This window comes from Lagopus muta, chromosome 3 (genome assembly GCF_023343835.1).
Source record: "Lagopus muta isolate bLagMut1 chromosome 3, bLagMut1 primary, whole genome shotgun sequence".
In the NCBI taxonomy this organism is placed as follows: Eukaryota; Metazoa; Chordata; class Aves; order Galliformes; family Phasianidae; genus Lagopus; species Lagopus muta.
In genome coordinates this window covers 58949901-59021989 of record NC_064435.1, presented here as the reverse complement: position 1 = coordinate 59021989, position 72089 = coordinate 58949901, and the positions used below count along the sequence as shown (strand labels likewise).

Here is a 72089-nt window from a genome sequence, read left to right as displayed (position 1 = left end):
CATTAGTAACATTCTTTAACTCGCTATTATTTTACAGCCTCTGAAAGACTTTTAAAAAATGGGTCTTCTTGTAGGCTTTTTATAAGAGTGCACTCAGTATGTAAAAATGCCCCAATTCACCCAGATCTCATGCACTGAGATGTAATCTTGCAGAAACTGACACTAAAAATTTTGGAAGTGAGAAATTCACCCAGTTTGTGACTTGTATTTTGAGACCTGTATGGCTGCATTTTTTTCCCAAGTTTATCAGGTGGTGAAGAAACTGCTAAACTCACTGCACTACCAATGAAATAGCCAGTATGTGTGGAATGTTTTTGTCTTTGCATAAGAAAATCTCTGGCCATCAGATTATATTCTTGGGTAAAACACAGCACATGCACAATCTGCCTGGCCTTTAGGGCATGCAAAAGAAACACTTATTGATTTGAAAGGAAAAAGATAAATGCAGCAAAATGGAGAAAAGCAGGAGTGTTCTATACTATTGTCCACCTTTTCTAAGCAGTTGGGCATTAGCTAGCAGCTCCTTTCCAAAGGGAAATAGAATCATAGAATCAGTGAGGTTGGAAAAGACGACATTTGCACAGCTCTTGCATACCTCCACAGACAATGACTCCACCACCTCCCTGGGCAGCCTGTGCCACTGCCTCACCCCTCTTTCTGAGAAGAAATGTTTTCTAATATCCAACCTGAACCTCCCCTAGCAGAATGTGGCTAATCTGGGCTGGAGGGAGGTAACAGGGAGTTGCCAGCCCAAGGACAGTACTATTCTTCTGTTCTGTGTTGTCCTCAGTAGATAGTTCCTACCTTACTTACCACATTTGTACCAATCACATTCCATGTGTAATGGTAGGACTTTTCATTTCTTCCCTACTCACCTCCTCTCTCTTACTTTGGAACTACAATGAACTGAAGCCCTGTGCTACCACTTTCTCTTCTCATCGTGACCCAGCAGTGTTGTACAGAAGATCCCAGCATCTGCTGGAGTGCACAGGTACCAAGACTAAGTATCTATGTAGTACAGCGCCAGAGGAATTTTCTTTGCTTCTGTATCTGCACACATTTGCTGAACATGATTATATTCCTGCTTGGAAAAGCCTGGGCATCCATCCCTAGAGTAACAAAGAAAAGAGTCACTGGACAAATACTGCATGAATGTGAAGAAGGCTGAGGTATCCAAACCATACGAGGTGCTGATGAGGAAAACCAGAGGCTTTTGAAAGAACAGAGAAATGGCATGAAAGAATTTGTGCCTGCTGTGTCATGGTTATCTTTTTAAAAAAGCTAAAGCATTCCCGTAAGAAAAGGCTCAGGGAGACATCTGCAGGTGCAAGACACAGTCCTAAGGGAATTCATTAGCATTAGATGCAGTTAAAGAAATTAGGTTATGTTTATCTTGTTGGAAGTGAAATGTTAATACCAAGTCTCAAGTAGAAAGACAGGAAATTCGCCTGCTTGTAGTTTCCAAAACTCAAGAGATTTAACAGCTGGGGAACAAGGGCAAGGCCGACTGTCAAGGCAGCAGGACAGAACTGAGAGTTGAAGGAAATGGAGGTCTGAGATCTTTTTAGTTCATTCAGTTGTGCCTGCTGAAGATATTTCAGCAACTGAACAGCCTGTAGTACAGCCTTGAGTACAAATGTGCGTAAGTCTTCTGATTTTTGTGGAAGCGTTCATGTGAATAAACTCATACACTTGTTTGGGACACATGCTTCAAATAATCATTTCTTCCTTCAGTTAATGGCTATTTATTTAAAAGTATTAATGAATTCCATACAGAAAACTCCAAGAAGATAAAATGGATGCATGAGGTATGAGAGAAAGGGCAGTTAAGCGGCAGGGCAAGCTGTAGTTTAAAGAGGCAGAGTAATGTGAGTGCCAAGAGAGCTGCTAAATGGAAACGAGCCAGCACAGGCAGCAGTAGAGAATTCACCCTTTATCTACAAAGATGATCTTTCTTTCTGCTCACAGTTAGTCTGTTAACAGTCTTCAACATCACAGCACGCATGAGGAAGAGAAATAATTTCAAAAGATCCCATAAATTCTGAGTTGAAAGCAAGGAAGTGAATTTTAATGAGTAAAATGTATAAAAATATTAACTTTTGGCAATATAGGCATCCCTTTCAGACTGAGGGGGAAGGGTGGGATTTTAAATCATAACTGACCCTTTAAAACTGATGCCAAGATGCAGCCTAAAGAGAATAACAGAGCACTGAAAAATGATTTTCGGGAGTACTGGTTGCCACGTTCTTCTTTTCCATATTTAGGGCAACATTTTACAGATATTTGGTAGAAATAATGAAGAAGACATGATCTGAAAAATATAAGCATCCAAATCTGTCTGCAGTTACTTGTTTTCTGATTAGTTGGTCAAATAACGAGGCTCTAATGAAATGTTTTTCTCACTTCCTTCTACGCTGTAAGTATTGACTGAGCAAAGGAAATTTGAATCACAAATAAAGACTTAAGGAAAACAATCTGCAGACCCTGTCTGTAACAGACTGAGTATGTACAAACTGTACGTATTTACTGTGTACAATGGTTGGAAAATTTCTTTTCCAGAAGAGGAAAATATGACTGAGATCTATAGAAGATTGTGACATTGTTATTTCAACTTTTTTTTTTCTTTTTTGTTGGTGTTGGTGATCCCTCCTCTTTTTTCCTTCTCACTGGAAATTTTAAGTGTTAATTTTCTTCCTTTTTCTATCTTAATGTGGATGCCTATTGGTGTAATGGCAAGAGGGAAGTTTAAGGGACAACAAAACAAGAACAGTGTAGTTTATTATTTGCAAATGTAATGCAAACAGTTGAGACCATTTAGCTCTCCTGTTTCGGAAAGCAGAAAAGAAGTGGTCTTCCTCTTCTGAAGAGTTTTGCAACTTTCCATAAATGTAATATATATGCACAAGTCATTTTCCAGATGCATGCATTTTTTGCCCTCAATGGATTGCCATGTATCTGACACTGCGAGCCTAAAGAGAGGCAACAAAATCCCCACTGAAAGCTACCCTTATAGCAATCATGAGAGGTTTTAATTAGTACATGTTGTAAATGACTTGTGTAAATACTTGTTTTTCTAATACATGTAAGACCTTATTTAAATATTTTTTAAGTTCTCGTGTATCCATGGATATCTTGTTAGCATTATCTGGATCCTTCAGAATCTCTACTATTTATGTCTTATGTGGCATTGTTCTCCAAACCCTCACTCATGCACACATTCCCCACACTTGTCTTGCAAAGGATTCTGTTGTATTTGTACAAGCTAAAAAGTATTTAAAGCTGCTACTTTTTACTTGTAATAGATTGACTATATATTCTAGTCCATGAGCATTTTGGGGTGATTTATCCAAAAGCTGCATTTGAAAAGTGAGAAATCAGAGATTATTGTGGTATCTAAAATCAAATAATTCCAGGTATTCTGAGTGCAAATGATGTTTATGGGCTTGTGATTAAAATTATCACCTTCTACTTCCTAAAGCAAAGTTTAGTAAAACTAATTTTAATTGGCAACTTTGCTACCATCCTAAAAGAAAAAATGTGAGCAAATGGAGGAAAAAGACCTAGAGCCAAATTCTTCTAAACCAGACTAAAATACACCGATCGTGCTGTTACCATCCATCCCTAAATATAAACATTCATTTAATCTTTTTTTTTTTTTTAGTTTTCTAGCATTAAAAAAACACATTAAAAAGTCACTTCATTAAAAAACACTTCAACATCTGTTAGCATATGTTTTTATGTTTGAGAATATTATTCCTGAGATACAATCATGATAAAACTGCATCTCATATAACTGCTTCTTCTGTCTTTACAGGTCTTGGATGTACAGTACTGCACCCAAACTTACTATTTATCCCTGAAATGTTATGGACTGAGTTTCCTTTATGTTTTTGTTCATTTGGTTGTGTAAAAGAGCCTTGAAAATGGCTGCAGATTTGGCAGGGGCTTACACAGACATGTCAGTTTTGATGTGTTCATAATGACTTACAGTGCCCAACATATGAATGATGAAAACCAGAAGAGAGTGGTTCATTGACTGTCATTTCCTATGCTTGTCTTTCCTCATGCAGTGTGGCTGAGAAACATTTTCTTATTGACAATATTGTGTTCTGCATATTTTTTGCACTCATTTTCTGCATGTGTAAATAGAGCTACAGGGTGCAGGGTTCTTCTGTTCTCAAACCAATTCATTCGGGATTAAGTTATAAAATATAATGGGAACATAAAGGAATTAGGAGACTGCAACGATAGCAAAAGTATAAATGTATACAAGGAAAAGTGTCTTACATGATAACGCCCATTACACACACACACACTTTTTGTCACCGGGCCTGGTCCTTTTGAAATGGAGTTCAGACAGATAATCGTAGAAGCAGAAGTAGAAATGACTGGAGCATGTGCTCAAATGCAGGGTTGGCATAGCACCATGTAATAAATTCATAAATGCTGTTCATAATAGCTTGTTGCAATTAGATATTGGATTTAACTGTGATGACTGACATGACCAGATGACATCAGAGGAAAATAAAAGCTGTTTTTTTGATTCTCTTGTTTTCTACTTGCCTTTATATATTCAATATTAAGTCAGAAGTCTCTACCTAATAGCAGATAAGGCTGTATGCCTATTACCTGTGCGCTCCTTGAAACCTGGATCTCGGATCTATCCGTGTGATTTCTGTATTCAGCTTATTTATGTGTAGAGGCCGTTCTCAGTTCTTCCTGTCATATCTATTGAGATCTGTGGATCTGTAGAGGCTCTTCTGCTTGAATAAACTGGTTTATTTAATGCAAAATTATACATAGCTGAGCCAAAGCAACATATGCTTTTCTTTAGTTTCCTGTTTGGGTTCAGTTGTGACTAAAGTTTTCTGCTTGTGCCAGATACAGTTCAGAATGTGTAAATGGTACACACTGTGTATATGTGTCTTCAGTATCTGGGGCTCACTGATATGGTCATAGAACAACGTAAGTTTCACTAGCTAGAAAGCATTTATTACCTTAGACAAGTGTTAAGCGAGTCTTCTGAAGAGTTTCAAAATTTACCATTCAGTTTTCAGTAATGTACTGCAGGAACCTTTCTAGGGGTAAGGGCAGAAATCTTTACAGAAAGTCATCCTGAAATGGGAGAGTAGGAGATGTTTTCTGTCCTTTCTCTGATGAGTTGGATGAATAGTAATGGAGAGCAGTAATTTCTGGTCTCTAAACTTATCTAAAATGATTAAAATAAAAGAAATGCAATAATTTGCAGAAGTATTTCTTGTTACAAATGCCAACATAAGATTGACAGTCGCAAATTGAGTAAATCATGATAAAACATTTGTGTGGCTTTAACGTGCCCTTGTGATTAATGCAAGCCTGGTGTGCATCAACAAAGCCTTTACTGTTAACATGCGTCAGTCTGGTATCACTCTTTGAAAATGTTTTTGAATGCTTTTAAAGCTCCTGGTTTAAAAATACCTCATTAACTCCATTATGTTTTCTCCATAGATCAGTTGTGCTCGATTATGAAAATTCAAAGTCTTCCAAGAAACTGAGCAATAATGTTAAATGACCAATTAAAGAACTAGATGTGACTTCTAGGTATGGTCTGGAGCAAAAACAGTACGTAAAAATGTTGTCTTAAGAAAAACTGGAGAAACTGTCCCTCTGAGAAACCCCTTTTGGAAATGTTTTTCTGCTTTTCCTTGTTCTATCTATGTCATAACAATATAGTAAAGTCATTCCACCTTAAAAAGATCAATAATCTCAACATATATTCTGTCAGCTCAAAAAGATACTTGCATGTATGATGGGTTGCCTGGGTCAGAGCGATGATTCTATGCACTTGTCATGGAAGGAGTTCACAAATTCTGAGCAGAATGTTTCTCAGGGAGAAAATGCCAACTAAATCAATCGTAAATGTTCTGTGGGAATGTGTCAGTGTTGACTGTACTTTGTTTGTTTGTTTTTCTTTCAATCAAAGCAGAGCTTTTTGATAACTTTTTTATAATCTTGTCATGACAGACAATATTTCATTTTGGAAAAACGTTTCATTCAGGACTGTGTCGGATATTATTAGGTAGGCAAAAACAAAAACAAAAATCAGAATTAAAACTTTTTATCTAAATTGACCTTATGTAGATTTTTAAAAGCCCTGGGAGAAATATTTACTTTGCTTCATTTTAGAAGGGAAGAAATATGAAAACATTCGGATTTTCCAGAAAACAAAATTATTCTTCTTGAGAAATATCTGACTGCTTTGTTCATTTAGAAGTGACAGTTGTAAACTTTTCAGAACAATTTAAACGTGTCGTTAAACTAATGACAATTTGTTCATGTTTGGAAGTGGCTTGCAGGATCAGGTGCTCCAACACCTTTGCAGAGACTGATGTGCTGCAGACTGAACTGTAACTCCCTGGATCTTACCTCTTGCCTTTTAAATTATATTTGGTTTCTATGAAGACAGGAGTGGTGTTTGCTTTCTTTCCATTTTCTTTGCTTCTGTGTATTCCCTTTTGCTGTGAACAGACACAGTATTTCATGTTCATCCATTACTTTCCCAAATGCACAAGCAACGTACTGGATTTCCTTAACATACACATAGGTGTTGTGCAAGACTGCTCAAAGCAGTGGGGAGGCAAAGAAGCAGAACATTCATAAAGAACCCTAGGAGAGTCTTGTTCTTTACTTCTCTTTTTGAGGTACAACTAGAACTTATTTCTCTTCTATTACAACTGAGCCAGGAGAGCCAAAGATGTATGGCTTCTTCTGTTCGTATTTAAGCCATAATAAAATTTCCCTGTTTTGATGGTGAAGATAAACTACAATTCTGGAAGCACTTTTTGCCACTGCTAATCATGACTGTTTCTTTAAATGAGGCTGCCAGGAGATGGAACATTTTAGAAACAGACTGATAATGGAATTAACTGTGAGAAATTTGGATATATGAGCTTCTTAGGAAAAATTTCTTCTCTGGAAGTGTCACCGCTCCTGGAGGTGTTCAAGAACTGTGCGGTTGTGGCACTGAGGGACATGGTTAGTGGGCATGGTGGTGGTGGGCTGACAGTTGGACAAGATAATTTTAGTGTCTTTTTCAGCCTTAATGATTCTATGTTTCTATGATTCTGTGATATTAAAACCAACAGCCTCAAACAGACATCTGTTTTCTAGAGCAGGAATTATGCTGGACCTATGGGCCTTTATGACCCAACTTCTTCAGGATTATCTTCTTGAATGGGTTTTAGGAACGACATCAATAAAACTGGCTTTAAATTTCATAGGATAACAGTTTTGCCAGACCTTGAGTAGCATATGTAGCCGCTAAACAATAGGGATACTTTATTTCCAATGAAGATAACTATGGAGAGTTTGTTGCTTCATTTCATACTTTCACCTACATGCTGGCTCTCAGTGTCAGCAATTTGACTAAGACTGAAGACCTTATTAGTGATACTAAACAGCATGAACTATCTTGAGTCTATAGAATAAAAGTGCTTATGAGGGAACATATAAAAGGGAAGAAGCAGAATGCTAGAGAAATATCTGGGTACAGTTGGAAAGATAAAAGAAGGACATCAAAGACTAGCAAGGAGTTCAATACTAGTGAGATACAATTTGATGGCAATTTTTATTTACATGCCTGTGGGAAGATTCAGAGAGAGGAAAATAAGCAGAAAATGGAATTGTCTTTTTCTAGAGACCACCAAGCTAGATCAGAATAATAACATACCCTGGATCAACTCATCTGGTACTCAAATCCACATAGTTCTTTACCCATGAGGAAATTCTAACTATGCAGACATTTGCTGGATAACAAACATTCAAACTCAGTTCATGAGAGTGCAGTTCTACTGTTGGAAGTGGTCATGTGAGAATGACATCTAGGACCTCCATGTTGTCTCTCAAAGTTCACTCTATCAGATTATTTCAGCTCACTAGCTAAAATATACTTCTTTAACATCAGCCCACATGCATAAACTTATTTCCTCAAGATAGCATGAGTTTTCTGCTTATCAAGCATCTCCATGACACTCTTCTCCCCTCAATACCTTGGCAGCCTGAACTGTACACAATTCTATGTGATCAGAAAGCAGAAAACATAATATGTGAAACACAGAAGCATGTTCTCACTCTAGAGTTCCTTTTTTTCTGTACTCCTAGCAATCCCTATGGAGGGGACTTAGCTGAAGTAAACCATTTGCCATCCAGCAGTCTGAATTGTCTTTGTGAGCTCTCAGGCTCTCAAATACAGACTGATTTTCTTTCTTCTGTCTCCTTCTAGAGCTCAGTCTAGCCTAATGGAAAGTGTGAAAAGTGATCATAAAAAATGGATTTGTGGAGAGCAGTTATACAGTTTGAGGAAGGGAGAAGGTGGTAATGAAGAAATTGTGAACTGCAGACCTCAAGTAGATCTTAAGTAGAAGGTGCTAGTAGAAGGTGAGTCAGAAAGCCTCAATGTTGACGTACAATGAGGGAAATAAAATCAAGGTGCTTACTCTTAAATTCTAGTCTGAACCCTGCTCTTTATGTTAACTAACTGATGGGGCCCAGTGACAAATATATCCAGAAGGCTGAAAAGTGTAATTCAGAAAATTCCAAGAGGTGGTTTAGCAAAGAGAAGTTCGCAACAAAATTGTCTGATAAAATGGAGCAAATCTGGAGAGAAAATAAATCAACTCATAAAACAATACTCCTACTTCAGGGTAAAACAAGGCCACTTTCTAGAAGTACAGGTCACTCTGGTTAGCAGCTACTGCTAGTATATACAAAATTAACAGGCACGAAAGTGCTGGAATCTGTCCTTGAACCTGGATTTGAAGTAGTAGCTTTAGTATCCAAGTAAATCATTTCCCTTTCTACTTGTTAGATTCTGATCTGTTCAATCCCAATGATGAACCTGTGTCAGACTTTTTACCCACTGTTACAGGGTGGTTTCTGTAGCTCTCTTCCCATGGAGAAATTCCAGCAGTGTTTTCTTCTGGATTTAGTGTTGCAGGCACAGAGAGTGGCTCCAGGAAACATCTGGCCCCAGAGCCCTATTCCACAGCTACCATGGGTGCGTAACTCACTATCTGTTATGAACACATACTCTTTATTTATAATCCTCAGAAGAATAGTCAACTAATCTAAATTAAAAAGCTTCTGCGTACTTCATGTACTTCTTTCCCCCAAGTTTGAATGTCCAGTTGTTGCTTCTATTGGTCAAGATAGGTAAACAAGTCACATATTTTAAAAAAGGAGAAAAAAAGAGATGTTTATGAAATCCTGGTCTAACATCCCAGCTTATATTTTTGATATACAAAGTGATAGGATTTTTGTTCAGTCCAAGAGTGTCTCTTAAATATTTTAAAATATGGTAGGCTACATTGCAGTCTCAAAGAGAAACTTTTCTGATAGGATATATCAGAAAAATAAAGTATTTTCTCCCATGTAACTAGTGATAGGACTAGGGGGAATGGCCTCAAGTTGCTCTAGGGGAGATTCAGGATATTAGGAAAATCTTCTCGGAAAGAGTGGTCAGGAGCTGGAATGAGCTGCCCATGAAGGTGGTTGAGTCACTGCCCATGGAGGTATTCAAGAAACATTTACATGTTGTACTAAGGAACACAGTTTAGTGCAGAAGTATTGGTGGTAGAGGTATGGTTGGAGTAGATGATTTTGGAGGTCTTTTTCAACCTTGATGATTCTAGATTCTATATTCCTATTCCAGCAGTCTCCTTTCTTCTAGAGGGCAGTAATATCTAATTTAACAACGTTCTAAAAAAGTAGTTAAAGTTATTGTATTGTTCCAATTCTCAAAACTCCACAACAGCAGAATTCTGAGCCCACCTACTCTAATAAATGTTTAAAAAAAAAAAAAAAGCTTTTTACCTTCCTTGTGAATTAAGAGTGTCTCTAATCATATTGTGTGCCTATTCTTTGGCATCTCCCTGTGCTTTTTACAATGATTGTCTGTGCTTTTCCTAGTGGAGAAGGCTTGCACACCCAAGGAGCCTGCTCTTTGAGTGAGAAATGACGACTATGGAAAGCTGAGAAACAAAGGATCCTCTAAGAGAGTTGAATCTTGTTCAGTAACTGAATTCTATTTTTTGTGAGCATGGAAGGATTCCAAATTGGGGATAATGTGAACTGGGCATAGTCAGCCCTGTCTCTTCAAGCAATGCTACAAAGATGAATTAGTTGACATTTGTAAACATTCTTTAACTCAGAAGTTACAGTGATAAGTACCATTAGTGAGCTTATAGAATCATATAAGCATGAAATGATTAGAGTAGGAAGGGACCTTAAAGATCGTCTAGATTCAATTCCTTTTTATGGACAGTGACACCTTCCACTAGATCAGGAATGGGAAATTCAATCCTTAAGTGCCTTAGAGTTCTTTGTTGGCTGACTTCTGAACAGAGGTAGAAATTGCCTAGAAAAAATAGTACAAAATTAGTTAATTAGATATTCATTATAATTAGTGTTATTTAAAAGAATGATGGAACTTGGTTAAAGTTACATAAAGAATTTACTTTCAACATTTCCTAACTTTTGAACATTATACTTTGCAAATTTATTACTATCGTAATGCAGATTTTTGTTGTTTTATTGCACCACACAGACACTTTGGTAAAGCTTAATGTGCAGGAATTTATACTGCATTATATGTGCTGCCTAGTGCACATTATATGTGCACATTGTATGTGCTCTTTTTTCTTACTTCATTTGTACTTATTAACAGTGACAACTAATACTGACATTTTCTTTTAGTCTTATCATGAAATTCTTCGCAACCATTTTACTCCTATGTGTTCACTGTGCATCACCATCAATGTCTGCAGGGTAAATGTAAAATTCCACTAAGTTTTGCCAATATGCATGCAAAACATTTTTCCCATAAAGTTTGGTGTGAATAGAAATTTGTAAGAAGTTTCCTTTTGAAAAAGAACATTGAACAATTTACAATTCAAAGATCTAATGTGTTAGAGCAAGCAAATAGAAGAGAGAGCTGAAATAATTTCATGAAAAAGGTGTTTTATTTTAGTTTTAGTTTAGCTTAGTTTAGTTTTTTTGTAGTTTTACTTTCAGCTTACTTTTGAACACCTGACATACACAGAGCATCTGGATTCTGCTTACTTCTTGTGCCACTCTAGTCCAGGGCAGGTACAGCCTTCTTTATAAATCCAGTTCAGCAGAGTATTCAGGACACATAACTTTTACTGAACAAGGACTCTAGCTGACTTTAATGGGGTCACTCGTGGATGAGTAAAACCAAGCGTGTGCCTAAACACTGTGCTCTGGCCCACTTAGTTAATGCGCATGGTGATTCATTACTATACAATGTTTCAGTTAAATGTAAACTGAATAGCCACTGCACAAGCACATTCTGATGAAAAGAGGGAAAATTGCTAGATCTCATAAATAAAATAGAGAATATAGGAAAAAAAATCTAAATTAATAGTCTATTTGTGACAAATCCCACCCCTCAGGAAATCTTGGGCCCTTGCTTCTGAAAAGAAATTATATATTGAGCCAAAGCTGAATCTTCTTTTTCATGACAACGTTGATCGCACTCCTGACCATTCTCCAGAGCTTGATTTCAGCCTACAAAAATACACCACTATGCAAATCCAATATGGCAGTTTTACTAGTGATGCATCATTACGTTATACACTGCAAAGGAAATGCAGAAGTTAAGAGAGCTTATTTTTCCTGAGTAGGTCTAGGACAACATAAAAATGTCACAGTTTCCTTGGCACACCAGCTAATAGTCCCAGCCTATAGAAAAAGGACTTGAAATCATCTGTGCTGCCTTTACATTACTGATACACAAAGACAGCTCTCTTACATCCCTGTCCTGTGTCACTTCTAGCTGTCCCAAACTGTAAAGCCCATAACTTCTCTAACAGTGCCATTTTATGGAGGTATGCTTTGGCTCAGATCTGTTTTGTATTCCATCATCTGGCTCTCCTTTCAAAATTTTGTTCAAGACTCTGCTGAAGTATTTTTGTGGATAAGGTAAAAGGCGACAAGTAGTTAACTCTGGCAAATGTTAGCACTTATTAGAAATACAGCCCATTTAATATCAGAATTTCTGTAAGGCATTTTCTTTCAAGGAATGTGTACTTGTGGGGGATTTTTGTGGGTTTTTTTTCAGTGTCCCAACACTGCATCTTCTTACATACCACCAGTGCCTCAATCCTATCAGAGCTTCCTTCAGCTTCATGGTTATTAGCTATAATCTCTTTTACTGACTCTTACACTACTTTGCAATTTCATGTTTTACATACCTCTTGCTGAGAATATATACATATATTTTAATATGGATTTGTTTAGCAGTTATTGAAAGTTTTCACCCATTGCTTTCTTTTTTTCTTTGCTACTTAAGAAATCTTTCCTTACTCATTCTAAACTTGTCTGCTGGCATCTTCTTCAATCACTTCTCATGCTCCTTTTCACTGCCTGCTTGCTTTTATTATCCACCTCTTCTTGTCTTTCTGGAGGTATTTTGGAAAAAGTGGCTTTTTCTTTTTTTCTTTTTTTTTTTCTTCTTTATTTCCTATTCAGTTCTGCTTTTCTATATTCAGATTTCCAGGTGGATTGTGTTAAAAGCAGATACTGTTGTAACCAAGTTTGTGGTGTTATCCCACAAAAAAAACAACCCAACAGCGTTATGATATAGAAACAAAGTCTTGTGGAGAAACTAAATTTTAGCACCTAAATATCTTTCTTGAGGTTAGTTTGGATTTTCCATTGGTATGTCTTGTTTGTTACTCTTCCACTGGACTCTAAGGATTTTTTCTTATGTGTGGTATTGGTTATTGTATCTGCAAGCCTGAGTAATGGGCAAGTGAAGGGGTGCGCAAGCAACCGTAAACTCAGCATCTGCAACATCATGTAAAACATCTGACTCAGTGTCCAAATTACAGGGGAAGCTGATCAGTCAGTAGCATAATTTTGGCACATTACTGTATTATTGCAGATACCATTTGGCAGCTGCCTCCAATTGTGTTTATGAAATATGTTTCCATTTTTGATGCTTTCTAGGGGCTCTGTTTTAAAGGACAGTGTTTAGAAGGGACAGTGTTTATTACTACACTTGCTGGGTTTTGTAGCTTCCTGCTCTGCCCTTCAATTGTGTAAGAAAAGGAACTGATTTCAACAATGTCTAAGAAGGTAAAGGTACAATTTCACTTCCTGAAAGCCCCATAGCATATTAGTGCGTTTTAGCTCAACATGTGTTTTCTCAACTAAAGTGCTTTAAATTTACAAGGAGTGATTTTTTACTATTCTTTTTGGGTTTGAGAAGAGACTTGTCAGCATATAATTTTCCCAGCTTTTCATGTTCCACTTTTTCTCATTTTTTCACAAGCTTAAAAGCCCTGCTTTACTCTAGTGTTCCACTTTCTGCTACACTAGCTGTTTTAATGATATTGCTACTTAATTATTTAATCTTGTCAGTCTTTCATGAATCAGTAGTTTCTTGCCATGTATTAAATGCAGTATAACTCTTAAATTCTTTTCCTACCACTTCGTGGTGTTGTCCATAGCTTCCACAATAACTGTAGGGCCACAAGATCTTTTGTCTGTAGTCCCTAGCAATAGGTGTGAAGTGTTAATGGTGCATCAAATTCTCATTGTGTGACCATAGAACTTCATCCGTGTCCCCTTTCTTTTGTCAGTTGCATTGTAATGAGTATACAGAAGAAAACTTAAAGGTCATTGTGTAGCTGGGAAATACGCTTGACACATCTTGGCCCCACATATGGCTGTTGGACTGTTGCCATTTACATTGTGGATGGTGTAGACAGTGCCTTGGGGGTAATGTTCCTCTTTCATCATTGCAGCATGAGTTCACATCCTAGTCAAAATATTAATATCCAACACATGTGTTTCTTATGGTTTCAAATAGACAAGAATAAGCAAGCTCTAAATGTACGCATTTTACTATTCTGATCGTCCTACAAACTGGTTGTTGTGAACCAGGGGTGAGTTTTTAGTGTTGTGACACTAAAAGACTAATTTAGAGTTATAAATAAAGGTGATAAAAGAATATGGTTCTTCATTTCAAAGTATCAAGTGTCCTGTTTATTTTCTGCTGTAGGAAATTATCCTTTACAGATATCTCAGATTTGCTTTAAAGTTCATTTTATTGTCTGAAATTAAAGCAGCTCATTACAATAATAATGATTCTATGCATGTTGTGACTCAGAAAAAGTCTAGTTTATAAAATCTTTCATGAATTTTAGAAAGGATCTTCTGTGCCCTCTTTGGAGAAGCCAAATCTTTTGGCTAAAATTTAATTATTCAGACAAATAAACAAAGAAAGAAAAAGCTTTATGTTGGGGGAATTAGCATGTTGCTCCATGATAGTCATAAAAACGTACTCTCACACATCCCTGCAGAAAAATACAATTATGCTCACAAACAGAGTCATTAGATGAATGAGCAACGAGTGGACAGAATGTGTTGCTTGATAAATATAGCTCTGCCTCTGTCTGCCACTTGTTTGTGAGCTGCTTTGGTCTCCCTTAAATCTATTTGTTACTCTAAATTAGTCTCCAGTCATGGTGGCAGCTCTTGCGTATTCCCATGGCACTGGGAGTTGTGCCAAATGTTCTGCTGCAAGCAGAACCTTCTGAAATGGGCAGGCTAGGGAGGATGTGCCAGAGTCAGGATCTGGCCTAGTGAGTGGGCAAAGGCTGAATATTCTTCCCCTTTTGATAACAAGCCAAATAATTAACACAGACAAGCAACAATACAGATACATTACTCAGGTGTGGAAAACGAACTTAGAGCTGAGAACGTGGAATATCTGGATCTCATCAAAGGTAAAATCCTATCCAAATAGGGTGAAACATTTATTTCACAAGAACATCCTGATCTCTGAAAAATGGATAAGAAATGGAACCTTTGAGAAAGAAAATTTATCCATGTAGTCACTGTTTTTGAAGCCAGTTGTAAGCAAATGTGGTATCAGTGTATGTGCTCTCACTGAAGCAACAGCAAATCAACTCTAGAAGAACTCAAGGAAGATGTAGCAGCCTCTGATGTTGACAATAAAATTATCTTGACGCTGAAATAGTAAAGTAGGAAATGAGAAGGAACTGTATCTGTGATGCAACATACAGTGGAATCACACTGATCAGTTTTGCAGATCTAAAGACCTTCTTAGTTTGCACATTTGTGTTCACGCTACCGTTCAGAGATGAAGCCCTTACCCACCAGACCAACCACAAATTTTCTTAAGACAGAAGACTAACATTCAGATTTAGGAAAGCTACTTGTGATACAGGATGATACTGCATTGACAGAAAACTGCAGATTTAAGGAAGTGAAAATAAGAAATAGACATGGCTAAAACAGACAATCCAAAAAACAGATAAGAATCATGTCATGATGTTAAATCAGCAGGAGCTGGCTTTAGAAGACCATTGATTGAGCACTGATACTGTAGCTCTGGTATAAGGCATGCAGTCATATATCAGTATTTCAGTGGTGAGGTGGATAAGGGCAGTGATTCTGAGCCATTTTCTCACCTTCTAAACCACTTGTGGAAGCATTGTTGTTTTTTTAAGAGTATAAGGAAGTGGTCAGAGCAAGAGGGAACAACAAAGTTTCTGATGAGATACTAAAGCGGAGGAACTTATAAGTTAAATCAAAGAGGTAAGCATTTATTTCTTTATTCATTGTGAGAAATTTTGAAAAAAAAAATAAAAGTAAAGGGGAAGTGGGAGTTGAATCCCTATTTATTATGGTGAGAAAAGTATAAGACTACTGCAAGAATTTCTTTTCTTATGTTTTATGTCATATTTCTAAATGTTAGACGCCATCTAACATTTGTAGTTTTATATGCGCTTAATGGCTGCACATACATCTTGAATTAGTATGAGAATATGGAGGAGTTACAGAAAAAAAATTGGTTTGTTGTGGCTCAGATATTTTCATCTTGCCAACAACTTGGGAAAAAGTGGGAATATAAGAAGAATGCATGATTTTAGGAGACTATAAGTGGTACTATAGCTCAAGGCAGGAATGTGGCCAAAGAGAAAAAAAATTGGATTCTCAAGTAAAGTATTCAGTGTTGTTTTTGCATAGTATAACAAGTACATGAAATCTCTACCTAATTCAATGTGAAGTGATAGGTAGGAAGATTCTTGCTAATTTTTACAACAGCAATTGAAAAAGTGTCATGATAATTGCAAAATCCTTTCTATGTTGTAGATGGCCTTTACTGACATTTAGTTTGTGCTAATATGTGCTGGTAGTCAATTTACCATGAAGTAGATGGAAAACATGATATAAACTATAGTTGACAACTGTCTTTGAAGTGGTGAGAAAAAACAAACACAGAAGAAGTTGCAATGTTGCATTGTCTGTAGCTTAGTCTAAGGCCTTTTTTTGTGTGTGGAGGTGTGATGAGCACAACCAGTAAGACTGAGGAATACCTGGTGTTAGGATGTAATGTTTTTGATGAGAAAGCTGATGTATACATGAAGAACCGTGGTAATGATTTCATGGAAATTGGTGAAGATGAAGAACTGTCAATGTAGTGATTCCTGAGCAGTTTAGTGGTATTAGAACAAAGGCTAATAGAACATCTCTTGGTAGGCTCTGCATGGTCTTTAAATGTGTTCCTGACCACAGTAAAGAAACATGACATAGAGAGAACTGAGCTTGAGAAGTTCTGGTATAAAATACCAGCAATGGGAACAATACAACTGGATCTAGTGGGGCAAGTTGTTAGAGCAGTGGAAGTGCCTTTACTTTTATAGTTCCAGCCCAGTTTATTATTCTTCATAGGTGCTTGATATGCACAATATAATGACTTTTTTTTTCTATACATAGGCTAAGATCAAATGTTAGTGAAAGAAAATGGCGATGATTACATCCAGCTAAGGAAAAATCTGAGAGTTGTGCTTCTAATATGAATGTAAGTATGACAATTACCTGCAAACAAAATCTGCTCCTTGGATTTCACACTGAACTTACAATTTTGGAAAGCAATTCCTACAGCACACTTGTCATGAATAGATGTGAGAAACAGGCTCAAAAAGATTGTACAATCTAAGTGAATGGAGTTTTCTGCCTTAAATATTTCCAGTATCCAAGTAACTCCAGTATTTCTACAACTCTTATTTATTTATTATTTAATTTCCTCTTGATCTGTGCCATGAACTTCACTTACTCAGCATAGAGGTCAGAAGTTCTTCATAAATCAGATTATTTGGTGAATGATTGGCATCTAGGGAACACACTGTATATTGAAAAATTGCTCAGCATGTTCTCTGCAGACTAAGAGGACGTCTCTACCTGTTGAGGACAGTGAAATGTGGATCATTTCTACTTAGCATTGAACTACTGAAAGCAACAGAAGCCATCAAGTTTGTAAGTGACATGAAGGACCCAGTATGGTCCACGTAAAATGCTCTCTCTTTACACGCTATCTGCTTTAATGCAGTAATGAGCAATATAAGTGTTTATAAATTTTAACAGCTGTTTTTTAAAATAAGTATTTCTTGCTATGTTTGATATTATATGACAAGAAATTAGCACTTGCATGTATTTTTTTGTTGAGAAGAGATAAATTCTTAGAAATACATTGAACTCATTATGTATATACTGTTATATTTGCAGTATATATATATAATTATATTTAAATATAATTTTTAATCTTTATTTTCCCTACTGGTATATTTTTATACACATAGCATTAGTACTTGTGGGGGCATTTTCCTACAGATTAACAGGCATTTAATTGCCCACCAATACTCATGGTTTGTGAAGTCCTATAAAATCACTCATTAGGTAAAAGGGAGAGGAGAATAAAAAGGCCATGTTTATAAATTCAGGGTTCAGAGTAGAACTGAAATCACTTTCTCACTGGCAAAAATGAGACCATACATTCAATCAGAGCAATTAAGATCAGAAGATGACTTTTCAGGACAAATCCTGTACACTCTGACTGTTTGTATATTTTTGCTCTGTAGCAAAAATGGGACAGGGAGCTGCTCCTAATAGCAGAGATCCTCACTGTACAAAGGCTCTGTGGGTACTGTTAAACCAATATATCCTTTCAGTCTCTGTACCTCTGCTCAAGGCAGGTCTGAACTTAGCTGCAAGCAGTAGTAAGGGTTGAGTAGTGTGATATGAGATGACTTTAAGAAAAAGAACTAAAAAATAATAAATAAATTATGTGTATAACCTCCTCATGTTCCAGACACACGTAGAACTCAGAGGTCTTTATAACCTACAGCCTCTGGCTGGGAACTGCACAGCTTTTTCCACAGGATGCAGAATGTGTTCCTTTCTGAAGTGTGAGATGAGCATTAACGTACAGATGTTCTGTTCTGATCTGTGGCACAATACCGCTTCTAGCGTTCACTTTAATGTTCCAAGCACCTGTGCTCAGCCCTTCTGGTGATGCAGGGGAAAAAAGAAAAGGAAGAAAAACAATCATAAAATTTCTCCAAAAGCCAAATTATGTGGTTGCTTCAAAAACTTCGGCTGACTTGGAAAAATGAATTAATTCAGTTCTTTCTGACTACTTTTGGAAGAAGAACAGAAGTTAGAAGAGCGTTATGGGTGGCAAGTGGAACTATAGTTTCACAAATGCTCTGACTGCTGTGAAATAGTAATGGAGATTGATCGCCAACTTACAGGAAAAGCGATTTGTTTTTTGAGTATATATAGCAAAAAAAAAGCAAACTGCATTCCTATTCTTTTCAGAAAATATAGATATTTCTTTGACAAAAACAGTAACTAAAAAGACCACAAAAGAGAAGAGTTGTAGAGAATATATTAATCCAATGGTTTCTCAACAATGAACATATTGGTGTCACTACTTGAAGAGAAGTTTTCAAACAACAAAGGATACATAAGAATTATTCACTGGTAAAAATAGATTATGTTTTGTATCCAATACAGTGGAACCAGCATAGCAAGCAATGTGAGCTGCTCAGTTAGTATTGTTTCTTGTTCCTAAGGAGACAACATACATGGGTAGACTGTTGGTGGTGGACTCTCTAGTTGGTGGTGATTCATCTAGTTACGAGATGGTGGCCACAAGTGTAGTGAAAGACATGTTCCTACAGTGCGCTGAAAGCACTGTTCCCAAACGCTTACCCAGCTTTGTGTTCGAATTTTGCAGCTATGCAAACTTTTGTAACTCACCATGTAGGTGAGTCTAGGTTATTGTTAGCCCAGATACATCCTGAAATTCAACAAAGCCTAGTTCCTTTGAAATGACACCATCAGCTTCAAGAGGAATACTGTTGGGCTTCCTTTGATTTCAGCAGCTATAATTTTCCCATAAATATTTTTCTTTGAAAGAGTGGTCAGGCACTGGAATGGGCTGCCCAGTGAGGTAGTTGAATCAACATCCCTGGAGGTGTTCAAGAAATGTGCAGTTGTTGTATTAAGGGGTATGGTTTAGTGAGGTGTATGGTTAGACAAGATGATCTTGGAGGCCTTCTCCAACCTCGGTGATTCAATAATTATATAATTTATCTTCATGGTTAGACACAAATCTCATGAGCTTTAGGGGGCTGACAAATCTTTTCTATGCCCGTAAAATAAACCAACCAAAACCAGGAAATGTCTAGTGCTGCCCAGTTGAATTGAATGAAACAATTTTTGTTGCTTTCTTTGTAAACAGTAAATAAAAATATTTTTGAACATAGGTTCTTTTAACTGAGAACGTGCCAAATTAATCTTGATTATTTCTAAATAAATAAACAAATAAGTAAATAAAATTAAAAAGCTTTATTTCAGAAGTTAGTTACATTTTATAGTTAAATAGGTGGAAACTGAACACTCCTTTTTGAGTAATTTCTGGAACTTCCAGTTGAGAACTATGTCTTATTCCTGCAAATTCTAACCGTGCATAACCAAGGACAATCCTGTTTCCAATGACCTTCAAGGTTAATGAAATCAGACAAGAAAAAGAAGTTTCAGTGTTCTCTTTTTTTTCCAGCTAGGTACTAAGGGACTGAGGGATTATGATACTTGCCTAGTGTCAGAGAAGTTTGTTACAGTAACAGTAACCAAATATATGTCTTTATTTTCCCAGGTTTCTGATTTAAATGAAGTCCTTCTTTCCTTCTGTGAAAATTTATTCTTTCTGAAATGCTGCCTTCAAGATTCAGAACAGTCAAACCTGAATATTTGAACATATATATTTCAAATTTGTTATATTTTGACAAGCCTAAAAAAAATTGCCTGCTAATGTTTTTTTTTAAAGGCCATTAAATAGTCTGGTACTAGATGTTAGGCCTCACTTTCAAAAGTTCTTGCCAGTAAAAATATCTTCCTTATGCAAACAAATCAATATTTATGTGTTCTAGTTGGACATTTACATGAACAAATACAAATTTTGCCTGGGCAAACATTGATACATGAAGGCTCTGCTGGCATTTCTCAGGGTAGAGCCCCAACTAAACATGTTTTCAAGCAATAAGCAAACTATCCATTCTGACTGTGTAGTTTTCTATGACTTAAGAAGAATGATGTTTTTCATACTTGTAAAATCTGAAGGTATAATAAACTGATAAAACTGAGCAGAAACATTTCCTGTATTTTTTTCTAAATTTTCAAGTTTAATAAGATTTCCTCTTAGAAAGTTATTATTTGCTCTTTTTGCAGTGTAGTCTGCATTCCTACCATAATTTCTAAACACAAGTTCTTCTCAAAAAGGAGGAACTCAGTAGCATGAATTAGTAGCATGAATTAGCTTCTTAGTTTTGAATTACTTGCTTTGATCAGAAATAAAAAAAAGCAATGAATCAATAAGAGGCAACAGAGTGAAAAATTATGTGATTTTAATTTGGAATGGAAGAACTGTCTATGCCATTTTGCTTAGGATTTGACTTGGGTTATCCTTGTCTACTTTATCTGTCCATTTTTATCAAACTGAAAATCTTGATTTGAAAACTGTAGCCTCTCCAAAACATATGGATGTTAAATAAATAAAAATAAATATCCTCTTACCTCTACCTGTAATTCTTCTATTCAGACTGGGAGGTCTGGTAAGCAGTTCTCCTCTAATGAGTGAGTCTTCTCTCCTTGCTGTCTTTTAGTATTTTGATATTCAACCCAGAAAAAAGAAGTGCATGCCTAAATTTAAAACTGCAATCCAAAAACATCTGTTTTACTTGCTGCCAACTCATACAAGTTTCTAAACTCTACGTTATGTTTTATTTTTTCTCTCTTCAGACATTCTTTAGGCACTTAAAGCACGTGCCTTTCTGATCCCTACAGAACATCTTATGAAATCCCTTTTCAGCCACTTTCTTTGTGAGAAGACTATGAAAGACAAAGGACTGATCTAATCTACTAAATTGATTATTTGCATAAAAAATCAAGAATCTGGACTGGTTTCCTCCTCAGCCTTCTCATATTCACAAACCAAAAATCTTTTCAAGCCAAAAAACCAATCTACCAATTAACAACAGACAAGAACCATATTTGTTATTTGCCTTTGCAGGCAGGACCAGACATTCTTTTATTATTTTCAGCCAACTGAAGAGGTGTGCAACCACATTCACTGAAAACTTATTTATACTGATACACCAAATTCAAAGCACAGGCGAAGTCATGCACTGTTCTTGCTTGTCCTATTTTCCTGTTGGTGCAAAGCCTGAATTTCCTTCAGCATTCTAGAGAATTTCTAGAAATCTACTGCTTAGCTTCAGCAGTTTTAATCAGGCATAAAACAAGGATATTCCTAAAGGCTTAATTTGGTCTAGTGAAGACCTTTTTGAGCAACACATCTAGGCAGTGGAGAAAGACAGGAGCTAAGCTGGGCTGTAGTTTACACCTGCATTTGAATAGTCTGTAAAGACAATAAGGTGAGAAATCCCTTTATAAAAGGTGTATCTCCCTGCACTGGATTGAGAGATTAGCCATTGTGAATGTTTCTGCTATTTTAATAACAATTTATACGAAAAACTCTTTCTAAATGAATTTATTTTTAAAATACGAATACTAATAAATACATGCCAGCCTGAGTAATGTTTATTCTAAGAACTACTTAGAATTAACTGCAGTACATTAATAACCTCAAGAAATAGAAATGAAACTGTAGTACACAGATACTTCACCATTAACAGTTAGGGGACATCTGGTTACTTGTCATATCTGCTTTGTCCTCGGCCTTTCTGAAGAAGCAGCAGCTTTCTGAAAAAAACAAAAGGCTAGCACTGTCCAAACTGCCTAGGTATTTAGATATCTTCTGTTCAGATAAGAGGGATGTAGCTGTTTCACAAGCATTTACCTATCTCACCTTTAACTCTTACCTTTAAAGTCAGATTGTTTTTAAAAAATCTAGTTTTGATGTTTTTCACAGCAGGCTGAAGACAGTTGTGACTTAGAAGTTAAAACATAAAAGACCAACCTGTTTTCTTTGTAATTCTCTATGTGTTGCATTGCTTCAGTGAGTAAAACCTATCTAGAAAGTACGTGGAAAATAGTCTGAAAAGTCAGAAAGCAGAACAAACAGCAATTCATAATTTCTAATTCATTTACATTCAAACAGAAAGTCTTCAAGAAGTTTCATTTCAAGGAAGCCTATAAGCTACTGACTTAGGTAGAAAATATGGTATGGTATGGCTCATGTATACTTACCCATAATCAGTGCACAGGGGATGAGGAGATGTTATAAACATGATAGCAATGACAAGGAACTTCTTTTTTAAAGTTATGTACAGAAAGGTAACACCAGCTTGTACTGTTTAAAGAAAATGTAATTCTAGGAACACTTTAAACCTTGTTTGCATTCCCTTTCAGTCAGCCTTCACATTGGTAGGACAAGGGGGAATAGCTTTAAACTAAAAGAGGGAAAATTTAAGTTGAAAGTTAGGAGGAAATCATTTACTCAGCAGGCAGTGAGGCACTGGCACAGGTACCCAGAGAAGCTGTGGTGCCCCATCCATGGAGGCTCTCAAGGCCAGGTTGGATGGGGCAGCCCTGCCCACAGCACGGGGTTGGAGCTCGAAAATCTTTAAGGTTCTTTCCAACCTGAGCCATTCTATGACTCTATAATTCTATTAAATCCTCATAGAACTCTTTGATCTTCCCTCAAACATCCTTCATACCGCTGCTTGAGTGAACCTCCTCTGCTCAGTGCAGTGCTAGGAAACTTCTGTGTGTTGGTGATATCCAGTACACAGCTAGCAGATCGACAGTGTAAGCTCATGGCAATTTACAGTACATATGGAATTTATTTATCAAGAGTGTCATCTTTTTCCAAATTTGCAATCATTCTGCTGTGCATCAGAGGGGCTTGTGGGAGAAGTGAGCCTTGAGGGAAAAATATAAGGTAGTCACCTATAGTCACATCTGTCATAATTCTGTATTGCATTAAATATGGTTTCTGAAGAGGAGCACCATTTAGAACTGGGTTTATGCTCATTTGAAGTTGATATTTCAAAAATGGAATACTTTTTCATACAAAAATTACTCTCAATTTCTCCTAGACCTGCCATTTATCATATTGACATTACGGTTTCTGTTCTCCATACACTGCTCTGTAAACATGAGCATTTCTTCCTATTTCTCTGCATCTGCCTATAGATATGGTTATAATCACTGTACCAAAAAAAAAAAAAAAACCAACAACAACACCTGCACTGCAGGTGCAGTCACATGTTTGAGAAGGATGAGAAGTGCAGGGAAGGCTGTGCCTCTGTGATTGGATTTCCCCTCAGCCAAATAGGTCTACTGTAGTACAGCAGTTTGTCTCTCCATGTCCTGAGGCACTGGCATTGCTCCACATGGAATCTGGGGGCCTGTGCAGGTTTGCGAGATGTGAAATGTTTACCCGAGAAGTGGTTACTGGATATTGATTGTTCTTAGTGCTCAGGGAAGGGATCTGTTGCATTTGTTTGTGATTTATGCTGTTAGCACATTTGCAATTCTAGCGCTAATAATAAGATTTGGAAAACTAGATGGAATCACCCAATTAAATAAGATACATCAATGCTGATTTAAAATGTCAATATTTTGTCAATTAAAACTTGCACTAAATTCTTTTTCTTTATGAACCATTACCAAAACTGTCTGCTAGTGCATGGAGGAAATGGTTGATTTTTTAATACATATATGTATTTACAAATAAGTTCATGTTGTTTGTATAGAAATTTGCTGACAGTTCCTGCTTAAAAACAAAATAAAACAAAGCACTTGAATTTTATGTGATTTATCTTGAAAACTCTGAAGTTTTAGAAAGAAAATTCTCAAAGGGAAAGCAACAGAATTTCAGAAACCATCTCATTGCAATATTTTGCTTAGAGAGGGATACAGTTTATGAATCCTTAATATCACAATGAAATGGAAATTTGTATGCTACTTGTTAATTAATAAATGCCATATTAGCTTTATTTCTGTACTTAATGGTTTTATTTCAGACATGTCATGAATTTTATGAATCAATTCTTCACATATTTTATAGCTCCCTGCAATCCCTCCGATAGATTACAGTAAATAAAGGTCAAGCAAAATATACTGGCTCAGATCTTCTGAAAGTTCTGTGTGTGTATCTCTGACCAAAACTAGTAAACTTCTGACACGCCATCTTCCCCCATCTCTTGTAAATGAATCTCTTTTTTTTGTTAATTTATCTTTTGGTATTGTGTTTTCATGTCTGACCACTGATAAACACTTTTTGCCTCATTCACACAAAGTGAAGCAGGATTTGTTTTGCTTATTAAAGAGTAAGTCTCTAGCTCAGTTATCGTGTTCAAGGGTGTGATAAAAGCACATGTATTGTCTATGGTTTTTATATTTTTTTTATATTTTATTTTATTTTATTTTAATCTTTTAAAGGCAATGCAGTTTATATGCTTGCTAATGAGTAGATATACATAGCTGCAGTGTGAAGCACAAGAATCCAATTGTTGTTATGAACTTTCATTATCTACAACAAAGTCCATTTAATTTTTACAAGAACGCTATCTACAATCCAGTGGTGACCGTGTTGTCTCTGGTGGGCCAGAGTGCTCAGAAGGCTGCTCGGGGAACTCCTACACAGCAGAATGTTGATGTGGGAAAGGTGTAAAAAGCTTTTCCTGTTTCCACTCGTTCAAAGGAAAGACTACTAATAAAAGAAAGCTTTGATGTTTTCATCTGAAATTCAGTTGGGTGTTAATAAACAGAATACTTTATTGTGCTTTGACAGACAGTTGGTCATGTGTAGATATTGGATGGGAGTGAGTAGGAAGCTGAGACTGGCAGGAGCATTTTTTGATAGAAATAATTTGAAGTCTCTATAACGAACCAACCAACCAAACAAAAAACCTCATCAAAATAAAAACTATCACTGTACCTTTCAGAGAAAGCTTGAATCAGAAGGATGAGCTACGCATAGGGATACTCTGGACAGTCTCCAGGACAAACTCTTTTTCTATCTTTTTTTCTCTATTCAGAAAAATCTGATCAGTAGAATAGCTTTTGAAGCAGCAGAATTTCGTACGTCTTCTGTTGTCTAATATGGCAAGTGATAATTTGAGAAATCCTTTGCAGAGTTTCTGTCATTTGTTTCAAGTTATGAAGTATTCCTGAAAATGCGTAGCCTTGGAAAAGATGATTTTTGGAAGTGGTGTTGGAGGTTTTTAGACAGTAAAGGTTAAATTTCCTTAGGAGAAATGGTACTAAGGATCACATGCATTGTGAATGACATTGTAGAAGAAAGGAGAAGAAAAATTAAGATAAAAAGGTGTTATTATGATCAGTACTGTGACAAAAAAGGCCAGGCTATGATCTGATCTCATTTCCTCACTGGTCTCTTGGGATGTTTTATAGATGTTTAATAATTTGCAGAAAAGAAAAGCTTAACGTAACAATGTACTGATTTGTGTGTTCAAGTTTGACTACCTTTGTTTGGTATTCTTGTTCATACTGCTAACATTTGTTAGACATTTTAAGAGTATCTACTTTTGATAATGAGAAAGGAGAATGGTGTGTGCAGGGCCATGCATGGATGGTAGGTAAGAGGGGTGAAGCCCTCCTATGAAAATAAGCTGAGAACTGGGGTTGTTCAGCCTGGGGAAGACCTCTGGGAAGACCTTATGGAGTACCTAAAGGGGTTCTACAGGAAAGCTGGGGAGGAATTCTTTATCAGGGAGTATAGTGATAGGACAAGGAGTAATGGCATTTAATTGAAAGAATGTATATTTGGATTAGATATTAGGAAGGAATTAGTTACTATGGGGTGGTGAGGCACTGGAACAGGTTGCCCAGAAAAGCTGTTGATGCCGCATTCCTGCAAATCTTTAGAAGCCAGGTTGGATGAGACTTTGGGCTACCTGATCTAGTGAGAGATGTCCCTGCACATGACAGGGCATTGGAATTGGGTGGTCTTAAAGATCCCTTCCAAGCATTCTGTGATTCTATGACACTATGATAGGCATTTCTGTTTGAGACCTGGTGCAAACAGTATTCTGCCTACATCCTTGCTGATTTCACCTTCTCTGGCACTGAATTCCTACTTGTGCATTCTGACATGACTTTTAATTGTTTGCAATGGGGTGATTTTTTCCAAAGTCTGTGTTTAGTCTACTCTAAATTTGATGTTTTCCTCCAGAACTAGTACTAAGCCTAATTACTAAGTTCTATGTTCTATATTACTACAGGTAATGATTTCGATTAGGCATGCTTTATGACGTTCTGGCTAATTTTTGAGATCAATTCTCCACTATATTGACATCCAGCACACTTGCTGGCCATCCTTCTTGTGTTCTGAACAAACTGAAGAATGCTCTCTGTTTCTTCATGTCAGTTGTTAATGAAACTATGAAACAGCATTAGATCTAGAACAGCCTTTTTGATCTTTATTCAATATTGTGAATGATTATGAAAAAATCTGAGTATAAACATTTTCAGCTACTTTTTTTATTGCTTACCTGAGGTAACTTAATCTAGCCTCTAAATTTGTCTGCCTTGATGGAGAAGTAGTTTATCTTTGGCTTGTTTATATGCAATGGTTTTGTTCAATTGACATTCTGGTGTCTGTGACTTGGATTCCTTTAAAACAACACTAAATCTGAGGTTCTCCTCCATATATGTACTGAAAGCTCTGCAGTCTTCACAGAGGCTGGTGGGGTCCAAACTAGTGGTTGGTTCTTTAGGTATCTTTCAACACATACTTCCTGTTGCGCCCATTCAATCTGTGCCGAATTACTTGTTGTGCAAGCACATTTTCCAATCTTGTGAGACTATCATGTGAGACAACTTTGAGAGTCTTATATAAAAAAGTAAAAAATACTGGCTTGATTATGATTCCACAGCTGGGTTACAGTGGCTTAACTCCATTGCTTTTATGTTTTGTTTTAACATACAAATGTTCCTATGTGCTCTGTAACTGAAGGAATGTGTATCTACAAATGCTTAAATGGCCTCTCGATATGTTATAGGAATTACAAATTATCATATCAGTGAGAATTCTGTGAAGTAGGATTGTAGTCTTTCTGTCTGAAAACTGCCAATTTGAGCATACTACTTGACAAAACTAGTTTTTTTTCTAGTTTTCTTTGTCTGCTTTTCAATCAGGCAAAGAATGCGCCTAATAAGACAGATCTTCTATCTATATTGCTCTCTGAGAAATATTGTCACTGGTGGGATGTCTGTTGCCAGCTTGTAGGACATTATAAGAGCTGTTCATAGTTGTTGCTAATAAAATGAATTCTATGATCTTCTAAGCAGCAGGAGTCTGTAAAATTTTTCATAATATTTGTTGTTGTGGGGCAAAGAGCCAAAGTGCACAACTGAGGGAGACAAATGAAGGGAAAGGCAAATTTAATCTCCCTCCCCTCAATGAAAGCTTTATGTTGTTTTCAAAAAAAGTGACACTTTCGAACTAGCATAACTGGGATAGTGAAAATTTGTGAAAAGAAAATTTTGCTGAGCACTGTCCTAGATACAGAGCTTAATGCTCTTCTAGCATAAATGGGTAGAGTTCCATTCCTGGAGACTCTACTGATTTACACTACTTATATTTTTCTTCATGGTGCTTCCAAGTGTCCTTCCTGACTAAAAACTTTCGCTGTATTCTCTGACTCTTTGACTTTCTGATAGATGCATATTTGCTTGGTAGTACTTACTAAAAAATTGAGCATTTGAATTTTAAACACTTTTATCGTATTTTCTGATTTATTTATTTATTTTTGTCTAATTCACCTTCTGTGCTCCTTGCTAAGCTGAAAGGATGCATTACAGTAATGGCAGATCCTCTAGTGAAAGCATCAGGCTCCGTATATATTTGTTATTGATATACCCAGAAGTTCCTGCTTTCAAAAGAGTGTTCGCACCTGTAGCTACAACAGCAACAAGACAGAATTGCAGTTGCTTGAGGAAAATTATCATCCTGTGTCACCACTTGGATAAATGGTGAAGTCCTCCTCAAAGCTTCGTTTCTCATCAGTCACATGGCACACAGGCACATCAGCCTCACACTTGCCATAACTGGACTAAGGCAAGCAGAAATCTACCTAGGTGTTTGCACAGACAGTGCTGTGTGTGTAGGTCCAAACCAAACTGTAACTTTACATGATAGCCTCTGCAGTAAGGATGTGACTGAGTTATTTAGTAAGAACTGTGACCATCTGGGGAGCGATTGAGAGCCAGTGAGGCTGGAGATTTGTCTGGAATGACTGATGAGTTGTCTGCGGTGCCTTTCAGAAGAATAACTTTGATATAAGGAACAGCTTAGGCTGTTGAAACTAACTGATCTTCCTAGATTTCTCCAAGGGGAAATTACTGACTTAATCACTTGACTGGCTTGTGTATTTGATCGCTGATTCATATGGTGAAGGCCTTAATCAAGACTAAGGCCTATCAATACATTCTATATACATGCTGCAGTTGCTTTCTCTTTTGGGGGCATCTTTCAGCTTCAGGAAGTGAAGTGGCAAGCAATAAATAACTCTGTTTTGTACAATTTTTGATGAGTTGTGTGGGCCAGTCAAAAGGCAAGAAATACTTTTGAGAAGGCTTTGAATGAATACGAGTAGATCTCTGGTTATCATCCAATTGAGAAACAAGTCATCTCCTTTGTAACATTTTAATTTTTTCAGTTGCTCATTGTTGCTTGTGGTTCTGGTTCCCAGGAGTTGGTCCCATAAATCTCCATGTGAAAGTAATGACTTCTATTCTGATTTATGTAAGATGTGTTAAGATATGGAAAAAATAATAATGATAATAATAAAATTCCCAGAGTAGGCCGATTTGCAAAAGTTGTCTCAATACAGTCAGGACTAAATATTTACAGGTCTAGCTACAGTCCAGATCCTGCTGGCTTGCATTTCTTTCCACATATTGGCCTAAAAGATTCTTAGTTGGTTTCTTCTGTGGGCAGCCTCAGGATTGTTAATTTCTTAATTTCTTAAAAGCAAATATTTTGATCAGTACATTGTATACCTCCAGAAATGTCTATTTGAAATTCAGGAGAATCCTCACGTGGAAGGTCTTGTCATTCTTGTATTTGTCTACAAATCTATGTGTTCATAGTAATGCAGCATGAAGTCATTTGTCCTGACTCCTTATTCAGCCTCCCACCATGAAACAGCAGGTTATGAAAGAATACAGAAAACCTGTCTATAGCAGATATCATGCTACTGCTTTCATTTCACCAGTAAGGATTGTGCCAAACCTTCATATATTTTATTGCCTGTTTAATAGAGTTGACTAGTGATCATAGGGTTCTTATGATTGTTAGAGTGTTTTAACTAAATAACTTCATTTTAACAAAGATCTTTGTACCCTTTTATGTACCAATTAAGTACACATAAGGACATCTGTAGGGAAACTGTTATGTCACAGCTTCAACTGGTGATTGAGTGCCTGATGAAGGGGTGTGATTGGCCCAGGGAACACAGACACATTGTTTGCACCTGTGCTCCCCACCTGACAAGGGGAGGACCCATGGTGGAGCCACCCTGGGCTCATATAAGGGCCAGCCATGGAAAAGAAATCTTCTTTTTGATCTACCCTGCTGTGTAGGAGTGCCGTGTAGTCACAGAGTACCTTCACCAGTTGGGTGAGTTCAACTCTTCTCTCTCTATGTGCCTATGAGCTTATGTGTGAATATTTAGCCTGGTATTGCCAAGAACCTGTCAGAACCAATTTTTCTTTTTTCTGTGACCTGAACAATACCATATCAAGTAATCATGCCTTATCTGTGTTGTATAATGATAAAGGTAAGAAAAGTTGCTTTAACAGATTTAACAAGACTCAAGGTTAACTAATGAAGCTGGGAGTACTCTCCTCATATTATAGGTCACTGCTGGTTGAATCTGATTGGAACACAGTCTGCTGTGTCTGAAACTTAAGCTATAGTACTGACCCATGGTAGTCACGACAGACTAAAGAGTCTTGAAACAGAGTTGGCACCAATATGATGACAAGCTTGATATGAAACTGAGTGTGATCTTTGGATGGCTGAGTCATACATGTGTGTATTTTCCAATCACTGCTGAAACAAAGCTACTAGCACCATAACAAACTAATAACAACCAAAGCAAGACGGCTAAACCCTCGAAGACTAGTGCTGCACTCAGTGAGAATGGTAGCACATTGCCTGTGCTCCATCTCCACCTTCAATTCAAAATGACCTCACGTGCAGCAGTATTTATGCGTTCTTAGATTTTGGCTCCTGGAGTAGTGTTTTGCAGTTTATGGGAAGAACAGTGAGAAACGCTGCATTACTAACTATTGATTCAGCAAGGCCTAAATCTCCACAACTGTTCTCTGGACATTGCTTGTCTTAACATGAACTCAGCCTCATCGTGTCAAGACACTGCTGCAGTCCTATTTGAGGCTGTCATTGGATATGCATGCACTATGCAATGAAGTGTTGACGTCACTGCGTTCTACAACATACTTCAAGATATATCAGCTTAGATGTTGTAGCAGTGAATCTATGGGGAAGCAGAATTCTTTTCAAGTAAAGTTCAAGTTCATCTTTTTCAGTGTTTAAATCTTTATGATCTACGGCACTGTATGTGTGTGTGTATATATATGTATATAAAGAAGAAGAATATAAAGTGTATATATGTTTGCTTTAGAGAGTAGACTGCCTATATATATATATATATATATAGGCAGTCTACTTTCTAAAGCAAACAGAAATGACTCTATTTCTTACTTCGGTATAAAACAGCGTTGATCCCATTGGCATGATTGCAGTTACCTATGGTTCTGGTTTTCAAGGTGAAGAAAAACACCTTCAATTTTCATTGCACTCAGGTTCCTCTCAACTGTTAGCTGCTAACTTTGTCACCAATGCTTTGTTTGTGGACAGTGGAAAGCAGTGTGCATCACTAGCGTGGGACTCATTTCACTTATCTTAAAAATCTGCTTAATTCAGGTTGTGGTTATTAGACTCACTAGATGTACATCGACTCTAAGAAGAACTTAAAGTGATTAGTAAATGTCTATGTAAATGTCCGCACTGCACCTTTCAGTCATCAGGTAAATGATATTTCCAGTAGGTGGGATAGCTGATTCCATGTTAAGTATGAAGATAACAAAGGAAGCTTAGGGAGCACATACACAAAGATATAAAGATAGGAACCTGATGAGTTTCAACAAGAGCAAGAGTAGAGTCTTTAACCTGGGGAAGAATAACTGCATGCATCAGTACAGGCTGGGGCATGATCTGCTGGAGAGGAGCTCTGTAGTGAAGGACCTGGGTGTCTTGGTGGACAGCATGTTGGCTGTAAGCCAGCAATGTTCCCCTGTGGTCAAGAAGGCCAGTGGTACCTTGGGGTGCATGAAAAAGAGCATTGCCAGCAACGGAGGGAGAGAGGGAGGTGATCCTCTATTCTGTCAAATGCAAAGTACTGTGTGCAGTTCTGGGTTCCCCAGTTCAAGAAAAACAGGGAACTTCTAGAGAGTCCAGTGGAGGACTGCAGAGATGATTGAGGGCCTGGAGCATCTCTTATACAAGGAAAGGCTAAGAGAGCTGGGGCTGTTCAGCCTCAAGGAGAAAAGGCTGAGGGGGATCTCATTACTATTTATAAATATCTAAAGTGCAGGAGTCAAGTAGACGGGGACAATTCAGTGGGCTGCAGCAACAGAACGAAGGGCACTGGAACACAGGAAGTTCCAACTAATGCATGGAAGAATTCCACTGCCAGAGGCGATGGAGACTGGAACAGAATACTCAGAGAGGTTGTGGAGTCTTCTTTTCTGGAGATACTCAAGGCCTCCCTGTGTGACCTATTGTAGGGAACCTGATAAAACAGAAGGTTGGACTTGATCTCTAGAGGTCCCTTCCAACTCCTACGGTTCTGTGATTCTGTGAATGTCTGTTAAATTTTTTTGCACTCCTGTTTCTGACCTCATGTAGTTTTCGTAGTGCTGTCGTTGTTACCCGTCCTCAAAGTAACAGGGGAGATATGTTAAGATATCAGGGTATACAGAACAAAACACATCTCCCAGTAACAGATCTCAGTTCTGGTTGCCTCAGCCTGTGTTCTCCTTAGGCACTATCGTTTGCAGCAAGTGTTCATCATGCCTGAAAAGCAGGCTGTTTCTGCTTGGTGTCCTCTGTGCATTTCAAATGCTCTTATCTCATGCTTATTATGGTACTAGGCTTTGTATTGGAACATGAAGTGAAGCAAACACTCCATTTTTACTAACCCAGAAAAAGGATTCTCTCCTTTCCCTCCTATCTGCAAATCAGTTTTTAGAAGAAAAGGCTAGCACATTTTTTTGGCATAGAAACGCTTCCAGATTGTGTCTTATTTCTTTGAACTAGGCAGGCTAAGATAATGATATAAGGATAATTATATTTTATGCTTCAAACTGAAGCTGATAGGGGAGAAATATCCTTCTGTGTGGAGCTTGTACATCATGTTTAAAACATCTGTTATTAGCTGAAGCCAGAAAGACCTATGCATGTACTTAAAGAATGGAGGATAAAACCTGCATTAAAGAAAAACAAAAAATCTCTTTCCTCCTTATATTAGCTAATCTGATATTTTAGTTGCATCAGCAGTGAAGATGCCTGTGACGTGTCCCGTGCTAATCTGTTTTATCAGTGTACCAGAAAGTTAATTCACCAGATGCTTCAAAACATGCTGTTTCCAGAAAAAGATAATAGCATAATTATCTTTTGTCCAAAAAAATCCATCAGTGGTCCCAAAAAATGTCTTCAAGAATATTTCCAAGAAAAACAGAGAAAGTTTCACTAGGAACAGCCTTCACCAAAAAGGAAAGGAAGTGCAATGCTTTAGACTGGTACTCCAATCATTCAGTTCTATGTGAGGGGAAAAAAGATTAGGATTAGAAATCATAGAGTGGCCTGGGTTGAAAAGCACTACAATGATCATCGAGTTTCAACCCCTCTGCTGTGTGCAGGGTCTCCAACCAGCAGACCAGGCTGCCCAGAACCACATCCAGCCTGGCGTGGAATGCCTCCAGGGATGGGGCATCCACAAACTCCTTGGGCAACCCCTTGAGGTGTGTCACCACCCTCTGTGTGTGAAAAACTTCCTCCTAATATCTAACCTAAACCTCTCCTGTCTCAATTTAAAACCATTCCCCCTTGTCCTATCACTATCCACCCTTGTAAACAGACATTAGAAATTGAGAGACTGTTGGTTGATAAGATTCACAGAGGGAGGCTGTGGTTGGACTATTTATACTGTGGCAACATCTTTCTCTGAATCCTGTTGCTGTTTCAGAAGCTGAGTAATGATATAGTGGAGGTTACTTCAAAATTAGTTATGAGACATATAGTTGCACAGATTGCCCACCTTTTAGGTTTTGCACAACGTAAAGACATACAAAGTAAACACGGAAAGTGTAGTGAAGGAACATGAATATGGAGACTGTTTGGAACTTTGGAAGAAGCCTTCCTCTGAATGCCTTTTCTTCTGGGAATGCAGCTGGAACCAGAGCATGCTATAGTAAGTGTAAAGACTTTGTTGGCTTCCAGCCTTCTCCTGGGACATGAAGCTGCAGAATTGCTGTGTGACGACTGGCAGGACAAGACTAGCACAATGCTAGTGGATTAAATGAAAGCCATCTTTTGGAAATGAAATGGTGGATGGCAATCTGTTGTGCTGCACCTGAAATATCTGAGACAAATCCTTTCATTTTTATCTTATTTTACTTAGAATACTCTTGGCACAGATCCTTTCATGAGAGGGAACTGAAGCAGCCTTGAAAACCTTATGTTAGTAATGAATGAATTCCTCTGGAAGAAGGTGTTTCCTTCCTTTGTTGCTTTCCTTCACCCTCCAGAATAGATTCTGAAAAGCTCCAGAGATTTTGTTTTCTTTCTTGTCCAGTCCAACTATTAACCATGCAGAGTGCTTGGATAATTTCTTATTCTTTCCCATTGCTGAACATTTTATTTTTTTATACTTTATTTATGAATGTCAAGTTCCTAAAGGAAACTGTGCTGAGTAAATAGCTTGCAGGTTATTAACAGATCTTAGATTTGTAAGAAGAGATGGAATACAAAGATTACCAGACACTGGTAAGAAAAAGTCTCTCACATTGTTAGGATAAGAAGGTGCTCCAGAACATAAAGCTGTGCCATGAGAAATGGATCTGGGGTAGTGTCATATCAGATATTTGACAAAGCAATTTGCTGATATGTCTCTTGCTGTACACAACACAAAACTGAGCATTGGCAGAAACTCTTTGATTTAAACGATGCTCTTAGGTCCTCCTTTCCTCTGTGACTGGCAGTGTGACAGCAGCTGACTGATTAGCTAACTTGCTGATAATCACTTTTAGTCTTGAAATTACAGGGCTGTGTTTCTGGTTTTATTTTCCTTTGTTGTTATAGAACAGGCTAATAAGCCATGGAGAAACCATATAGGCCCCCATGCCCCCTTCAAAAACAAAACAAACAAACAAAATCCTCCAACAAAAAAAAACCCAACCTTTGCTGAGCACTTGACATTCAGTTCTCTAACAAGCAGAATTTAGAATAAAAGGTTACTAACATTTTGGCACTGTATTCCTCAGGCTTTCTCTTGTATTCCTGCCAAATATCTCACAAGGCTCAGATTTGATTAAAATGGCAATGCTCTCTGCTACTTGAATGTAATTAGAGCCATTCATTACAGCTTCAGTTGACAGTTTGGCAACCTGTACATTTTTCTGAATATGGACAGCATTCCATGGAAACAGTTCAAGGGAAGTGTGCAGGAAGAGGGTCCTCTCTTGAACTACAGCAAGTGGATGGTTGCTTGGGTTTAGATAAGTTTACAGATTTCCCAACTGTCAGTTAAGTTGCAAAGAATAGCTCTTAATTAAATTGACATAGCAAGGTACTGCATTTTTGTCAGTCAACTCCTGAAAGTTTCTGTTATGTAGTTATCATGTAGCCTACAGGACCATTAAGTATTTCTATGGCAAGTTGCTCTGTTTTGCTGTTATTAGTCCTGGTTTTAGAACGCTGTTCAACGAAAATAAATCAAGAAGATGTGTTTGCCCATGTAAACCTTTTCTGCAGGCCATCTTTTTGCAGAATTTCAGAGCAGATTTTTAATCTGCTTGAATTTCCCAACCTTCCTGATCTGTCAAATAAGTACAGTTCAAACAAAATCAAAGCACATCTGGGCTTCTGTCAGTTTCCTAATGTATTGTATCTTTCAGTTTACGATATTGTTAACTATTGTTACTTTTCATTTTACATTTTTTAGTGCCATGCCCAGGAACTACTGAAATAGAGCCAGAAATGCCATTTTAAGCATATTCTAAATCAAATAAAAAGTAAACTCTGTTTACTTTCAATCACTTGTTTTGTTACTAAAGTAAAAAAAGAGTCTAAAATCTGTTGAGAACGACTTTTTGTTTTCTCTGTGGCTCACCACTGTTAAAAGGGAAAAGAATGAGAGCAGATTAATGGAGCAATCTGCAGTTCAGTGTTATGTTGCTTGTTGCTGGGCTACTTTAATATGCTAACCAGGGGATGATAGCCTCATTGCCCTTTTGGTTTCAAGGCAAATTGAATACTAAGGCTTTGCAGGAGTGTGGGTGCGTCTGAATGAAAAATGAGTTCAAAGTTGGGACGGTCTTGAGGTCATTTGTTTATTTACAGAATTTACAAAACCCAGTTCCACTCAACAGCAAGAGGAACACACAGACCACAAGCTTTTGCCAAAGTCTCCCACCAGTGAGTTTAGCCATGTGCCAGGGAAACATCTGTTTCTTTCTGCCTCAGCTCTTTTATTCTCTGACATTTATCTGATTTCTGAATTCCCATTCTTGTGATACATCCCAGCCCAAATCTTGAACCTCAGAAAACTTCATAACTCTACATGGAACCATTCCTTTGTGCTGACCTGTTAGAAATGCTTTTCTTCTGCTCTGCGTAAGAGTGGCAGAGCATTTGCAAATCAGGACATGGAAGGTATCAGGAAGCTGTCATATGCCTACAAGACAGTCCCTTTCCTCCCAGCTCAACAGAACCTCCAAGAGAGAGCGTGATGTCATAACTTTTACAATACCTGTGATGACCACTCAGGTAATTGCTTGCTATGTCTGTCCTATTTGTCTTCCTTTAAGCCCTGCACGTTTTTATACTATGTGAGATTTGTTAGATAAAAAAGCAAGCTAAGTTAAATGACAATGTTGTTGTCAGTGCAGGAAATGTGAGAGGGTGTTCTGATATTGCTAATGCTACATAGAGCTGTTGTAGTCATGTGACTGATGTTGCTGGAATAGGTCGGATTTTACCAAAATACAGTAACATTAATATTAAGGTAAATCTGCTATGCTGGTGAAGGACTAGCGAACGTTTATTATCTCTAATGCTGTTCAGCAGACATACTTTTTGTGCCAAATGACATAGCTTAGTGTGCATGGTGATGGGGGGCTGACAGTTGGACTGGGTCTTAGTTGTCTTTTCCAACCTTAATTCTTTTATGGTATGTACATCCAAGCTACCACTGTGGAGCCTAAGACCATGACATGATTGCCATGATAATCCCTGTCAAACATATGTAAAAACAGAAGAACAAATTAGGAGTCATCACAAATGTTCATTTATGCAGTAATCTTTCTGTAAGAACAGTTTTCAGCTCATTGCTGCAAATCAATTTTCTTCTCTTTCCCATTCCTCTCAGAACCTACCTCTGTGGGATCATCTTTCTTCCCAGGACAGTGTGGAAAGAACTGCTTTCAAATACTTTTGTTTGCATTGGCAGAAGGCCTCACATGCAATGCCCACTCAAGTAATTTGCACTCATAAATTGGGATTTTACTGACCTCCTAGCTTTGTTTGGTGTCCACTTTTGTGCAAATGCATTCTCCCACGAGTCAGTGAGTTCTAAAGCTTCTCATGGGAGAACGGTACAGACACTGCAATTCAGAAGTTTTCCTATGCCTCAGAAACGTTTTCATCCAGCTCTGTTTCATGTTTTAGAGAAAATGCATATGTACTTAGATGTATTAAGCCATTCAAGTTGCCTTAAGGAGCCTCCTTAGTTCTGTGTGTTGTATGACCAAGCCAAAAACATTAATCTTTGTGTTGAATATGAAAGAGAATTTGAAATAGAGGTAGGCTAAGGTATCCAGCCTGACTTGGGGACTGGAAAATGTCTATCAAAGGGAAAGTAAAATATTCTGTGAGAGAACTCTGTAGTTAAATTTGTTTCTAGCACTTTGCTAGTAATTCACTTGGCATTCCACTTCTATACTACAGTCTATGCTGAACATATGACAGGCAGAAATGGTCACAAATGGCCTTCAAAGGAGCTTCTGACCTGCTTACGTTGCTCAACACCATTTTTTTTTTCTTCTCATGCATGGGAGTTTTTGTGGCCAAAAGCAATCCACAAGATTCTAGGTTTCACGCTTCAAATTCTTTCTATATCTCTCTTCCTCAGAGTCTGTGAAGTGATATGATTGATATTACAGTCGTATCATCTCCAGCATTAGGATAGATAGTACACTAATTCTTCTACATTAGATACAAATTTCAGGAAGGTTTACATAGATTAGCAACATGAAATGTATTTCTTAGGATTTATATCATTTTAAGACTAAAGTGACAATTGACATCTTGTGTGTAGAACCTTCCAGGTACTACTCATATTATAAAAGTTCAGATTTCAAAGTTTTTTATTTATATCTGGGAACATTTTGGTACACTGTCTCCATTCAACATGGATTAGATGATGTAGCTGCAGATTTCCTTCATTTTAGTGTTTTAATTATGTCTGCTTTAACAAACTGTTACCTATAAAGTCAGTGTTGTCATGTATTAAAAATCCAATAATGAAATTATACTGATACAAAACTGAAATGACTGGCCACAGTGAAATACACCTGAATTTCAGTGGGCTGTACTTTATAGTTCTTATATCAGTTCTAAAACCTCAGACGGAATGAAAACAATTTTGTATTGACAGACTTAAATTAATAATATTCCTCTTGTCTCCTGTTTTTGCACATTACCACTACTTGATAGAATAGGTGCCCATCTTTATGATTTATTGTCAGTCCGTCCAATCCTATGAATCAATGCTAATATCATTTTGTGATGGGAGGCTGGATGCCCACCCAGCTGTGCTCTCTCTCCCTTCTCAAAAGGACAGGGGAAAAATTAAGATGAAATACCTCCTGGGATAAGACTGAGACAGGGAGACTGCTTACAGTTTACCATCATAGCCAAAACAGATTCGACTTTGGGGAAACTGATTTAGTTTGGGTTGGATGGTGAGAAACAGACAAATATTAAAACAACACCTTTACCAACATTTCCCTCTTTTCCCAGGCTCAACAACCATTTGCTCCTGACTTGCCTTCTCCCCAATAACATACCTACCTGTGCGACCTAGCATAGGGAACCTGCTTTGGCAGGGGGGTTGGACTTGATGATCTCTGGAGGTCCCTTCCAACCCCTACAATTCTGTGATCCTGTGAAAAGTTTTTTATGGTAAGGTTGCCTAGAGAGGTGGTGGATGCCTCATCCCTGAACGCATCCAAGGTGGATGGACCAAGGCTGGACCAGGCCCTGAGTGACCTGATGTAGCTGTAGGTGCCAATGCTCATTGCAGGGGAGTTTGGACTAAGTGACCATTAAAGGGCCCTTCCAACTCAATTCTGCAGTTCTATGACCAGGACTTTCTCCACAGGTTTCATGGTACTTCTGCTTGAGCACCTCCTTCTGCAGTGACCTTGGTCTTTGCATGGCTGTTTTTCACACTTTTTCCTCACTCCCTGTCTGTGTGGTGTTTTCTGCCCTTTTTTTTTTTTTTTTTTACAAATGCTTTCCCAGAAGTGCTGCCTTCTTGGCAGTAGGGCCCTGCTATGCCTTTCCCTGGGGCCATTGCAATCAGCTGGTGCTGGCTGTGTCCAGCGTGGGTCAGTCCCAGCCTCACCTTACATAGAAGCCCAGCAGCAACCCTTGTCATCACCTGAGCTCTTACACCCAGTACTCATTTCTATAACGAAAAGGGAGACAAACCAGAGTGGAATTACCTTTTCCATAACACATATAAGGCAGATGTTAATGGCACTACTTTCATGGTGACTGGTCTTTTTCTCCTCATTACTAGTTTCCAGCACTACTGCAATCAAATTCTGTCACAGAAGCTTTCTTCATTTTTGTGTATTTGATCACTTTTCACTGGTCATGATAAGTGTAATTGGAATTGAGATGCTGAGCATCTCAAGCTGGATTTAAATTTGTCCATAGCCTCAATAGGTATGAACTACGTCAGGTACAATTTCTTTCCAAGTTCAGCCTCCACTTTTGCCTTTGCGCTTAAGCCCCGTGATCAGAATCACTGTTGGGTCCTGTTGTTTGTATGTCGAAATCCTTCACTTAGGGACAGTCCTTTATTTATTTTTTTTCCTGAACAAAGTTCAGCCCAGCACCAGCAGGGCCACTCAGAGCAGGGTGCCCAGGCCCATGGCCAGGTAGAGTCTGGAGGTCTCTGAGCAGCCTGTGCCAGTGCTCTTGTCATCCACATAGTAACATGTTTCCGGGTGTTTAGATGAAATTCTTTACTTTCGGAATTTCAGAATTTGTCATGGCCATTCTTGGCTAAATTAAGTATTACTTCTCTCCCTTGAGACCCATTAATCACACTTTGTAAGCTAAGGATGATCTCCTGCACTGCTTAACGAAAGTGGAAAGTCACTTCGGTATTCTGACTTTGGTGATTCATAGGCATGTATTCACGTGAAGTGTTGCTATGTGTATTTCACATTCTAAGGCAATCTCTGTGTTAACAGATACACTGCTTACAAGTGAATTAGGAAGTTAAGTGCAGGTTACATCACTGCTGACTCTTGGTTGAAACCAGACACAGTGGCACTTGTCTTCTGCAGCAGTTTGACCCTCTTTTAGTCTTTCTCACTTCATCTCCCTGTGATACAACTGTCAGTCTCAGCTCTCCCTTTCCCCTCAGCACTGTGACTGAGGCTTTGCCTACACTCCTGTTGTCAGTGCCAGCTCCAGACCGCTGCATGGTGTTTATGTGGTGATGGGTTCCCAGCAAGGCATTCATCTCATCATAAAGCAGACCACTGGAATTGCTCAGGTAGTCCTTGCCCTCGATGTGCCCTGTCTCCTTTGAATTTGCAAGATGCCAACATGAGGGTTTTATGTGTGAGCATCGGCACTGCAGGCAGTGTTTCAGTGTTGTCTGTGCAAAATATAAAAATTGTAGTGATTTGCAGCCCAACAGGGATAATGTGAAGATAAATACCATGTTATCATAATTAGACTGTCAGCTAGATAGCACTTTTGAGCTTTATCAGCTTGATCCTCTCTTCTGTAATTTTTCTCTCCAGTTTGTGTTTGCTCAACTAATTTCAAGCTTTCTAGATCCTAATTCCTTGAGGACTTTCCCCCTCCAGGATGATGACTGAGCAGAAAGGTACAAACAATTTTTTTTGTACACGTTAATTTGTATGATAATGTAGATGCATTTGAAGCAAATTGAGTTCATAAGTGAACCACCTTTAAAAAGAGTATGGCAGCTATAGCAGCAAAGCCACTGTTTGCACTGTATGTCAGCACAGCTAGATAGGTTTCCAACTGTGCCAAAGTTCCCAGCACTCAGCAGGATGCTTCTGTGAGTTCTAATATCTTTTGCTTGCAGTCCAGGCTGAACAGTGCCTTACTGAATGCTTCAGGATAAATTCTGGCACAGAAACAGAGATATAAAGCCATACCCCTCAGTGAGTGAGTGTTTGTTGGAAAACCCCAGTGTTGCTGGATATTATGAAATTACAGATACCTGTGTCTGTTTTGGCAAGGCTGAAGGTTCCTAACTTACCTAATTTTGGCAGTACCTAGATCTGGTTTATCTTGTGCCTCTGTGTACCTTTGGAGGCTGGAATCCCCATTCTTTTCTGAAGACAGAAGCTATAATACATTTCTGATGTCCCAACTTTGTTACAGGACCTCTGTCTGAACTTCAGGGCAGAACTACATTGGCAGTCGTTGCCCTGTGAGTATACACATGCTGATAGCCACCTGGCTGCTATCCCGTATCATGCACAATGGCTGTATCCTTTTGACAGTACCAGCTCAGTTCTCTTTCCTTAACCCAAATATGGAACATGTTGAAATGTCTTAGCTTTGACATTCTTCATCCATACACTGAATGTGAATAAAATTACTCAGTTGTTCCAAGAGAGAGAGAAGGAAAGAGGGATATATGAATGGACACACTGTGTGATCATCTGAACTTCATTTCCTTTGAAACTCAAAGTAGTCATTGACCTCCAGAATCTGGAAAACATCGTAACTCTATGAAATGTTAAAAGTAGTTACAAAGGGGAAAATATGCATGACTGCAGTGAGGCTGTGATCTTAAGACTGGAAAGAATATGGGAAGTGGAATTGATTTCAGTTCCTGGAAAACAGAATATGGTCATCTCGCCTTTAATTTCATAGAACCATTAAGATCAGGAAAGACCACCAGAATCATCTAGTCCAACTACCAGCCTACCACCACTATACCATTAACCATGTCCCTCAGTTCTACGTCCTCACATTTCTTGAACATGTCCAGGGATGGTCACTCCACCACCTCCCTGGGCAGCCTGTTGCAATCCATCATTACTCTTCCTGAGAAGAAATTGTTCCTAATATCCAACTTGAACCCTGGCACAACTTAAGACCGTTCCCTCTCATGCTATTGCTGTTACATGGAAGAAGATGCCAACACCCACCTCGCTATAACTTCCTTTCAGGTTGCTGCAGAGAGTGATAAGATCTCCCTTGAGCCTCCTCTCCTCCAGACTGAACAATCCCTGTTCCCTCAGCTGCTCCCCATAAAACTTGTGCTCCAGACCCTTTGCCAGCTCTGTTGCCCTTCTCTGGACACACTCCAATTTTATTCCTCTTATACAGTTTTCTGAGGTAAGGTTTTTCCAAAAGAGAAAAATTAAATATTTCCTTGAAAAAATATTTATAGAACTAAATAAGTCTACAGGCTTGTGGCATCAAATCACAAATGTAGTGCTATATTGCCCTGTGGGCATACAGATTTCAAGCTTTTTAGTATAATTTTGATATTATAATCATTTTAAATTGAATTTCTTGCAAACGGTGTAATTTCTGGTGACACTTCAGTTGTACATTGGCTTGCAGACTGTTATCACAGTTGTAGAAGGAAAGAAGAAAATATTTATATTCTCAAACAGCCAAATTAGACTGACAGGCCTGCGCTATCTCTGAGAGATCAATGGTGACTTCTGTTTTCCTCTGCTTGTATAACTGCTTTCCAACCCTTATGCAAAAGTATTAATTCTTGCTGGAAATAAAGCACATCTATTCATAAAAAAATCCCTTGGAGGTTTTACTACAGTGTATTTTCAAAAAACAGTTTTAAAATGCTTTCACTTAAACAGGATAAATTAAAAAGAAAGATTGGACCTGGAAAAATACCAGTGACTTCTTGTCAACCCCAGCGCTTTTGACTAGCCTTACTGTCGCATACACGTTCTTTGCACGTTATCAGGCTGTTTTCAGACTTGTAGGACAGTTTTATGTAATTCAGGAAAACTGGATTGTAACAAACTGGGACATCAAGTGACAATGTATGGATTAGCCAACAGAAGACATTCCAGATCTTTAGGATTAGAAGGTTTTAGGTAGATTCTCCAGTTCATGCCTTTACTTCCCAAAGCTCAGATTTTCTTATGCTGAAGCGGCTGCCGATATGCTGGTGTCTTGAATAGCCTCAGTGAAGTTTCATAACATTTCCTAGCATCTCGTTTCTGCATTGGCAGCAAGTTTCCTTCTTCATTCTCGCATTTGCGAGAAATGAAATCTCCTAAATTTTTAGTCTTCATGTTTCATGAACTGCTTCAGTCTTCTCTGGTAAGACTCACTGATGTCTTTATATTGTTTATTTTGTTGATATCTGGATCAATTTAAATAGTTTCCTCATCTGAGTTCAATCATCTCTTTTAAGATGCTGAATTGTCATACATCGGTAATGAGTTTTAACTGCCCCTTTTGGCCCATGAACAGGCTTTGAATACAAAAGTTTCAATACTTAACTCAAGCAATATAATACATTTTGAATGCCTCAATGCTGAAAACTCCTAGAAAGTATATGCTATGAATGCGTGGCTCTGCTGACCTAAGGAGAGCTGACTGCTCTGCTGTGATGTGATAGAAATATAAGCAAAGATAAAGGAAACTTCTGGGGTTGTGGGAAGGAACTGGTAGCTGTTGGAAGGAGGAAAAACATATGCAAGATTGAAAAACGGATCTAAGCTGAGACAAGCAGCTAGAGAAGTCATTCTCCTACAGCTGTGACTGAAGACTGATTTGTTAGAGACTCATGCCTCTTTGACAGCAGTACATAATATTAATCTGCAGAAGATAACAGTGTAACACGTCATTGAGGATAACATCATCTCCCTAAGTAAATTAATCCTGCTGATGAAATGGATTTTTATAGCTAGCTCTTCTGGGGCTTTCCTCCTTGTTGTCTTATCACTAATAGCCAGAATTTACTCAGCTTATAACTAGAATGGAATAGAATTGCCTAATCCAAGTATGAAATGTTATTCTTTGAAAATGATGTTTCTCCTTGCCCAAAAATTTTTCCAGTCTGATCTGTAGAACAGATTTCCTGCACGGCATTAATTAGAATGAAATGTATTGCCTAGTTCTTACTTGGGCTATTGCTAGACTGAAACCATGCATTTCAAGGATTGTCCACATCAAATCAGTGAAAAATTCTTACTATTTGTTTTGAAATTCTGAACAGAGAGATGGTATTTCAGTCATCTCAGGATTTGTACTGCTTCTCAATAGCCAGACTCTGCAGTGTTTTTGTTCAGTTACTTCTCCTAGTTGGATACTTCAGTAAGACTAGACTAGGTTGTATTTACCCTATGAAAGGACTGTTGTGGGATTTAACTGTGAAGACTTGAAGTTTCTAGCAAACTTGTCCATTGTTTTCCATTCTTGCCCCAGTTCTGCTCTTGCAGAATCAGCAGCTAATTTTGCATAACTGGTCCTGTGATAAACAAAATACACTCTTATCTCTGCTTCTGCTTCACACGTCTTTAACCCTTGCTTCCTGCTTGCTAGAATGAGTGTTTTATTTTGTGTTGTTATGAAACCACCCCTGCTCAGACTGTATGTTAACACTGATGATTCTGTGATAAGATACTGTACAACTTTACAGTGTCACACACTAAGCACAGCAGCGTGCGGGAGCTCACATGATGGTCATTTAATATCCATGACTCACAGTCCACAGGACTAGGACTCTGGCCAGCTGGGATTTGTTTTAAGTGGCGTGAAATGACAAACAGTGCATGAGATACAGCTCAGATACCAAACATGGTGGCCAGGCATTTAAAAAAATATCTCTTTGCCTTCTCTAACAGAAAAAAATAACAAGTCATGCAGAAGATTCACTCAATACCTATAGAGTATATATATATTTATATTTGATAATGTACAAAACGTCAGGTGCCAAAATGAAGAAAGTGATATCTTGCCCTTCATAGGCAGGTTTCGCACCTTTCCTAATCTCTGGATGTGTTCGTTTCTTACCTTTGTTTTAATTTCTTGGTTTACTATGGAAATTAATAACTACTCTAACCACGCTTGTTCTTTCTGCCTGATTTTTGTATTTAAAACTGCATTTTCTGTGGCTTGCTATTCAGTTGGGATGTTATATAGTTGCAGAGTGCAGGAGGGATTAGTTGTTACTCTGTGATTCACCCAGTCCCTGAGGAGAGCTATATAAAGATCATCCTCATCTCCTTGGCCCCAGGGAAGCTAGGGGGCAGATTATGAGCTAGCGGAAAAGATGTAGGTCTCACCATCTGCAAAGAGGTTCCAGGAGTACACATCTCCCTGTCCTTACGTTGTGCACAGCTGGAAAAAAGGTGTGCTCCATCTCTCAACTACTGATGGCGTAGACAAGGGAGGAGAGTTTAAATAAAAACAAAACCACTGAAAGTTCTCTTTCCCACTGTGCAACTGTTCCTTTCACTGGAATTGCTCAAGGTTTCCTCTTCCAAAGGGAAAAAGATGATGTGGAAAGGCAAAACTGAGGGATCTGTTGTTTACAGATGCCTTTTCTCCATAGCCTGGGAATCCTGAAATACAACTGCCTTTTAAGGGCAGGTTATTTTCAACCACTCCCTTCATTTATGTTCCTGTTAAACCCATGGCTTAAGTGGGGCTTCTGTGCTGGAGAGATTTTGCACTGGCTGTTTGCCCAGGGATGGATTGTAGCAACAGTAGACTCTGACAGAAATAGGTGGTTATGTATGTAGAACTCTAAGTCTTCAAATGAGAATATCACTGCTAGAGGTCAAGGTTTATGCTTGCCAGTATTTCCCTCATTTAGTGAAGCTGACTCTTGTTTGCCAATGCTGTCTATTTTTGCAGCACGATCACTATGGTGAGGATTTTCTCATTTCAGTCCTTGCACAAATGATGCAACTTTGGATACCTTTGCCTCTGAAACTGTTTCATTAAGAATTTCAAACTTTATGCTCTCATACTAAAATTTCTTCCAGACTATTTGTTTACATGTGAAAAGTATTCTAAAAACACTCCTATAAAATATTAAATTGTGTTTTTTTTTTTTTTACATGTTTTATCTAAGGTTTTGACATTTTGGGACTTACTTGTTCTCCAGAAATCTTTTCTAGACTCTCTGAAGCAAAACTTTGAATTCTAGAAAAGAAAATCTTAAACAAATACGCAAATATTTTTAATCTGCTTTTAAAAAAACTTGGAATTATGTACATAAAACCAAAAGCATGATAACTGCTCCTTACTTTGCCCTTCCATGCCCTTTAAGGGTGACTCGAGATGTTATATGGAAAATTTGAATAGAGAAGGAAACTGAAAGCTGACAACTACGGCAACACCTGCTTCAGATTTTGTGTTTCTTGTTGCACATTTAGTTAAATTTGCCCATCTATTTTTGCATCACCATTTTGTCCAATACCTCATCGCATGCAGCAGAGTTTTCCTACTTCATGCTGTACATAAATTGTAAAGTTTCCGCTAAATGTAGGTTATTTATTCAATATAAAAAGCCTTTCCAAAATAGATGTCTGACCTTGTTACAAGAACAGTTATATTTTTTTTTCAATTTTGAACTGAGTTTTTCTGTATTACCACTACCTTTACTAGGGCTTCACTGCTTTTGATTTTGTTTTTAATATCCATTAGGTTAAAATGTTAAATACAAGTTGCTGTTCATTTTTTCTGAAAGCAAACTCAAAGAGCCTTGTACAAGAAAGGAATGAGATTTGTAATGGTCCTCAGTTCCTTGGAGATTTGTCCTAGCCTTAGATGACACTTTGAGAACTTAGAGAGCCTTAGAGAACACTTTGTCCTTGCACAGGCAAATCTTCCTTAGTTATAAGGGGATACTCACACAGGGATTACCAAACAAACAAAGTCCTTGAAGCCTGAGTCCAAATTTTGAAACTAATATTTTTGAACTTGAACTTGTTATGGTTCTCATGTGAACCGCATGAAATTCAAGAAGACCAAGTGCAAGTTCCTACACCTCTGTTAGGACAATCTAAAGCATAAATACAGGCTAGATGGAAAATGTTTGAAGGCAGGCCTAAGGAGAAGGACTTGAGAATGTTGGTGGATTAAAAACTCAATATGAGTCAGTAATGTGTGCTTGCAGCCCAGAAAGCAAACCCTATCCTAGACTGCATCAAAAGAAATGGGACCAGCAGGGCAAGGGAGGTGATTCTCACATTCCATTCCACTCTTGTGAAACCTCAGTTGTAGTAGTGTGTTCAGGTCTGAGGTCCCCAACAAAGGAAAGACATGGACCTGTTGGGGTGACTCCAGGCCATGAGTATGATCAGAGGGCTGTAGCAAAGACAGGCTGAGCGAGCTGGGCTTGTTCAGCCTGGAGAAGAGAAGGTACTGGGGAGACCTTTATGCCTTTGACAGATCTTTGACACCTAAACAGGATCTACAAGAAAGCTATTGAGGGACCCTTTGTCTGGGAATGCAGTAACTGCAAGAGGTAATGGCAATAAATTAATAATGTAGATTTAGGTTAGATATAAAGAAAAAAATTCTTTACTCAGAGGGTTGTGAAGCAGTGGAAAAGGCTGCCCAAAAAAGTTGTTGCTCCGTCCCTGTAAGTGTTCAAGGCCACACTGGATGGGGCTTTGAGCAACATGGTCTAGTGGAAGGGGTCCCTGACCGAGGCAGAGGGATTGGAACTGGATTATTTTTAATGTCTCATAAAACCTAAACCTTTCTATGAGTCTATTCTATGATTCTGTACCTAATAATATTAACGTTAAAGCAGTGATACAGAGGAATGAGTATCTTTTCTTCACGTTTGTATTGCATTATGCATTTTATATGCTTTTGTTTGCTTGTTTGTTTGTTTTCAGAAAGGAGTTTTCCTGTGTTCTTTGAGAAGATCAGACAAAAGGCAATATTGAAATAAATGATAAAGGTTGTAATGACTTCACTAGGTCCAGGATTTTACCATAGAATAATGAAAAACAAAAATGAACAGAAATGAGCAATGTAATGCACTATCACTCTTGAGATCTGAAAGGTCACTTTTGATATGAATGTTGGACATCAACAGAACACTACTTTAGAAGTGAAGGGTGTGCTATACATGATGTTGAATCCACATGATGCTACTTATTGGATTTTTTTTTTGTAGTTGATTTGCATTTTGTTTGCAATAATGTGAGAAATGGAGAAGTGAATTTGTAAACATTTCTTCCTTATTATCAGTCTATATTGCTAAGATGTATTTAAAAATTGGGCTGTCTGGTCTCAATTTCTCTACTGTGTGACAGTCCAATCCATGTTTATTCAAGGTTACTGAACACTGAACCAAGTAATTTCTAAAGGAACATTTCAGCCACCTTTTGATGGTAACCATTTCTTTCAAGCAGCTTCTGCTGGATATTAATCTACTGAAACACCATCTCGGATCAGCCATGTCTGAAGTTTACTGATTTTTCTCTGGTAGATGTATGGATATTGATCAGGTTTGCACTAATTTATTTTTTCTCTACCTTTTTCTCCACCTTTTTCTATGGTTTCTGCCACAGAAAGGGAAAGAATTAGCACTGTTTTCACTGGATAAAATCTGATTGTTAGTTTGCTGAGACCTACCATGCAAAGCTAGCAATTGTATCTTTTACCCAAACTCCTGATAGTTTCAACAGGCTTCTAATTGAAGGGTCTAATTCAAAGCATTCTGCCCACTAAATTGACAACACTGCCTCTCTGTGCATTAACTATTAGCCCAGCTTTCCTTCCTTCTACTGCTCTATGCAATTTCTTCTATCCCATCTGTTGCTTTAAGAGGTACACATATAACTGTGAAGGTTCAGATGATGTATCTTCAATTTGCATGACTTAACAGTTAAGATGTGATGACCTTTGTAGTTGCCATCATGCTAGTTTGATTGTCTGACAGGACTCATGATTAGAAGATCATGTATAGGTGGAGATATTATTTTGTAGTATTAGAGCAGTCAGAACTGGAAGCTGTTCTGAATAGGTATTTTGAGGAGTACATGTGAAATGTCAAGTTGGAGGAACTTGACAAGAGGGCAGTAATCTAAAATGATTTTTTTAGACTCTTGATGTGTGATAGCACTACATGAACAGAGCAGTGGGGAGGTGGGGGGATACATATGTGGAAGAGAAGAGCAAGTAGTTGGTAGAGAACTCCCCCTCCTCCCTTTGTCATCCAACATGATTAATGAACCTCTCTGTGGCTCTATCTTGGTCTCATCAGAGAAAGAATCCAGTTAGCTTTCTCATAATGGCAGAAGTAATTAAAAAGAGGATCAACTTCAGAGGAACATAAAACACACACAAAAATCTGTCTCTTTAATGATATCCCCTACATCCTTTACTGGCGGGGTTTCTGCTAATCTAATACCTGTTAATTTTCTCTCTAATTAGGGCTACAGCTTACAAGACGCTATTTTATATTTAATGTAGATATTTAATGTAGATATGGTTTTGGGGGTTGATCCTCTATTTTAGAAGAAGCAAGTAAAAGACTAGAAGACATGATACACAAGACAATGGAAGATCAATAGCTCTTTTCATCTTGGTTCAAAAACAGTATGAAAGATGCATGGAGTTTATAGTATGAACAGAAGGAAATTTTGTAGAAAAAAAGCTCCGTGTAGCCATGTATGTTTAGAATTTCAGTGAAACCATGTTTTAGACAATGTAATATAAAAAATTGCATGTCTTTTGTAAAATCAGAAAGTAAGTGCCACCGTGCTGTTAGCAAATGGAACTGTGAATATCTAGTGTCCTCTTCTGCTCTCTCTTTTGTCTTTCCAACCCTGAAGTGAGGCAAGGAAAACACCAGGCTGCTGGACGAAGGCCAACTCTGAAAACTATATATATACATATTTTCTCTGTTGAGGTCAAATGTTCTGCTTGAACAGTAATCGGAAATTTCTCAGTGAAATAGGTTTTGATCAGTTAAATATTTGTTGAGCCTGAGTATTTTCTAAATATTTTTAATTAATTTTAAACAGTGTTTAAAGATGTTTTGTAGAATTTTTTTTGTAGAATTCCTGTTGGACTTGCTGGATTCCTGACAAAGCAGGTATTTCAGAGTGTTTCAGAGGAAATCCAAAGGGGAATCATGGAATCTCAGAATGGTTTGGGCTGGAAGGAACCTTAAAGCTCACTCAGCCCATTCCCTGCTGTAGGCATGGCTGCCACCAGCTCAGCTGCCCAGGGCTCCATCCAACCTGGCCTTGAACGCCTCCATGGATGCGGCACAGCTTCTCTGGACCTGTTTAGTATTTCCTAACTATGGGTTGCCAAATATGACCAGAGTCTGAGGCTTCCTAAAGCTGTAAGTCTGAAAGCCCCAGGAGGCTCTGAAAACTCTGTGTGTTCTTATCACAGAACTGAGATTAAGATTTTAAAAGTCTTGGAACATGCTTCCAAGGTCTGTGGCTGGAATACTTTCCTCATGATGAATTTGTCACAGAACCATGAATCACTGAAGTTGCCCAGAGCCTATAGAAAGCATCCTACAAACACAGATTTTGTGTTGGAACAAGATTAGAAAGTGTTCAGTGGTGGCTGTACTAAGATTATTTTGAAAACCAGGTCATTCTAGGGTATCAGCCCACTAATATAGCTTAATGTGTCTCACAAAAATTTCTTGCTAACAGAAAATTCTCTATTTTTAGCTCTACTTAGTGCAGTCAGTCAGAATTTTTGTCTGCAGTTCATTATGAGAAGTAACTTCCAGTTAGGTTGAAGAGCAGTGTGACCAGCAGGAGCTTCAGCCTCATGGCTGCACTGTGAAATCACATTCCATCTGGAACATCCTCAGCTTTTGTTGAAGGAGAGTAGGCTAAAAGAAAAGACTATTTTCTACAGTTTCTTTTCAGATACTTGCTGAAATTACATTAATTTAAAAAAAAAAAAAATTAGGACATTCGGTGTTTATCGTGTTATTTACAGAGGTAATTTCTACTATACAATATCAATAGCTTGATCCAGCTGAAATGAGTATATGGAGCTTTATTAATTGCTCTGTTCCTTAAATGTCACTCTGGACTCACTTGCAAATATGGAGGAATAAACTTCAGGAATTCACTTGAAGAACTAGAACTTGAAGAAAATTTGCAAGTATTATCACACTGAATTGGAGAATTGGTTTTTGCCAGGAGATGAGTAGGATGTTATAACAAGAAGATGCCTGAAAAGTCTTTGAATTCTAAAGGAGCTTATGAACATCTGTAATGCTTGTTGTAATGCACCAATCAGGAGGAAATGAAGTTCAATTTTTGTTTTCTGAACTCTTCTGTATGTCTTTCTGTCTTTCTGTCTATCTTCTCTTTTATGCATAAAGATCTGCTGCCAGAGCTTGCACAAGAACAAATAAAACTAAAGGATCGGGAGGTAACAAACTGTGCGTGATGGAAAAAATTCAGCTGGAGTGTTCCATGGCATTTTGGGCATAATACTTCAGAGATTATGTGGGCCAAATATAGAGGTACTCTGTGGAGATAAAAGAATAACTGGAGACTGTGACCAGCAAGAAATTAAAAAAAAACAAAATCTCAGAAGAGAACTCCAAAGGAGGGTGGGGCCCTCAGGTGTAAAATATTCCTCAGTTGTACCAATACAGGAAAGAATGGTCTGTTCTGGAAGCATTCAAAATAGATAAGACAATAGATCTAAATATGAACAATATAAACTGTAGGTCTAAACTGCAGTAAAGGAGATTCAGGACAAATCAAAGGAAAAAAATATTAAAGGGCATTCTAGTACTTAATTATAATTCCTAGGAAAGCTGTTACATTTCCATCATTAAAGTTGCTATTTGCCATTGCTTTAGGCAAGTATCTCTCAAGTATGGCTGGATGTGAGTTAAAAGAACTAGGTAGATTTTTGAGAACTTTTCTAACCACATCTTCTATGAGGGCTGCTCTGAAAATAATGCCTCCTATTTTATTATGTTGGCCCACACCCTCAGAGGTGGATCTTGGTGGTATGGCAGTAAAGGTTGAACCTTCCCAATATTCCGTTACATGTTGTTACTATGTGAAAGATGGCGGGAGTGGGGCAGTCTGACAAAATGGCGTCTGACATGGAATTGCAGATGGAGCAAAGGTATGTGACTGAACTCCTCCATGCAGAAAAAGTGCACTCACTGACATTCATTGATGCTTACTGAATGCTTATGGAGACCAAACAGTGGATATGAGCACGTTGAGGTGGTGAGTGGTATGTTTTAGCAGTGGCAACAGTTGTGAAAGACAAGCCATGTTCTGGATGGCCATGTAGATTTTTACAGGCATGGCATGCTTTTGTTCATTGCTGGTGGAAATGTGACTATGCTGAAAAGTGGTGTTTTGTAGCTGAGAATTTGCTCTATTAAATAGTGTTATTGTGCGCTCTGTATCTGTTCTAGTTTCCACAGAAATAAACAGAGAAAAAAAAGGAGGCATTACTTTCATAGTGACCTACATATACCATGATTCACAAGCAGGGAAGGAGAAGTTTATTACAGTTTGAAGCATAAAGGTATGCCAAAAGATGATGGTCTTTTATATCATTCTTTTATTGCTAAATATTATGTAAAAAAAAAAAAAAAATCAAGGAATTATTCCTATCTTCCCTAACCTATGTGGATTACAAAAAAATAGCTGGCCACTGTTCTACTTTGTCAAATGTGATGAAGCCCCTATCATTATTCTCTCTATTCCTGCTCTATTATTAAAGGGCAAAGAATAAAGATATAATTTTCTCTCTCCAATAGTTTTAGGCATTATGGCTCAGGTATTTTTCTCTACTGTTGCTCTTTGATCTTGAGCAGGACTCAAAACCTTTATAATACTCCCATTACATAAAAGTCATTATTCTCTTGCCTCAGAGACTAAGGCATAAGTTACTCAGTTTCTGCAGACATTTGATCAACGTATTACAAGGAAATATGAGATATTAATATCTTATTTATTGTTCCTTTCATGTATCCATTCAGAACCCCCACTCTTCTGATTTTGCAGAACGTTTCCAGCCTTGTTGTGAAAACAATTTCAAGGGTGTCCGTTTTGTGATTGACATTTTCCCTTTTTTTGCTTACTTTTGTAAGGAATGAGACTCATGCAATCCTGCTTTGTTTTTTCTTTTCTCTTTGCCTTTTTTTAATGTGTGTGTATATACCTTTTGTGTGAGCTTGTCAGTTTTGGTTAAGTTCTGACAGAGGACCAGAGACAATGAACATACTCTGTTCCTTGCTTCGTTCAGAGACAATGGCTGTTGGCTCCTCAGCAAAGTTTTAATTCCTGCGTAGACACCCTTTCTAGTCATTAATAGTGGGGTCAGGAAGTTTATAAGTCAGTTATCACAAGAGCAAATGCTGTTCAAAATTAGGCTGCATCAGTTCCAGTGCTCACCCAACTACTTGTTTTCTTGTAGAGAAATTCAATTTAAAAAAGTCATGATCAGAATCCTAAGGATGAATTTGAAAACAACAAAAGGTGAGAAATACAAAAGTAATTCTGTGCTCTTGCATAGAAACCACGCATAATGAAAACACTCTATTAAGATGGTACTTTGTGCTAAATTTTAAAGTCTTTGCAGATTGTCTTTAAATCTAGTGTAATCTGAGGCCTTTAATATTCTCCTAGTCCCCTGTAAGAGTTAGTTTGCTCCTTGCTTTTCTGGGTGTGAGGAAAGCAAATGTCATGTTGGCTGGCTGCCTCTTCTCTTGGGCATGGTCATTGCAGATTGGCCCTAACCATTGTTTGTTTGTTTTTCAGATGTTCTGGGGCAAAACTCTGGGACAGGAAATAGCTGAGCCTGTCTGACACCGCTGCAGCATTAGACTCGCTGGAACAGCTGGGGCTCATTACTTCATTGGGTATTCCTTGGCTCAGGCCAAACTCTCTTGGCTCTTTTTCACCTCTTCTGATGCACAGCTCCTAGAAAAACTGTGTCAAGAGCCTGTGTGCATGAATGCTCTTAATAGCACTGATAAGCATCACTGATAAGCACCCCCCTCTATTCCCTCCACTCAAGGACTGCATTACGTCTCAGACCCTGCCCAAGTTATGCTATAAATATGCCTGCTTATAGCTCCAGCTGTGTTACAGTAATGCCTGGCAATGGGCCCTTTTCATCTTTTTTCATCTGGCTGGATCCTAATTTATGGACTGAGTTCCTAGCTTGGTGTTGGACCTGCCTTGATGCTGTGAACTTGCCTGGTGATTGTGTCTGACTCTGTCAGAGCTGACCCTCCCTTGCTTGCTTGTGTTTGTGGCTTCATATGGGAACCAATACTACTTAATAACTTGCATCTGTCCCCCACTGCTCCCTTGCAAATTGGAGGTTACATTGTAAGAGTAAAAACCAGGGACAGTTTGGGACTCCAGGAGATGAAAGGCTGCAGTTTGTCTTAAAAGGGTAGAGGTGCTTCCACTTCCTGACCTTCCCTCTGTTGCTCTTGTGAGGAATTAAATTAACCCAGACAGAACCATGATGATTTTGACTGTCACGTGTACATGAAATGAAATTTGCCCTTTTCCTTATTCTTGCAGATCCAAGAAGTCCTGGCTAAAATCAGGCGTTTACATGCATATTAGTGTTTACATGTACAGTATGGGCAAGGAGTGCTACTGTGGCATGACTTGCCCTAGCCCTGCCCCAAGAAATGTAAATAGCCTTCTGGCAGGAGATACTGGGATGCAGATTCTGTGACTTTCTATTATAGGTGGAGGAATGGAGAGGAGGGAGAGCTGGATATTTTTCTATTCGCTTTCCTGTGTGTAACACACGTTTCTGCACGGATATTCAGCAACAGTCATTGATGATCGCATTAGCAGTAATGTCTCTTGATGTTTGCAGTCCCTCTTAAGGAGGACAGGAAGTGAAATACTGTGAGTAAAAAGAGCTGAAGGTGGGAGGTGGGAGGCTGGTGGAAAGCAAGTAGGTAATTAAGAGATGCCTTCTGTGTGGAAAAGTTCCAGCCATTCTGGCATTTTCTGTCCGAGAGGAGCCGATAAGCAGGTGCCCGCAGAAGAACAGGAGAACAGACCAGTTCTGGAATAATTCTTCCCTTGGTACATTCTTCCTCAACAGTTCTGCTGACCTCCAGGTTAGAGACTTCCTGGTCAGGAATAGGAACAGTTCTGTCTGAAGACTCCCAGCATATATTTGCTGTCTTTCTGAGAAGCATAAGTACACTGGGCCTACCAAACACGAGGTGACATACATATTTTGAATGTGTATTGTGCAGGTGTGCCCTCTATTTTTTCCTGTTGTTCAAGGGCTTGTTCAGAAAGAAAGGAAGAGATCTACCTAGGCCTGCAAGGGCTTGTTCAGAAAAATATGGTTATGGTTATGGTCCAGTACAACACCTCTCCCCATCTGTAGCTCCTTCATTTCCATGAGGTTTGCTGGTCAGGTTTGAATTGTCTGTTTTCCTGTGCTTTGTGCTCTTCAATGCGAAGGTACTGCAGAACTTTTCCAGCTGATATGGGTTTTTTTTTTAGTTGAGCATAATTTCTTTTGCTGGGTAGAATTGAAACAATACGTTATCTTGTACCCTAACTTCTATGTTCCTAGAAAAATTGGTCTTCCATGACTGATGGAAAAGTAACTCAATTGCTTTTCTGAATTGTCAGCTACATCTTGCGCATCCCTACACAGTAAGTAAAAATCCAGCTTCCTTTCTGATACTTCACTAAACTTCTCTATCTAGGAATTCTAATTCCTGTGTTTTCCCCATCCAAATACCACTGAAGATTGTCTTTGACTAGCTTCTGTAGACAAAATCAGGTCTAGAACAGTTATTCTCTTGAGCTAGCTACAGTAAGCTCATATATTGAAAGCTACGAGGCATATGGCTAGATGGGCTGATTAGGTTATTTAGTGACATGAAAAAACTTTTATTCATTATTTTAATTTTACTTTTTATTCATTGTTTGTGAAGATTTTCAACAATAACAAATATCTTTGGCTTTAGTGCTCTCCTTCTCTTTCAGTAAAACCCTACCAGACAACAGGAGGGAGAGCAGAACTTTTCTAAAGTTGCACCAGGGGAAATTTAGGCTGGATGTTAGGAAATACCGCTTCTCTGAAAGAGTGGTCAAGCACTGGAGTGGGCTGCCCAGGGAGGTGGTGGAGTCACTGATCCTGGAGGAGTGCAAGGAACGTTTAGACGTTGTGTTGAGGGACTTTGGTTAGTGAGAACTATTGGTGAGAGGTGGACAGTTGGACTGGATGACCTTGTAGGTCTTTACCAAACTTGGAGATTCTATGATGGCTGTAGAGATAGGTTTTTTCCCTTTATACTGTTTTTGCAAGAGTGGTAGAGACAAAGTCATGGGAATTGCTTGCATTAAAGTTATGCTTTGTGGACTAACATAAGCAGGATGGTAGTCTCTGGAATTCATGTGTTGTTTTGAGATTACATAACGTGGATTCCATCCACAGAGATGGGGCCTGAGGTTTGCAATTTAACAGACATTGCTGATCTTCTTTAGTCACTAGTTTGGGGCTGGCCAATGCTATACTAATACCATTGGTTACCCAGAAACTGACATCCTAAAAACCAAAAATTAATGAGTTCCTTGGGCTGGCTTATGATCACTTAATAATGTGCCATAGAGTTCTGCTTTCTAAAGCACCATGTACTTTGCTTATCTGTGATCTACTGCCATTTTTCTCCTGATTATTTCCCAGTTATAATTTTTTTTGCAAAGCTTTCTGGCAAAAACAGAGCTAGGAAAGATATCAGATGTGTTTCAGAAAAATAAAATCTGCCTCATCTTTATTGTAACGCCTTGTAAGTAAATATATAACAAAATGACAGACAAGGAAAAATGGCTACTTTCTTTTTGGGAACAGTAAAGAATACTTCTGAATTTATTATTTTCATTTGTATAGCAGTCTTCCTGTGCCTTAAAAAAATGTTTAAACTGGCAATACTTTATGTAAATTAAAAGATGTTTCTGAGTTGAATTTGATCAGTGCTTAGAATTCCACCTTAAATACTCCAAAGATGGCACTTGTTTAGGTTTCTGAAGATGGGAATATGATCTGCTAAAAATCAGACAAGTGAGCAGAAACAAACTATGACTTCTGCCCCAAGGGTAATGGAGATGGAGATGAATCCTGACAAGCACACACATGACAAGACCTAGGCAGAGCAAGAACGGGTGACTCACAAATTGTAGTGGCACGTTCTCTCCAAGGGCCTCAGTGTGCAGTAATGCCTGAAAGATCTCAAGCAGGATCACATGATGCATGCAGTGGTTGGCTGACTGTTGAGCCATATAATAAAACCCCAACAAATTAAGTATAAAACAGCCTCTGGTGAGTTGTAGCCCTAATTAGAAAGAAAATTAACAGGTATTAGATTAGCAGAAACCCCGCCAGTAAAGGATGTAGGGGATATCATTAAAGAGACGGATTTTTGTGTGTGTTTTATGTTCCTCTGAAGTTGATCCCCTGTTTAATTACTTCTGCCATTATGAGAAAGCTAACTGGATTCTTTCTCTGATGAGACCAAGATAGAGCCACAGAGAGGTTCATTAATCATGTTGGATGACAAAGGGAGGAGGGGGAGTTCTCTACCAACTACCTGCTCTTGTCTTCCACGTATGTATCCCCCTACCTCCCCACTGCTCCGTACACATCATGCCATCATTGGCAGAGTTGTTGCCAGTATTCTCTTTACACATCAGCATAAAGTGTTCCCTGATGCTAGAATTTTTCTGTGAAATGAACTCACACCCAGCCTCAGCCTCAATGGAACTAGATATTTCTTTCTTTTCCCACACTGGCCATTTCAGTTATGAAACTCATTCCAATCCTTTACATCTGTTTGGTGTGCAAATCTATAATATATAATGGTTTGCAGGCTTCCAAGCTGCTTTTGTCTGCCTTCCCTTTTTAGCTACCCTTTTGTCCACTCCACTCTTCTTTGCCTTTCTTCCTTTTCTTTCTGCTCTCATTGTATCTTTTGCCCCAACTTCTCTTGCATCCTTTGTAGATTGTCTCATTCAAGTCATTCTGCCCAGTATGCAAGCCTTCATTGCTTCTTGCTCATTTTGCCAAAGCAGAGCACTGTCCCTGTAACCCCAGACACATAGATATTGAATGCAAATCTATGTACAAGTTCAGATTTGAAAAATTCTCAGGGCAGAGCAAATGACACTGATAATGGGGATTATCAGAGTTCTTTCTAAGTTTGTCAGTGATCTTTTGCTAGCCCATCCTGAGATTCTGAGTTCATGAAAGAGACACAAGAACTGCATTCCTTAGAGTGGATTCTGCATCAAACCATCACTCATACTGCCTTCTCAACCCATAAGCAGACCGATGGTCTATGTTCTTGCCTATTGTGCTAGGTGAAATAAAACATCAAATTTCATTTCCAAAAGTAGGAAGGTTCTCCCATATGCCTACAGGAACTGTATGGTACTAAACGCCTGTCCTATATGCAGTGGTCTGACTTCAGTTATAGCATAGAACTCCTCGTTTCTCATGCAGTGGCCATCTGATTATGATTACAGTGAAATTACAATCACACTTCTGAATTTCAAATTCTGCACTTCTTGCCCATCTCCCAGTCCAAAACAGCACATTTTAGGTCAAAGATGGGCTATATTTAAAATCTCTGAGGAGAGGCCTTCTCTAAGAGCAGTCCTGTTGGAGGAACAGGTTAGACAGGCTTGTTCAGAAAAGAGGCAGTTTTCACACTGTGTTTATAAACATCCTTTGAGAAAATCAATTATGGAATTCAGATAAATGTCTGAACTCCTAAAAGGAGTGGTTGGCTCCCAGGTTCTCTGGTAAGCACAGCTCACAGGAAGTGTTTTTAAAAGTGTTATTTCAGGATGTAATGATACATCCTAGTCTGGATAATTATATTTTGACAACACAAAGTGCTCCTATTCAAGGTCTAAAAACCATTCTTTGTTTTCTCCTAGGTGTGCCCTGTGCTGATGACCATCATGTATTTCCTTCCTGTTAGATGTCACTACATTTCATGAGTGATGGCAAAGATTATGTCTGAAAGATGGAGAGATTTTGGCAAATCTGATGTCCTTTTGAAGCCACTACCCTACAAGGCACACATGGTATGAGTTGGCTGACAATATTCTGGCAGACTCTGTAGACAGCTATTGAAGTCAACTTTTGGCAAGGATTTAGGGATTTGAGTTGTTACCACATGTTTTTTATAGGTACTGTGGTTTATTTTGACATGCAAGGGGTGACATAACACTGATTTTAAAAAAGCTTTGGTTGTTACCATTTTACTTTTAAGAGCATAGACTTCAAAGGGTGGCAAATATGTTATGTAGTTTAATGAGTTACCATTTGTCACTGCAAATCAGCTGAGGAGTGTTAGCTTGTTGAGCCTGGGTAGCTTGATTTCTTCTAATCTTTTGTATGTGTGTGTGTTAAGCATTATTACATTTATTAAGCAAAATATTACAAAATTATCTTGTTATTGATAACTCTGAACACAGCTAGAGTGGATCAGCCATCCTGTGATAGTAAGTGCAAGTAGCATAGCTGTATTCTTCCCTAACCCAAGCTCATTTTCTTTTCCAAATTTGAGCAATGACAACTGTACTTATGTATTTGATTCCCTATTCGTTTACAGTATCTCAGCAAATAAATGAATTAGAGAATTCCTTGTTCAGCATACAGTCCATAATATGCCAATGTGAGGGCTCCAATAAATACTTTTTAACCATAAGCTGTTGCTTGCATTTGTATTTCATGTAACTGGATCATAAACATGAATTTATTTTCATCACATACGATGATGTTAATCTCTTTGTTTCTTCTTCTCCAGACTGCACATACACACATGTACATACATGCGCATGTGTACGCATACACACACTGTTTGTCACAAATCAGTACAGCTGGTAATTTTCAGCTCACCAGAAGCTCAGAATAGCAGAGAAATCATTCAGTCAGGCTTAATGTGGAGAACAAGTGTTTGCACACACTCCTCGCGCTCTTTCTTGCGGGAAACTATCAAAAGAGGTTTGAAAAAGAAACGGCAAAGAGAAGGGAGTCAGCACATTTGTCTGTACTTTTTTATATACATATTTCTGATATACAGGTGCAAGTCTGCCAAGGTGTAGCTGAGATAAGAAGCAGGCGTTTAGATACTGTATTGCTTTACCTGGAAATGTGGGCAGAAGTAGAGCAGATAACTTTCCCAAGCATGAGATGCTATGCTCAGTGGATCATGTCAACAGAAAAGGCTTGAGAGATCTTCCTTGAAAAATAACTCTCTTTCCTGCCATGAAAGGCTGGAAAACTCCACATCTCCACACTCCCCTGAAGAGGCAGGGAAACACATGATCAGAAGAGGGTTTGTTCACTCAGGAAATGCAGCAAAACACACTGGGAATAAAATGGCTGGCTCTCTTTCACTCTTCTATCCAAGTACCAGACAAAAAGTCTCTTAGGGGCTATATATTCAGGTCCAGAAAAGCTAACTTATTCCAAGAGTGACCAGTAGATTCATCTGTATAAGAAAATAAGTCAGAATTGCACAGACACTGAAAACAAAATGCTTCTATTTCTTTTTTCTTTGTCTCAGGACTAAAATATTTATTCAGATTTACACGTTCATCATCAGTGAAGACAGTAGGAACTAACGAGTCTGAAGGAAACTACACAGAAACCATCTCTTGTTTTCTGTAACAAAATAACATTCTTTTTAAAGATGTAAAATCCAGATATAAACTCCACTTGTCAATATACCAGTGTTTCAGGTATTTCCTCTCTCCTTTCTATATTAACTAAGCAAGGAGACTGACTATCTTAATAACTGGACTTTTATGATACAGAAGGAAAAAAAATCATCCATTTTGGCTTTAACATTAACATTAAGATTTACAAGTTGAATGTATTTGTCTACGTGAAACAAATCTGAAATTTCATGTTTAGTGACATCTATTATGTGTACATCTGGAAGCAGCAGAGAGTGCACTGAAATCCATCTTTCTTAGTCATTGGCAATATCACAGGAAGAAGGCTTAAATGAAACATGAAATACAAAAGGATTTAGCACTTTACAAATAAAGATAAGTATACTTTTAATTTAGATGTATTGAAGAAGCATGGGAACCAGTTCCGTTTCTTTGAAAATGCCAAACCAATTGTTTAGCTGCTACACAGAGCTGTAGGCAAGTATCCTAGTAAATTGCTCACAATATATGAGCTTTTGTTTGTGTTACACAGTGAAGACAGACTAAATCTGAAACTGTCTCAAATTTGTTTGCAATATCATCCAATTAATTCACATCTGATATTGAATAAGCAGCTGTACTGTATTCTATTGCTATTAACTTTTGTCACTGAGCCTTTTTTCTTGTGGTGTTAGCATTCATGGCCTGGGAAATCTTGATGGGATTAGTTAGAAAGAAGCAACGAGATGGGGGAGGTCCAGCCCCACCCATGTGACAGCCCCCTGTTCACCTTATATGCTCTCTGGTGGTTTTGTCATGTTAAATCCTTGTGGTGCCTCCGGTTACCAGGATATACAATTTTATACTTCCTGATCTTGTATTTCACTATAACAGACAGTAGAAAATAAAAAAACCAATAGTACCATTCACACTCTGAAGGCAGAGGGACTGTCTACCCAAAGTTCTAAGCTGGAAATTTGTTTTTACTTTGCACAATGCAAAAAAATGTACCATACAAATGCCACAGTATTGTGTCTGCAGGAACGGCTTCACAGCTTGTTTGCTTTTACTGTGACTTGGGGGTGTTCTTAGATCTTCTAAAATCTGCCTAGAGTTTGGTGCTGGCATTACTTCTCTGCAGTACACACAGAGGCTAATTCAAGCCGAAGGCAATTTTAGAATCACAGAATTGCTCAGGTTTGAAAAGACCTTAATGATCATTGAGTCCAACCATGACCTAACCATATTACCCTAACTCTAGCAACCCTCTCCTAAATCACGTCCCTGAGCACCACATCCAAATGGTTTTTAAACACATCCAGGGAAAGTGACTCAACCACCTCCCTGGGGAGCCTATTCCAGTGCTTAACCACCCTTTCTGTAAATAAGTTTTTCCTGATATCCAACCCAAACCTCCCCTGCTGCAACTTGAGGCCATTTCCCCTCACCCTGTCACCAGTCAGCAGTGAGAAGAGACCAACCCTGCTCTCATTGCAATCACCTTCCAGGTATTTGATGAGAGCGATAAGGTCTTTCCTCAGCTTCCTTTTCCCCAGACTGAACAGCCCCAGTTCCTTCAGTCTCTCCTCATAGGGCACATTCTCCAAGCCTTTCACCAGCCTTATTGACTTTCTATGGACCTGCTCCAGCACCTCAATGTACTTTCTGTACTGAGGTGCCCAAAACTGAACACAGTACTCGAGGTGAGGCCTCACCAGTGCTGAGTGCAGGGGCAGGATGACTTCCCTAGTCCTGCTCACCACACCATTCCTGATACAAGCCAGGATGCCATTGGCCTTCTTGGCCACCTGGGCACACTGCTGGCTCATATTCAGCCGACTGTCCATCAGTACACAAAGGTCCCTTTCTGCCAGGCAGCTTTCCGTCTACTCCTCCCCAAGCCTATAGGGTTTCCTGGGGTTGTTGCGAACAAAATGCAGCACCTGACATTTGGCCCTATTGAAACTCTCATGGTTTGTCTTGATCCATCAATCCAGTCTATCTAGATCCCTCTGTAGTGCCTTTCTACCCTCCAGCAAATCAACACTCCCTCCCAACTTGGTGTCATCTGCAGACTTACTGAGAATGCACTCAATCCCCTCATCAGGATCACTGATAAAGATGTTATACAGAAACAGCCTCAATACCGAGCCCTGGGGGACACTGCTCATGACTGGCTTCCAACTGGATTTAACTCCATTGACCGCAACTCTTTGGGCCTGGCTATCCAGCCAGTGTTTCACCCAGCAGAACATATGCCCATCCAAACCATGGGCAGCCAGCTTCTCCATGAAGATGTTGTGAGGGACAGTATCAAAGTATTTACTAAAGTCCAGATAGACCACATCAACAGCCTTACCTTCATCCACTAAGCAGTTACCTTGTCATAGAATGAAGTCAGGTTCAGGTCAAACAGGATCTACCATTCATAAATACCATACCATGCTGGGTTTATGAATGCAGGGCCTGGCCGACCTTTAATTGATCCATGAGGGCTTCTGAGATTACCCATTCCATAACCTTTCCTGGCACCAAGGTGAGGCTGATAGGTCTGTATCTACCAGGATCATATTTTCGGCCCTTTTTGAAGACCAGCGTGAGCAGATTTTGACTGAGCAAATTTCACTGTGAAGTTTAGTCCTTTAAGTACTGTGATTCCAGTGAAATGTGGTTAGTCTAAACTAATTAACTTCTACTGAGGATAGCAAGGCTGGTTTGATTATTCATTGGCACAAAATTAACTCCTGTTCTTTGATAATCAGCAGCAACACATAAATAAATATTGTTCATAATATATTGAACTGTTCATTTATTATACAGGTTGCTGCCTGATGGTGTGAAGATGTGGAAACTGCCCCTGAAACATTTTGCTTTGACTGCTGAAGTGTTGCTTGTGGCGTGGTATGTGACTACTGTAAAAATAACTTAAACAAGGACAAGGATTTTAATGGATGAAAATATTAAATAATGAATAGGAAAGGTTCAGGAGATGAGATATTATCCTGTTTTTGGACAAATAAATATGTCCACACAAGAAATGAAATGTGAATGGTGTGAGTGCCACTTAACATCCATCAGAAGAAGAGCACATGGGCACAAGTGGTCCTGTAAAGGACCCTGTGGACTACAGTAAATTTAGTTTGTTTCTGAGTGGAGTAACAGCTTCCCAACACCTGCACAGACATGCATCACTGCTGTTCTGTTCTCATTCTAATACAGTCAGTGGGTAATCAATATCATCAAGGGACGCTCATAGCAGTGAGCCATTGGGAACTGTCTTGAGTAGCTCCAGTGCATTCATCCAGGCAAAAATGTAAGCATGGTGTTGGAAAATAATAGTGGGAGCAAGGATTAATCAGTTATGAGAACAATATGATGTCTGGACTTAGTCTGTACAAAAAATACCTGATAAAATGCAATAACCTGTTATTTGCAAAAGAATGATCTGGAAAGTGGTGACTGAATTAGAGTCAAATGTGAATAAACAGCAGAACGTGAATCTCTGTTGTCTCAGGATAAGTGTGCTTGAGCATTCTCTGTAAAAACTGCAGTTGTAAAATAGCAATAGGAGGTGGTACTGTCTTAAGGAAGCTGCCACTCACATCCTTCCTAGTGTCTGTGTACCAAACAGTTTTGTGCAGGAGAAGAGTTCAGAAAATAAGTGCAAGTCTGTAAAACCTATGTAAGTGTCAGTAATTAAATAAGCTATTTAGTTACTATATAAAAGGAGCTTAAAGGACAACTCATTTATTGCACACAAGACAGCTCTTGAACACTGAAGAAAATACTTGTCATGGACCAGAGCAAATTGATTTTTAAAGTGTCCTATGATTATTGGATGAAAGAAATATTGCAGTTGAGTTGCAACGTAACTCCAGTGTGAGCATGGTTTGATATCAAAATGCATTATTACAAATCTTACACACAGCTGTGTACTTTGTCATATTCTTCATTAAACATACTGGCTTCAACCTGCAGACTAATTTTTAAAATATGAGGTTGCCTGAAAAAGCTTGTTTTGTCATTTCTGGTTGCTGACATGAAAGTCAGATTGCCGTAAAATAGACTTCAGCATTGTTAAAGATAAATATTTAAGAAGAATGGGGTTGGATATTATAAGAAACTCCAAAAGTCCAAATGGGTATTACTTAGCGAAACAGTGGAAGCACCACTCTGTTGTCACTAAAATTAATAAAATTCTAATGACTTCACTATCCATATCACAAGCCTCTTCAGGACAAAGTCTCCTCTTAAGACTCTGGGGATTTACTAAAATTATCCATGTTCAGATTTCTAAAGAATAATTGCATGTGTGATCTGTTTCCATCCATTACACAAAAGGAAAAAAAGAGGAAAAAATAGCTGGTTTTATTCACGACTCTCAGATAGTACTGCAATATTCCTGTTTTAACTAATGATTTATAAGTGTATCTCTAAAATTTATGTTGTATGTTTCTAAAGAAATGAAAGCATTTAAAGTGTCAGTTGTCCATCTATTTAATGCTTTATCATCCTCTTATTTAGTTATAAAACAAATGCAGAAATGAAAAGATAAATCTCCATATTCTCACGCTGTACAAGCAACATTAATTAATTGAACATGACAAGCTATGTGAAGTATCTGAGTAAGTCAATCTAGTGTCATTTTATTCATGAGGCCCAAAATATAGACTGACAAAGCGCAAGTATGAAATGCATTTCAATCAGTTTAATCAAATAGAGTCAATGTAAAGAACAGGGGCATTGTCAAGATGTGTCAGTGAACATTTGACCTGCCTCGCAGTTAATATTGTTTTGTGCAGTTATCTCTTGAGGGGACACCCTCTCTGTTCTGTATTTCAGTTTCAAATATAATGTGTTTTTGATCTTGTGAATGGCAATCTACAGTAGTAATGGATATAGGAAAGGCATCCCTTGAAAATCATTGTCCACCTAAAAATTGGACATAGACAATCAGAGCAGCCACAGACCTAGGCAATGTTTACACCTTTCTAAGGGCACCAGACTGCTTCAGTAAGACTTCAAGAGCAGTCCTCCGGTAAAATCACTCAGGATTGTTCCAAGGAGTTCCCAAGGATGCATTCTCTGCATCCCAACTCTCCCCTGTCACTATCCACGATTCTCATGATAAGCAGAGCATCATTCAGGTCTGTGTTCACTTCTGAAAATCTCTCCCTAGGCTTCTTCCCAGTGCTTGATCTAATGCTGTGGTATTTGATCACTCCATATTGGGGACAACATTACTGGTCAAGTCATAATACTGATTAAGTTTGTTCTGCCTTTAAATCCACACTAGGGGATAATAGATAATATGGCACTTACAATGGCTTTAAAAACTGTTGCTCTGTCTGAAAACTACAAATTGGCCAGGATTTAAGTTCAGTGTGTCTGAATATGAATACACAAGCACACCAGAAATTAGAAAAATATCTTTTAACTTTTTGTTTCCTAAGTGATGACAGGTGTATAATCAAAGAATTTTAGGATGTTATATTATAATCACAAAAAAAACAAGAGAGTTAGGCAAAAGCAGACTATGATAACAAAGGAGAATAAATAGAAAGCTTACCCCTAGCCTGGGCACACTCACAAAACACCAGCAAAGGCAATCTCCAGAACAGATCCTTCCCCACTGCTAGCCAGCTCTTAAATAGGTCTAGGAGCCAGTCTCCACCCCTTCCAGCAGCACAGGTGAATTGCCTTCACCTGTGCCCCTGTGCCTGACTCATTGCTCGCCTCAGGTGATCAATCAGAGATTCAGGCTGTGATTCAGCAGTTCCCATACAACAGGGCTGTGGGGGTGAGTGAGATATGCAGAACAGCTTTAAAAGCCCCTTGTTGCAGTAATGTTTATTTAAAGGTTTTGTTCCATTTCTTAGAATCTTAGCTTTTACTATGTGAAACTATCACTTTCTAGCTACTATGATCAAGTACATGTTGAACATGTGGAGCAAGCTAGTTGAAATACAGATATCTGTGAGAAGAATCCTTAATCAGGGCCTGAGTTAGATGCTCAGTCCACATCAGTGAAGTGATGAACGAAGCCAGGAATGAAGACTGAATTGGCAGTGTTTTGTGCACCTTCTGAGAGATGAAAGGAGAAGGAAATCCACAAATGTTCAAGATTCCAGCACTCTGATAGCTGGCACTTGCCCCCAGCCTGGTCCCTCCCCAAACACAGATGCATAACACCAAGAGCTCAGCAGAGCGCAGGAACATGTTGAGAGCAAGCCCAGGGAGTACTCAGGTTTGGAAATCACATTGGACCAGGTTGTATTTTCAGTAGGTGCGCACACCCACTAGGTCCATCTTAATGCTCCAAAGACCACGGCTGCACATTTTTCCCAACTTGGGAAACCTGCTGCTGTACAAACCCAAGAAGTTCACAAATCTGGAGGGCTCTCCATCCAGTTCAGTGTTTTCCCCTGATCTTTTGGGACTGCAAAACTGCGTTCATAGAATTATAGAATGTCTTATGTTGGAAGGTACCTTAAAGATCATCTAGTTCCAACCTCCCAACTGTGGGCAGGGCTGCCCCCCACCAGCTCAGCTGCCCAGGTCCCCATCCAACCTGGCCTTGAGTGCCGCCAGGGATGGGGCACCACAGCTTCTCTGGGCAGCTGTGCCAGTGCCTCACCACAGTCTGAGTAAAGAATTTCTCCCTGTCATCTAACCTAAATCTCCCCTCTTTCAGTTTAAAGCCATTCTCCCTTTCCTATCATTATCAGATCAGCTAAAAAATGTTGGACAGTCAGCTCCCTAGCCCTGCTGGCCATCCATCTTTTGATGCAGCCCAGAACACAGTTGGCCTTTTGGAGTGCAAGAGCACACTGCTGGCTCATGTCCAGCTTTTTGTCCATCAGGACTCCCAAGTCTTTCTCAGCAGGATTGCTCTCAGTGAGTTCTCCTCCCACTGTGCTCATATCTGGCATTGCCTAGACCCAAATGCAACACCTTGCACTTGGCTTTGTTAAATCTCTTTAGATTCTCATGTGCACATTTTTCAATCATGTGCAGGTCCTTCTGATGGCATTCCTCTCTTCTATTGTGTCAACTGCATCACTCAGCTTGGTGTCATTTGCAAACTTGCTGAGGGTGCACGCAATCCCACTGTCCACATCATTGATAAAGATGTTGAAGAGCACTGGTCCCAAGACTGACCTCCTGGGGGACACCACACATGACTGGCCTCATGACCTGGGCATAAAACTGTTGACAACAATCCTGTGGCTATAACCATCCAAACACCTCCATCCGAACTCCAATTTTGAAGTATTGTGAGTTCTGTTATATGACTTTAGAATGCTTTCTGCTTCAAACTTCGCAGGGATGAGTTTCAAACTACATGAAAAAGATGATTAACTGCAGTTTAACAAATCACAGGGAAAATTTGTGCCTCATTCAGACTTTGGAGATGCACATGTATTAGTCTTATTTATTTGAACTGGTTTATTCTTTCGTAACCAACAAACTTGGATGGCCAGAATGGTTTGAACTGTATTATTTTAATATTTGCAGCATTTTCAAATACTATTTCACTTAGTCCTTTCTGTTTTCCATGTATGCTGCTTGGTCCTTGACAAAAACATTTAACAATGTGAAAGTGGAATATTTTTCTGCTACAGACTTAGACCTTCTGAAGAGCCTAATCAAAACCAGATTTTTTTCTTTAATTGGAAAAGAAATGAGTGTTTTGCACTATACACTAGCTAGTTAATGCTATCATAAGCAACTCCCTATTAATCACGTACCATTTTTTGCAGCTGTGTACAGTAACTGACCTGCCTAGATACACTGTAACTGAAGCAATTAAGGATCTTTTGTATTTTTTATGTAATTACCACTTCTGAGCCAGGTTGCTAAATACTTGGGACTTTTGGGGGGGTAGTTTCAAGGTCATTATATTTTCGTTCATCTCATTTCCTAGGAAACCTATTTGCAGACTTGCCTAAAGCATCTCAGATACTGTACATTAAAGTATGGCGAATTAATTTAACCCTACTTCCTTCCACTCAGTAGGTGAATGTCCATTTTTCCAATGCATAATACCTTCTATATTTTTAAATTGTAAACTATTCCTGATTTTAATGATGCAAACAATGGAGAGAGCAAATAAGCTAAAGGAGCTAACACATTTATCTCCACATTCTGCCATCTGTTTGAAACTGCTGATGTAATTCCAGTTTTAAATTACATTAGATCCTGCCTTCTGGACCCCTTTCCCTATTTCCTTTTTTTTTTTTTTTAAATTTTTTATTTAAGGCTTTAGAGGAAGCAGTGCCTTCAGGTTGTAGACTACTTAATAAGAAACTGTGTCTTTGACTGTTTTCAATCTGGACTTAAAAGTGGGTCTCCTGGAGAAAGATGTAGTAATAGCTTTATTTCTGAGAGATGAAACTTATTCTCTGTGTGCAGTTTAATGAGATCTGTTTTCAGCAATAATGCTAGCAACCAGCAGATTTGTTTATATTGAAGAAACGGCAGAGATTAAGGGTTGTGTTTTTGCATACTCTGTTGTCTACTGATGGAATTTCTAGTTTTCTGCTTCTGCTTTAGAACTAGTGTAATTTATTCCTTGTAATCACTCCACCTTATTTCACTAGTTTAGTTAACAGCCTTTTATTTATTTTTCTCAGTATTTCCTTTACCTTTTGAGACCACGATGGAATCTGGTGGTATCTTGTTATGAAACACTTTGTTGTCTGGATTTGATACTAATGCTGATCTTTTAAGGATTTACCTAAAGGGATACTGGTCAGGATCTGTCCAAATCTATCAAACAAATAGCTTGAATTTTGCACTGTCACATTAAAGCACTGAGGTCGTGATTCCAATTTTAAAAACATATCACAGAAATCAAATGAATGTATTTCGTTTCACTTTGTTTTTTTCCTTCTTTCTTCTGTTCCATTCATTGTTTACTCAAAGAATAGTCAGAAGGATAAAGATTTGGGAAGGATAGACCCTATACTAAGAAGTTTGTGGAGTAAGCATAACTTCTCATTTGTATTAATCTCAAAAAACTAGAACGCCTAATTAAAAACAAAGACAAATACAATTCAAGCTGCATTTTATTTATCATGGTGCAATATTTTTTCACAAACATGTTCTCTAAAGCTGTGAATAGACATTATAACAATTGAAGAATAATTCAGTTTTTAACATTATTGAACGTCTTACCCAATTAGAGTTACTAAATCATGTCAGGCAAAAATCTGAAGAAAAAAACACAGAAACACACCGGTTTGATTCTAATCCTTTTATTGCAAATTTAGTTTTAAAATAAAAAATAATTAAATTGTACTGTTTTTTTTTTCAAATTTTATTTGGAAATTTTTAAAATATTAAAATGAAAACCCACAAAATTAAAACTTTTTGGTTTGATTTGGTAAGAAAGCAGACATCAGATTCATTTTGAATTTAATGGATGATTTTGTCATTCACTATTTAACTGAAAAAAGAAAAACAGAAAAAAAGTTATTATTTAAATTTAATTAAATGTGGAATTTATAACACCTAAATAATTCCAGTCCTTTTACTGAGGTAACTAGAATCTACATCTAGAGTTGAATACACATCTTAAAACTGTTTGATTCAGCTCCCAGAATGGTAGCAATTTTGATCGATCACAGATATCAATTTTGTTGTCAGTCAGATCAGTTTTGATAATCACTGATCATTTTAAATCTAAAATGTAAAAATTTTGGTGATTAAAATACAACAGACTTACTGTAGGCTTTCTACTTTCTACTTTGTATTCAACTACTGAATCAAACGGTTGAAATAAAGAGGTGGCCAACTGCTGGGAATGTTGGTGATTTTTTGCCAGTGTGTTTGTGCTTAGCCTGACACTACCTGTAGTGGAAAATCTGAATGTAGAGGTGAAATATTCCCTTTGTAGCCCAGCACTGCCATCCCTGGCTGGATGGAAACGGAAAAAGTCAGCAGCTTTCCAGGTACTGTTGAAAAATAAGGTGAGTGGTACAATCTACAGTTCTGACCTCTTGTATTTTCAGGGTCTACTAAAGAACCATGTAAACTATTTACTCTATATTTTTGTATAAGAAAATGTTCAATGGTGATTTATAGCACAAAAGTTACACCAGAGGGATCCACGTATAACCGTGTATATTTTTTAAATAGGTCTTAAACTTACAAACATGCCAAAATATTGTCAGTTACAGCTTGCCTTAGGAGCTCATATCAGCTTTTCATGGGTACAGATAATGGGCAGAGCAGAGCAAAGAGTGTTGATTTTCTGCTTACAGAAATACTATTAACTTCAAGAACCTGAACAATATTTCCCAAACAAAGAATTTATGACTCCACCTTGGCCTGAGAGGAAAAAATAATTAAAGTCACATTATTTCTTCAAATACTCAGACTCTAAATATTTGGTAACCAGTTCCCTGTTGCGATAATGCTCTCCCTTCTGCACAGAATTTGTATTCTAGACCTACATGAAATTAGTATATGAAATGAACAGAGTGAATGATTTGTTAGAAGAACTTTTTGTTGTGAAAATGTAATGAATATTTCATGGTTCAAATTCAAAGCAACTATAAATCTAAAATATCAAGTTTTGCTGTGATGCATAAAAACCATTCATCATAACTGCTAAATACAAACCATATTCACTCCTGGTAAGAACCATAAATATGACAAGAAGTACCGAAAGAAAGTTGTAGTTATGGCTAAGAAGGAGTCTATGGAATGAATACAGTAAAATTCCTTCCAAATGTTTTAAATAATACTGTCTTTTCCAAAGAAAGATTGCATTTCATCGATATCAAGATTTGCAAATCAGTCAGAAGCACCAAAACTCAAACACTATCATTGCACCCCAGCACAGCCTAATATTAAACCATATTTTTAAAATGATCAAAAAAGCAAAGAATATGTCTTACAACGCCCTGAGTTTATTTGCAAGAACCTCCAAAAATTCTCCCCAGCCACAGCGTGCACACCAGGCCTTTCAATACAGCTCCTGGTCTTAAAGAGTCACTTTGGGAAGGACAGGTGTCTTCTTTTTTTTAAGGAATCTTTAGTGGATTGAAAGGTAACATGAGTGGAATCATAGAATCACAGAACCCTTAGAGTTGGAAGGAACCTTTAAAGGTGATCTATTCCAACTCCCTGGGCAGCCTGTTCCATTGCACTCACCGTCACTTTAAAAGACTTCTTCCTTATATCCAACCTAAATCTCCTCTCTTTAAGCTTGAAACCATTTCCCCTTGTTCTGTCACCCCAGACCCAGCTAAAGAGTCTGTCCCCTTCTTTCCTGTAGCTCCCCTTTAGATACTGAAAGGCCGCTATAAGGTCACCTCACAGCCTGAACAGCCCCATCTCCTTCAGCTTGTCCTTAAGGAGAGGCATGCCATCTGACAGTGTGTGCTTGTAGTCCAGAAGGCCAACTCTATCCTGGGTTGCATCAAGAGAAGTGTGACCAGCAGGTTGAGGGAGGTGATTCTGCCCCTCTGCTCTCATGA

General features: G+C 38.3%; 2 long non-coding RNA genes across 3 annotated transcripts; one reads left to right on the top strand and one right to left on the bottom strand.

The window, feature by feature from the left end:
- The first annotated feature begins 29908 nt into the window (after positions 1-29908).
- On the top strand, positions 29909-55585 carry LOC125690687 (uncharacterized). 2 transcript variants are annotated; one of them, XR_007375741.1, is made up of 7 exons: positions 29909-29989; positions 48328-48423; positions 52347-52459; positions 53354-53415; positions 53698-53798; positions 54648-54813; positions 55502-55585. It is a non-coding gene; the product is annotated as an uncharacterized LOC125690687 (long non-coding RNA). The 2 variants fall into 2 exon arrangements; XR_007375742.1 differs by lacking the exon at positions 55502-55585 and adding an exon at positions 54898-55026.
- A 3299-nt stretch (positions 55586-58884) lies between these two features.
- LOC125690686 (uncharacterized) lies at positions 58885-66210 on the bottom strand. Its single transcript, XR_007375740.1, has 3 exons — positions 66170-66210; positions 60087-60244; positions 58885-59932 (listed from the first exon to the last, which is right to left on the bottom strand). It is a non-coding gene; the product is annotated as an uncharacterized LOC125690686 (long non-coding RNA).
- Between the last annotated feature and the right edge of the window lie 5879 nt (positions 66211-72089).